Genomic DNA, 72089 nt, shown 5'->3' with positions numbered 1-72089 from the left:
CCTGAACACTTTTTCAGATAGTTTTAAAGAATTAATTTGGCTTAGACTTACTGTGTCAAAAAATGAACAACGGGATCTGAGAAGACAGTAAACAGACCATATATTACCAATAAAATAAAAAAGGCAAGGAAAAATTAAATTTAAATTATAGAGTACTTTCACGAACATTTTTCTTAGTATTCCCGTAAATGTTCCCGTAAAACCAGTAAGCATATTTTTTAACTAATTTAGTTGTACATTTAACTTTGTATAATGGAAACATCTAAATATATTTAATGAATTCAAGAACTATATCCTTTAACCAAAAAATATGAACTTTAAAATATTTGTGTGGCGATATAACAGATAAGTTTAAATATTGCCAGAAGACTCAGATATCACCAAGTTATGTAATGTCCAAAGTTATGATTGTATGGTTATCTGGTTACTAAATGTCGGCAAGATAAGGACATTAAAACCATACTGAGTATAATCTGACTTCTGGATTCAGGAAGTACTCGGTATCTTTCAGTGCTTCACTGTTGTCATTGTGAGCAATCCGCATGTTAACTACATTAGACATACTATCACTGTCTGCGGCATTCTCTAGAAGTGCTTTTCTACGAAATAGAATCCCCATGTCAGGTTGAAAAAAAAAATTAGAAGACAGACAAGATGACAACTGTAAGCCCATCAGGTACCAGAGAGGTTTTACTTATTACTTTACTGAGGTTTGGCTAGTTGCAAATTCATGAAGAAAGAGACTGATTTTTCAAACAAGAGAGAACTATCTGGGTAGATAGACCTCCTGGGGCTGGCTGATCCTCCACATCATAAAAGCACTTTCAGAAAGCCACTGAACACTTCCTTTAAAACACAAGGCCACCCAGCTGGTGTGGCTCAGTGGTTGAGTAGCGACCCATGCACCCAGAGATTGCAGGTGCAATTCCCAGTCAGGGCACATGCCCAGGTTGTACGCTAAGTCTCCAGTGGAGGGAACGCAGGAGGCGGCCAATTGATGTTCGCTCACATTGGTGTTTCCACCTCTCGCTCTCTCTAAAAACAATCAATAAAGAAAATAAAAAATAAAAAAACACAAGGCCACATACATGGCCTTTTCCTACCACTTATTTCTCTTCCCCCCAAAACGCTTTAGAAAAATTATGATTTTCCCTGAGAATAAAGAATCGTCACAAAAGTTAAATAAACCTCTTTAAAATAGCATCAGCCTTGGAAATTGCCTCCAAGACATCACTGGGCACTGCCTACCCCACTCAGGGCACATCCTCTACTCCACCTGCCCTGGAGCACCCTCCCCCACCAGGGGAAGAGCCCACAGGCCCCACTTCATCTTGCCAAGCAGGTCCTCAACCTCTGATCCGCCCGGAAAAGCCTGAATGGAGAGGCCGCCAGAAGCCCTAGCAGAGCAGTCACAGGGATGCTCGCCCACGCAGCCCGCAGACCCAGACGTTCTCGCTGCCTCACCTCTGGGAACAGGTTCCACAAGGTCCAAGGCACCAGGAAACCCCAGGCGCAGCCTCCCAGGAGCTCCTGCCACAAGCGCCCCCCCCCCCCCAAGCCTCCCACAAGGCCTCCATCCGGGTACTGAGCTTCCTCCCACTGGCCCACTTCAGTGGCTCTTGAACCAAAAGTTGTTCGTCCTGAGCCACGCGCCATTTTGGGGGTAGAGAATATGAAAAACAAGGCTTCTTCCCTGGAGGAATGTCCATGCCAGGGGGGGAGGCAGACCATAAAGGAGCACACAATTACATCTGAACAGTGGGGGTCAGCGCCAAAAAGAAAAATAAAGCAGGGGGAGGAGAACAAGAGCACCCATCCTTCATGGTGCGCGCCAACGGCCTGACCCACAAGGTGGCACCTGACCTTCTGAAGGGGCTGAGGGCAGAAACTCTGTGCCTACCTGAAGGGAGAACAGTCCAGGCAGGGGCACCAGCGAGCACAGGTCCTCAGGGGGCGAGCGTGCCAAGCAGAAGGTGCTGTCCGCCGCCCCGCAGTAGGAGCCCCGCGGGGCGAGCACTGGGCTCTCCCACCCCTGGAGAGGACGGCAGAGCGCGGGCGCTCCCAGTGCGTAGGTGCACACGCTGCGTGACTGCACGTGGACGGCCGCCTCACCACCGCCTGACCCGCGGCCGAGGGCCAGCCGGCCTGGGTGGAACAGGAAGACTGGGCCGAGAAGCGGGCAGCTTTCTCTACTACAGTATAGTCGTGTGTAGGGCTGCCAGACAGTGTACGGGCTGCCCAGTAAAGTTTGCAGTGGGATAAGCAATGAAAGAAATTTTAATGTTATCGCACGCAAAACTATTCGCTGTTTATGTGAAATTGATGTTTAACTGGGTGTCTTATGTTTTTATTTGCTAAATCTGGCAACTCTAGTGTTAGAATTTAGCTGCCAAGTTTGGAAATTTAAGAACAATGCTGTGCCAAGCCACATCACTGCCTGAGGCCAAACAAAATGTGCCTTTTATACATATTTTTGTGTATTTTTTAATAATGTTCCCAAAGTAGTAAATTAGTTGAAAACATTTTAAAACTGAAAAGTTGGTATATTAAAATTCACAATTTTCCTGGCTTTAATGGAAGCAAAATAACCCATCAAATTTTTCAAAATTTACTTCTCTTGATCAAGTGAATTTTTGTTTTGGTTTGTTTTGTTTTGAAAGAGAGAGGAAGGAGCGAGAAACATCCATAGGCTGTCTCCTGTACACCCCCTACTGGGTGGGGATTGAGCAACCCTGCCGTGTGTCCTGACAGGAATCAAACCGGGACCTGTCAGACCATGGGAGGACACTCAATCCACTGAGCCATACCAGCCCAGTGATCAAATGAGGTCTTAAGCAAAGTTTAATTAACTTCAGTTTACTGAAACTTATTTTGTAGGATGCCACTGTGCCTGGCATTGTTTTTAAAAAGTTCCCTATACCACTTATGTTACCAGACTCAGGGAGGTTGCTGCTTGGTGTGTCCTATTCAAGAACAAGTTGTGATTGTCATTAGGTAGTTTCCTTTACTTGGAGCAAGGAAAGCAGACTGGGTTCACATCCAAAGCTCTCTCTCCTTGAAGGAAGGGTTTGCCATTGCCTACACACCTCATTTGGTTAATTACATGTTTTCATATTTGCAGTTGGCTAAACTTATCAGTTGTGGTAAGGAACAAGTTAATCTGCAAAATACTGTGCTATATTTTAGCATCTAGCAAGAATAGGACTTAGTAAGAATCACCCAGACCTTGGTCCAAACTTGGGTAAGATTGAACTAAAGAACACTTGTGAATCAGTTTTAGATGACCAAACACAATGCTGATATTATATTATAAATATTATAAATTATTGATACTGTATGCTGCTTAAAACTACTTCAAATGAAATAACCACAGGATTTAAATAATCAGACTATTGAAAAGGCTGCTTTTTGTAATCATATGTATTCATAGAAAATAACTTCTTCAGGTAAAAATTCAGAACAACTGAGAATACATTTGATTTTTCATATCTCCATTTCTAAGACATCTGCTCTCTAATTTATATTTGATAAATTATTTTCCTATAATAATTGATATACTCATCCAGTGATTTGTACATTTCCAATTTCTTTTCACTTTCAAATTCAGGAAATATATTCATATCCCTCACTTAAGTGTTACTTTAATCAAATATACTTTCAGAGTTACTTGCTCTCATTTGTTATAAGAGATAGGCCTTCTATTAAGCATTGCTTTGTATATAGTCTTGGTTTTTTATTATAAACCTTTAATTGTTTCTACTTAGTTCAAAAGAACATCCCAACAGATAAGCTGCAAAAACATTTGTAATACATTTTTTGCTTTCTATTTCAGCATATAGCATTTTGTCATTTGATGTTTTCTCTTTTAATGTTTAACAAATTCTGTATGAAGTGTCTTGATTGCATTTCATCTTAATGCCCCTCAGGATTTGTATATATGGGTTTTTTTGTTTTTGTTTTTAATCCTCCCCCGAGGATATTTTTTCATTTATGTTTTAGATAGAGTGGGATAAGGTAGGGGGAGAGAGAGAGAAAGAGAGAGAGAGAGACATCCATGTGAGAGAGACACATCAATTGTTTGCCTCCCAAACAACCCCAACCAGGGCCAGGGATCGAACCGGCAACCAAGGTACAGTGCCTTTGGGAATCAAACCCGAGACTCTTTGGTCCGAGGGATGACCCTCTAACCATTGAGCCAAACAGACAAAGGCCGTATTTATGTTTTAATGTAGTTTTTAAAAGATATAATACTCCACCTTCTCATTGAATTCACACAAAAAATATATATCCTTTGAACAATACTATAAAAGTTATCTTTAAATTCATTGAAAGCATCATTTTTGCATATTAAGAGTATGAACTGAACAAGGCACACGTTTGGCATAATCATTTTTGGGGAGAAATAATGGCTTGTACACCCTTGTATACATACCTGCTATATTTGTTCCATTATCATAACACTGGCTTCAGAGATGTTTTATGTCAATATCATCTTTTTCCAACTTATTAAGAATTTCATAAGGTTACCCATATCCCTTTGTCTCATCAATAAAATCAACAAAATGTTCTTCCTTTGTCGTGACTCTTAATGCAAACACTTTTTAATGATGGGCTATGTCTGGCGTACAAAGAACAAGGAAAGGTTCTATGCTTCTTTTATTCGCAGTAGTGTTTCAGATCTAACATGAATTCCTAGTAGCCCTATGTGTTCCCCCCAAATTCTCACATTGAAGTCCTAACTTCTAGTACCTTGGATGTGCAGTTAGGGCCTTAAAGAGGTAATTAAGGTAAAATGAGGTCATATGGATGGGCCCTAGTCCAGTATGACTTATGTCCTCATAAGAAGAGATTAGGACACAGATAGCACAGAGATCAAGAGGTCATCATCTGAGGACACAGTAAAAAAGTCATCATCTGAAAGCCAAAGAGGGAGGCATCAAAAGAAACTTCTTACACATTGATCTTGAACTTCTAGCCTCCAGAACTATGAGAAAATAAATTTCTGTTGTTTAAACCATCCACTCTGTGCTATTTTGTTAGGACAGTCTAAGCGATCACAATGTAAATTTGTTTTGAATGTTAGGAGATAAATAAGGCACAGATTCCTTTTTATGATAGCTAAATCAACCCTATCATAACTGTAAGTTCAATTAAATTAAGGAACATAGTATTTGGTTTTCCGACTTTTAGAATCAACTTATCCTGTCCAAAGTATAACTGATAGAGGTTGGGAGGTAAAAGGTCATATGATAGTTAATTTTATATCAGCTTGGCTAGATTATGGTGACCAGTTGGTCAAACACTAGTCTAGATCTTCATCTCACATACTAGATGCCAAAGATACTACTTTAGGCTTACAGAACAACCAGGCAATCAAGAGAGGACTGTAAATAATGTAACTATCAAAAAGTGGCAAAGGGAGGGGGGGTGTATTGAAGGACAGTGAATATAGATAATCATTTCTCAAATTCCTAAAGTGGAAAAATCAAGAGACAGCATTTTGTAAATATACAATTTATAGTCAGAAAAATTAAAAACAAAGAATTGAAAAAGGTTCCTCTAGGAAGGGGACTAGGGAAAGAGACCAGTAGGTAAGGAAGAATTATTTAGGGTAAGCTCCTCTGTTCCTAATTTTTAAAGCCATGTGCATGTATTTTATTTTATTTTAATTTTTATTTATTGACTGATTTTAGAGAGAAAGGAGAGAGAGAAACACTGATTTGTTCTTCCAACTATGCATGCACTTATTGTTTTTATTCCTTGTATGTGCACTTACCGGGGATTGAACCCAAAACACCTTGCATATTGGGACAACACTATAACCAACTGAGCTACCAGGTCAGATGTGCCTGTATTTTAAACTGGTATAACAGAAAAAAAAAATTCTACTTATGCTTCAAGACCCAGATCTAATGTTGCCTACTGTACTGCAAAATTCCAAATCCTCTCTCCTACTTGAAAACTAGGTCCTCTATTATCAAATTTCTCATATTTCTAGGCATACCAAAAGAGTGGACCAAATAACAAGAAACAAAAATAAAAAAGAGACAATAGAAAGAGATCCAGAAAATGGCGGCAGAGTGAATGGAAGCTACAAAAACAGTCTCCCAGGACCAAATTGGAATTACAACTAAAACACAGACAAATCGACGGGAAAAAGCAACAGAAAAGCAGCTTTTGAGGACCATATAACCAGAGACACTGACTCAATCCTGGTAGGATTGTGAAGATGCGAGACGGGGGCTGGGAGCCCACAGTCGGCAGCTCTGCAGCGGTCTTAGCTGTGAGCAGTGCCCTCGAGTTAAACTCCCAAGCGGTTCCACGGCACAGAGCCGGGGCAGCCAGAGTCACTCACCTTGGGCTCTAGCAGAAGGAGGGCAGACTGGACTGGAACTGTGTGGTGACAATCAGGATTTGGAGGGCGCTCAGAGCCTTTGCTGAGTTGCAGCCACGCAGGGCGGTAGCTATATTGCTCCTTCCCAGGGCTCGGGGGAGAGGCAAAAGCCCCACCCTCGGAGATTCAACCCCACCCTGTGGGCCACTGAAATGCAAATTGAGGTTTACTAACAACCAGCATCTGCCCCACCCTTGGGAAATCCCCTTACGCTGAGCACCTGAGAGAGTTTTTCAATCAACTAACAATCCAAAACCCTTCAAGAAACCTGGACTGGTAGCCTCCAGGCAAAATGCTAGCGGATAACAGTACCATTCCTGGGCTAGCAACTCTAACCAGGAAATTAAGACTTGACAATGGTGTTTAACTTGGGTGCTCCCTCACTCATCTAAACCCAGAAGAGGGAGACACAAACAGCAGAACACCAATACACACAGGGAAAACTTGGCAGGTTCCAAAGCCCACTGTGATAGTCAAAATGGTGAAACACAGAAACAAAAGCCAAATAAAAGAACAAGAGACCTCCACCGAAGATGATATCAGTTAGGCAAGTTAACAGGGCTAGAATTCAGAGCCATGATCTTGAGGAAGCTCAACAGTATGAGTAAGGACATAGAGATGCTGAAAATAAACCAATTGGAAATTAAAAACCACCAAGAAGAGATCAGGAGTGACATATCAGAAATAAAGAACAGCCCTGGCCGGTTTTGCTCAGCGATTAGAGCATCAGCCTGTGGACCAGAGAGTCCCCGTTCAGTTCCCACTAAGGGCACATACTTCGGTTGCAGTTTGTCTCCGGCCCTGGCTGGGGTTGTGTGGGTGGCAACCAGTCGATGTGTCTCTCTCACATCAATGTTTCTCGCTCTCTCTTTCCCCTCCTTTCGCTCCAGCTCGATCTGAAAATAAATGCAAAAATATCCTCAAATGAGGAAAAAATAATAAGAAGAAAGAAAGTACACATTGGAAGGTCTAAAGAGCAGAGTAGAGGAAGCTGAAGACTAGATCAGTGAATTAGAAGACAGGGTAGAAAACATCAACCAATCAAAAAACCAAAAAGAAAAAACAATTGAAAAACAGGAAGACAGCTTAAGAGAACTGTGGGACAACTGGAAACATAATAATATTCGCATCATAGGAGTCCCTGAAGAAGAAAATGAGCAAGGATTAGAGAATATATTCAAAGAAATAGTGACAGAAAACTTCCCTAATCTGGTGAAGGAAGAAAGCATTCAAGTTCAAGAAGCACAGAGAGCCACAAGTAAGAAGAATCCAAACAGGCCCCCACCAAGACACACAGTAATTAAAATGCCAAAAATTAAGAGAGAGAATCCTACAGGCATCCAGAGATAAGCAACAGGTTACCTACAAAGGAAACCCTATAAGGCTCTCAGCTGACTTCTCACAAGAAACACTACAGACCAGAAGGGAATGGCATGAGGTAATCAAGGTCATGAAAAACAAGGATCTGAATCCAAGACTACTCTACCCAGCAAGGCTGTCATACAAAGTAGAAGGTCAAATAAAGAGCTTCCCAGACAAAAAAAAAAAAAAAGGCTAAGGGAATACATCAGCACCAATCCAGCACTGCAAGAAATGTTAAAAAAACTGCTATAATTAGCAGGAGAAATAGGAAGAAAAATAAAACCACACTAAACGAAAATGGCAATAAATAAGTACATATCAATAAACTTAAATGTAAATGGATTGAATGCTCTGATAAAAAGACACAAAGTAGCTGTTTGGATAAGAAAGCATGACTCATCTACATGTTGTTTACAACAGACCCACCTCACAACAAAAGACTCACATAGGTTGAAAGCAAAGGGATGAAAAAAATCTTCCAAGCAAACGGAAAGAAAAAACTGGAGTTCAATACTCATATCTGATAAAATAGATTTCAAAATGAAGGCCATAACTAGAGACAAAAAAGGCCACTACATAATATTGAAAGGATCTATCCAACAGGAAGATATAACCTTCATAAACATATGCAGCCAATATAGGAGCACCAAAATATATTAAAAATCTTCTGAAGGACTTCAAAGGAGAAATCGATAGCAATACAATCATAGCAGGGGACTTCAACACCCCGCGGACATCACTGGATAGATCCTCTAGACCAAAAATTAGCAAGGAAACAGACACTCTAAATGAAGCACTAGACCAAATGGATTTAATAGACATCTACAGATAATTACACCCTAAAACTACAGAATTCACATTCTTCTAGAGAATACATGGGACATTCTCAAAGACAGACCACATGTAGGGACAAAAACTAAGTCTCTACAAGTTCAGGAAGATTGAAATCATATCAAGCACCTTCTCAGATCACAATGGCATGAAACTAGAAATCAATTGCAACAAGAACATACAAAGACATTTGAACACATGAAAGCTAAATAGCATGTTATTAAACAATGAATGGGTTACCGAGGAGATCAAGGAAAAAATTAACAACTTCCTAGAAACCAATGAAAATGAACACAAAATACCACAAAATCTATGGGATGCAGTGAAAGCATTTCGGAGAGGGAAGTTCATAGCACTACAGGAATACCTCAAGAAGCAAGAAAAATCTCTAATAGATATCTAACCCCACAACTTAAAGAACTAGAGAGCAAACAAAAAGAAAACCCCAGAACAAACGTGCTGTAAGAGGCCTTTGTTCCTTTGGTGAGCCCTTCCCGGGGGCAGCAGACAGTCTCCATATCGAGGACTCCAGCAACCTGACTCACACTGGTAGTCCCGCCCTGCTGACTCCCTGAGGCCCCACCCCACCCCACCCAACTTTCAAGCCCACCCAACTTTCAAGCCCACCCAAGCTGTTGCCACTTCCTTAACCATAGGATTGGCCGGTCTTGGATCCTGCTTCAGGTTTTTCCTAAATTCTTTCAAAAGAGCAGCATCGGGTCTCAGCGAGCCCCATACCTCTCATTAAGTAATACACTGAAACAAACACAGGGAGGCAGCCAAAATGAGGAGACAAAGAAACAGGTCCCAAATGAAAGAACAGAACAAAACCCCAATAAAAGAACTAAGCGAAATGGAGATAAGCAACCTAACAGATACTGAGTTCAAAATACTGCTTATAAGGATGCTCAATGAACTTAGTGAGAACCTCAGTGAACTTAGGGAGGGTCTCAAGAGCATAAAAAAGGACCAGTTAGAAATCATGGATGCACAGTTAGAATTGAAGGAGGCATTAACTGAAATAAAGAATAATTTACACAGCTTCAATAATAGAGTATGTAAATCCAAGGAGCAAACCATCGATTTGGAATATAAGGAAGCAAAAAATGCCCAATCAGAACAGCAAAAAGAAAAAAGAATCCACAAAAATGAGGATACTGTAAGGAGCCTCTGGGATAACTTCAAGCGTGCCAACATTCGCATCTTGGGGGTGCCAGAAGGAGAAGAGCGAGAACAAGAAATCGAAAACCTGTTTGAAACAATAATGGCAGAAAACTTTCCTAACTTGGTGAAGGAAACAGACATACAAGTCCAGGAAGCACAGAGAGTCCCAAACAAGATGAACCCCAAGAGGCCCACACCAAGACACATCATCATCAAAATGCAAAAGGTTCAAGACAGAGAGAATCTTAAAAGCAGCAAGAGAAAGGCAGCTAGTGCCCTGGCCAGTTTGGCTCAGCGGTTGGAGCGTCGGCCTGCGGTCCGGAGAGGCCTGGGTTCGGTTCCCGCTATGGGTGGGTGCTTCGGTTGCAAGTTTGTCCCGGGCCCTGGTTGGTCGTGCGGGTGGCAGCCGCTCGATGTGTCTCTTCACGTCGATGTTTCTCTCTCTCTCCCTTTCTCTCTCTCCCTCCCACTCTATCTGTACAAGGGATGGAGAAATGTCCTCGGGTGAGGATAAAAAATAAAAAAAATAAAATAAAAATAAAAAATAGAAAGGCAGCTAGTTACCTACAAGGGAGTTCCCATTAGGCTGTCAGCTGATTTCTCAAAAGAAACTTTGCAGGCCAGAAGGGAGTGGCAAGAAATATTCAGAGTGATGAAAACCAAGAACCTACAACCAAAATTACTCTATTCTGCAAAGCTGTCATTTAGAATCGATGGACATATAAAAACATTCCCAGACAAGAAAAAGTTAAAGGAGTTCATCACCACCAAACCGTTATTATATGAAATGATAAAGGGTCTTTTTGAAGAAAAAGATAAAATATATGAACAAACAAAATGGCAAGGAATACCTATCTATCAACAATGGAATCTATAAACAAAATGAACAGGTAGAACAGAAACATTCTCATAGATACAGAGAACATTTTGTTGGTTCCCAGTTGGGAGGCGGGTTGGGGGAAATGGGTGAAAAAGGTGAAGGGATTAAGATGCACAAATTCATTGCTAGACTGACAAACCTCAAAGGGAAAGGGGTTGAGGGGGTGGGAAGAAATAAACCAAAGAACTTATATGCATAACCAATGGACACAGACAATAATGTGGGAAAAGGTGGGAGGGGGGCAGGAGTGGGGAGGAGGGTGTCAATGGGGGAAAAATGTGGAACATCTGCAATACATTTTACATCCAACAATAAAGATTTGAAAAAACAAACAAACAAAAAAGAAGTACAAATTGGTTGTTAGACTGACAAACCTCCAAGGGAAGAGGGGTGGGGGAAGGGAAGAAATAAACCCAAAATTTATATGCATATATGCATAACCAATGGACACAGACAACAGTGTGGGGAAAGGCAGGAGGGGCGTGGGAGTGGGGAGGAGGGGGTCGATGGGGGAAAAATGAGGAACATCTGTAATACATTCAACAATAAAGATAAGTTAAAAAAAAAAAAGAAAGAAAGAAAACCCCAGAGCAAATAAAAAGAAGGAAAATAGTAAAGATCAGAGCAGAGATAAATGACATAGAAACCAAAAAAAAAAAAAAAAAAAAATTCAAAGGATCAATGAAACAAAGAGCTGGTTTTTCAAAAAGATAAACAAGATTGATGGACACTTAACTAGACTCACCAAGAAACAAAGAGAGGAACCCAAATGCACAAAATCAGAAATGAAAGAGGAGAAGTAACAACTGACACCACAAAAATACAAAGGATTGTTAACAAATATTATGAACAATTATATGGCAACAAATTCGACAATCTAAGCAAAATGGACAAATTTCTACAAACACACAGTCTCCCAAAACTGGACCGGGAAGAGATAGAAAACTTGAACAGACCAATAACAACTAAAGAAATTGAAGATATAATCAAGACTCTCCCAGCAAACAAAAGCCCAGGCCAGGATGGCTTCACTGGGAGTTTTACCAAACATTCAAAAAAGAACTAACACCCATTCTCCTCAAACTATTTCAAAAAACTCAAGAAGAAAGAAGACTTCCAAACTCGTTTTATGAGGCCAGCATAATTCTAATTCTGAAACCAGGAAAAGACACTACAAAAAAAGAAAACTACAGACCAATATCCCTGATGAACATAGACGCCAAAATCCTGAACAAAATACTAGCAAATCAGATCCAGCAATACATCAAAAAATTTATTCACCATGACCAAGTGGGATTCATCCCAGGGATGCAAGGCTGGTACAATATTCACACATCAATAAACGTGATACACCACATAAACAAAATGAAAAATAAAAACCACATGATCATATCAATAGACGCCGAAAAAGCATTCGACAAAATCCAGCATCCATTTCTGACAAAAATGCTCAGCAATGTGAGAATAGAGGGATCATATCTAGACATAATAAAGGCCATATATGAAAGACCTACAGCCAACATCATACTCAATGGGCAGAAACTAAAAACATTTCCCTTAAGAACAGGAACAAGACAGGGATGTCCACTTTCGCCACTCTTATTTAACATTGTACTGGAAGTCTTAGCCACAGCAATCAGACAGGAAGAAAAAATAAAAAAGGATCCAAATTGGAAAGGAGGAAGTGAAACTGTCATTATTTGCAGATGACATGATATTATACATAAAGACACCATCAAAAATCTCCTAGACTTAATAACTGAATTTGGCAAAGTAGCAGGATACAAAATTAATATCAAGAAATCGACAGCATTCTTATACACCAATGATGAACTCACAGAAAGAGAAACTGAAAAAACAATCCTATTTACCATTGTGGCAAAAAAATAAAGATACCTAGGAATAAACTTAACCAAAGAAGTAAAGGACCTCTTCACAGAAAACTACAGAACATTGCAAAAAGAAAAAGAGGAAGATATAAAAAAGTGGAAGCATATACCTTGTTCATGGATCAGAAGAATTAACATCATTAAAATGTCCATATTACCCAAAGCAATCTATAGATTCAATGCAATCCCTATCAAAATACCAATGACATATTTCACAGTAGTAGAACAAATACTTCAAAAGTTCATATGACACCAAAAAAGACCCTGAATAGCCACAACAATTTTGAAAAAGAAGGACAAAGTAGGTGGGATCACAATACCAGATATCAGGTTATACTACAAAGCTACTGTAATCAAAACAGCCTGGTACTGGTACAAGAACAGGCATATAGACCAGTGGAACAGAATAGAGAACTCAGAAATGAACCTAAGGCAATATGCTCGATTAATATTTGACAAAGATGACAAGAGCCTACAGTGGAGTAAAAACAGCCTCTTCAATAAATAGTGTTGGGAAAATTAGACAGCTATATGCAAAAAAAATGAAACTAGACCATCAACTTAACCATACACAAGAATAAACTCAAAATGGATAAAAGACTTAAATGTGACCCTTGAATCCATAAAAAGTCTAGAAGAAAATGTAGGCAACAAAATTTCGGACATCATACGCAGCAGAATTTTCCCTGATACAGAAACAGAGGAGAAAATGAACACATGGGACTACATCAAACTAAAAAGATTCTGCACAGCAAAACAACCATCAAAATGGAAAGACAACCCACTGTATGGGAGAACACCATTGCCAACGATACATCAGATAAGGGGATAATTTCCAAAATATATAGCGTATTCATACAACTCAACAAAAGGAAGACAAAGAACCCAATTAAAAAATGGGCAGAGGAGCTGAATAGATACCTCTCCAAACATACAAACGGCCAAGAGACATATGAAGAAATGCTCAACATTACTAATCATCAGAGAGATGCAAATTAAAACAACAATGAGGTATCACCTCACACCTGTCAGAATGGCTGCCATCAACAAATCATCAAACAAGTATTGGTGAGGGTGTGAAGAAAAGGGGACTCTAGTACACTGCTGGTGGGAATGCAGATGGTGAAGCCACTATGGAAAACAATATGGTGTTACCTCAAAAAATTAAAAATTGAACTTCCATTTGACCCAGTGATCCCACTTCTAGGAATATACCCTAAGAAGCCTGAAACACCAATCAGAAAGAATATATATACACCCATGTTCATAGCAGCACTATTTACAGTAGCTAAGATCTGGAAACAGCCCAAGTGTCCATCAGTAGACGAATAGATAAAAAAGCTGTGGTACATATACACAATGGAGTACTATGCAGCTGTAAGAAAGAAAGATGTCTTATCCTTTGCGACGACATGGAGGGACCTGGAAAGTATTATCCTAAGTGAAACAAGCCAATCAGAGAAAGACAAGTATCATATGATCTCACTTATATATGGAATATAATGAACATAACAGTCTGAGCAATGGGGTAGACCCAGAGACGTGGAAGTGGGGTACAGACTGACAACCCTCAGAAGAGGGGTGAAGGAGGTGGGAAGAGATAAACCACAGAACGTATATGCATGTATGCATAACCAATGGACATGTACAACAAAGCCGGGGATGGGGCGGGGCGGGTGGGGAGGAGGGTGTCAATGGGGTAAAAAAGGAGAAACATCTGTAACAAAAATAAAATTAAAAAAAATAAAATTAAAATTAAAAAAAAAAAAAAGAGAACCACAGATAATCTAAATCATGGAGTTAACAGACAAGATGTTTCAAATAACTGATTCATTAGTTCAAGAAGGACATGGAGAAAGCAAGAGATCAATTCCCCAGAGAATTAGAGCCTATTAAAAATAACGAATGGGTCTAGGCATGTGGCTCAGTGGTTGAGCATCGACCCATGTAACGAGAGGTTGCTGGTTTGATTCCCGGTCAGGACACATGCCCAGGTTGTGAGCCCAATCCCCAGTGGGGGGGCATGCAGGAGGTGGCCAGTCGATGTTCTCTCTACAATGTTTCTATCTCTCCCTCTCCCTTCTCTCTCTCCAAAATCAATAAAGAAAAAATAAAATAAATAAATATAAATAAAAATAACAAATGGATATTCTAGAACTGAATAATACAAGTGAAATTAAGAACTCAATAAATGGGTTTAGCCACAGAAGAGATAAATTAGAAGGCAGAGCAATAGAAAAGATCAATTCCGAAGCAAAAGGGAGAAAAAAAAGGGTGGGAGACAGAAAAAAAGCAGGGGGACATATGAGGTACAATGAAAATTTCTAACATCCAGATTATTAGAGTCCTAGAAAAAAAGGAGAGACAGAAAGTGAGACAAAAGAATATTTGAATAACGTCTGAGAAATTTCCAAAACCTGATCAAAGATATTAACTTTCAAATTCAGGACATTCTATAAACCTCAAGCAGAAAAATAAAAGAAAGAAACCCACCCTAGGTAGTATAATAGTAAAACCATTAAAAACAAAAACAAAGAAAAATCTTAAAAAGCAGACAGCAGGACCTTGGCCAGTGCAGCTCAGGTGATTGGAGCATAGTCCTGTACACCAAAAGGTGGCGGGGTCAATTCCCAGTCAGAGCACATATCCAGGTTTTGGGTTCAATCCCAGTCAGGAGGCAACCTATCGAAGTTTTTCTCTCTCCCTTTCTCTCTCTCTCTCTCTCAAATCAATTAAAATAAAATAAAGCAGACAGCAGGGAATGGGTGGGGGAAAAATTACTTTCAAAGGAACAGAAACAAAGGAGAAAATGAACACATGGGACTACATCAAACTAAAAAGCTTCTGCACAGCAAAAAATGGTGTAAGCCAGAAAATAATGTAATTACGTCTTTAAAGTGTTTAAATAAAAACTCCTGGGTATAGTTAATACAAGAGAAAATTAGTAAACTAGAAGATAGTTGTAAAAGGTATCCAAAAATATATATAGCATAAAAAAAGCAAGACAGGTTAAGAGATAGGAAGAATAGTAGAATATAGTTTAATTGACATTTAATCAGAGTTTCAGAAGGAACATGGAAAATACTGAAAGAGCAAATGATTTAATACTTTTCTAAAACTGATTAAGATACTATTAAAAAGATTCAAGAAGCCTAAAGAATCTCAAACAAGCCCTGGCCGGTTTGGCTCAGCGGTTAGAGTGTCGGCCTGCGGTCCTGAGAGACCTGGGTTCGGTTCCCGCTAAGGGCGCGAACCTCGGTTGCAGTTTGTCCCCAGCCCTGGTCGGTTGTGCGGGTGGCAGCCACTTGATGTGTTCCTTTCACATCGATATTTCTCTCTCTCTCTCTGTTCCTCTCTCTCCCTCCCACTCTACCTGAACAAAGAATGGAAAAATGTCCTCAGGTGAGGATAAAAATAAATAAATAAATAAATCTCAAACAAGAAAAAAGCCACCTAGCATGCCAGTCATTTTTTATTATTTCTCATTTCTAAGCTCATCTTTCTATACTCTGCTGTTATATTGGAGTTCTGACTCCATAAACTATATTGCCCAGATTTCCATACAAGCTGACTTCCTCGTAGTTTCTGCCAATGGAAGTCACTAGAGGAAAATTAGATGGTAGTGGGTATGCAGCTATTGCCCTAGACCCAGTGAATTTTATTTTTACCCTCACCTGAGGATATTTTTCCATTTTTTGTTCAGATAGAGTGGGAGGGAGAGAGAGGAAGAGAGAGAGAGAGAGAGAAACATCGAAATGAAAAGGACACATCGAGTGGCTGCCACCCGTACAACCCAACCAGGGCCAGGGACAAACTGCAACCGAGGTGCCCATAGTGGGAACCGAACCCGGGTGTCTCTGGACCGCAAGCCGATGCTCTAACCATTGAGCAAAACTGGCCAGGGCCCCAGTGATTTTCTTACACGAGACACAGTTTTATATATTAAGCCACTGAGACTTAGGGGGTATTTTATTCCTTCAGCATAAACCTATCCTATCCTAATAAAACATGCAAAAATAATTTTGTGAATAGACCCTTACACTTCATCCCACATACAAAAATAAAACCCAGGTGAATTAAAGACATAAATGACAAAGACAAGATTATAATGCTTTTAGAACAGAATACAGGAAATATTTTCATGATCTTGGGGTATGGAAGAATTCCTTAAATAAGACATAAAAAGCACAAATCAAAAAAGGGAAAACTTGATAATTTGACGTAAAAATTAGGAATTGTTCATCAAAAGAACTAAGAATAAAAAGACACACTAGAAAAAAGATATAATTTGCAAAACATATAACCAACAAAAACCTTATATCTATATATTAAAATTTCCTATTAATCAGTAAGAAAGACTTGAATAGACAATTAAAGAAACCTAAAGACTAATACACATACAAAAAGGTGTTCTATGCCATTAACAATCATGTTTAATTTAATACTATATATGTAACAAGCTAGTTAAAATTCAAAAGTATGGGAGAGACTTCCGGTCAAGATGGCGTAGGTAAACGTGGCATCGCGTCCTCCCACATCCACATCAAAGTTACAACTAAGCTACAGAACAACCATCATTCAAAACTACCTGAAATCAAGCTGAATGAAAGTCCTACAACTACGAAATTAAAGCAGCAGCCACATCGAGACTGGTAGGAGAGGCGGTGGCGGACTGGCTGGTCCCACACCCACGTGTGGCGGATAAAAATCAGGAGGACACCTCAACTGGGAAGGTCCTCCTTGAGGACTGAGGGGACCCCCGTCCCACACCAGGCGCCCCGCTCAGGGTTCCAGTGCCAGGAAGAGAAGTCCCCATAACTTCTGGCTGGAAAAACCAGCGGGAACTGAGGCTCAGGGAAGCTGAAGCAGCTGGAACCCCAGGAAGCTCCTCTTAAAGGGCCCGTGCACAAACTTACTCAGACTCTCTCCCTCTAAGCTTGGAGGGGAGGCAGCTCGAGGGGTGCCAGAGACATACAGGGAAGAACTGAGATGTTTGGCACTGCAGTGAGGGCTGGAGAGGGGGCTTTCTCCGGGATAGACATGCAGTCAAAGGCCTTTGTTCCTTTGGTGAGCCCTTCCCTGGGATGGCAGACAGACTCCATATCTGGGACTCCAGCAACCTGGCTCACACTGGTTGCCCCACCCAACTTTCAGGCCCACCCAAGCTGTTGCCAGTTGCTTAACCATAGGATCCTGCTTCAGGTTTTCCTAAATTCTTTCAAACAAGCAGCATCTGGTCTCAGATAGTCCCATACCTCTCATTAAGTAATACACAGAAACAAACACAGGGAGGCAGCCAAAATGAGGAGACAAAGAAACAGGTCCCAAATGAAAGAACAGAACAAAACCCTAAGAAAAGAACTAAGCGAAATGGAGATAAGCAACCTAACAGATGCTGAGTTCAAAATACTGCTTATAAGGATACTCAGTGAACTTAGTGAGGGCCTCAAGAGCATTAAAATGAACCAGTCATAAATGATGGATGCATAGTCAGAAACGAAGGAGGCATTAACTGAAATAAAGAATAATTTACACAGATTCAATAGTAGAGTACCTAAATCCAAGAAGCAAACCATTGATTTGGAATATAAGGAAGCAAAAAATGCCCAATCAGACCAGCAAAAAGAAAAAAAAAATCCTAAAAAATGAGGATAGTGTAAGGAGCCTCTGGGATAACTTCAAGCGTGCCAACATTCGCATCTTGGGGGTGCCAGAAGGAGAAGAGAGACAACAAGAAATTGAAAACCTGTTTGAAACAATAATGGCAGAAAACTTTCCTAACTTGGTGAAGGAAACAGACATACAAGTCCAGGAAGCACAGAGAGTCCCAAACAAAATGAACCCCAAGAGGCCCACACGAAGACACATCATCATCAAAATGCAAAAGGTTCAAGACAGAGAGAATCTTAAAAGCAGCAAGAGAAAAGCAGTTAGTTGCCTAGGGAGTTCTCATAAGGCTATCAGCTGATTTCTCAAAAGAAACTTTGCAGGCCAGAAGGGAGTGGCAAGAAATATTCAGAGTGATGAAAACCAAGAACCTGCAACCAAGATTACTCTATCCTGCAAAGCTGTCATTTAGAATCGATGGCCATATAGTTTCCCAGACAAGGAAAAGCTAAAGGAGTTCATCACCACCAAACCATTATTATATGAAATGTTGAAGGATCTTCTTGAAGAACAAGATAAAAAATATAAACAAACAAAATGGCAATGAATATATAATCTATCGACAATGGAATCTACAAACAAAATGAACAAGCAGAACGGAAATATTCTCATAGATACAGAGAACATTTTGTTCGTTGCCAGATGAGAGGGGGGTTAGGGGAATGGGTGAAAAAGGTGAAGGGATTAAGAAGTGCAGATTGGTTGCTAGACTGACAAACCTCAAAGAGAAGATGGTTTGGTGGTTGGAAAGAAATAAACCAAAGAACTTATACACATAACCAATGGACACAGAAAACAGTGTGGGGAAAGGCAGGAGGGGGATGGTAGTGGGGAGGAGGGGGTCAATGGGGGAAAAATGAAGAACATCTGTAATACATTCAACAATAAAAATAAAAATAAAAACCTAAAAAACAAAGTATGACAATACCAGATATTAGAGAAGGTTGGGATAAGAACCCTTGTTTACTCCTGGTAATAATGCACATAACCACTCTGGGATACATTATATGGTACTGAAGACTCATCTACTAAGACTCAGCATTTCTACTTCTAGATATACATACTACAAAAATATGTGCTTATGTACAGCAGGAATCATGTATAAAACTGCAAATGGCAGCATTATTCATAATGTATAAAGACTGAAACTGACTCAAATGTCTATTAAACAGTATACTGGCAATATTATGGCATCATCATAGAATATACATTAACAAAACAGAATGAACTATACAAATTAAAACAGACTACAACTACAGAACAACATGGATGAATCTTAAAGCAACCACTGAATAAAGAAAGCCAAACAACAACAAAACAAAAAAACAATACTCTAATCCCATGTACCAAAAGTTCAAAATCCAGGAAAAGAAAATGACTACTTATTTAGGCATGCAGATACAGATAGTAAAACTACAAAAAAACACAAAGGAAAGTCTACCACAAATCATTAGAAACGGTTACCACCAAGCTACTTGAGGAAGGGGTGCAGGGTAGGAGATGTGATCCAGGAGGGGCTCACAAGGGGCTCCTGAGGTGTGCATCTGAAAATTATCTGGGAAGTGGTGACATGGGTACATGTGCTTACCTTCATATTCTTTAAACTGTACATATGTGTATCCCAAACAATTCCATGTGTGTATCTCAAAATTTTTAAATAAATTTCAAATTATAAGAGCATCATAGTCATGATCATATATGATGACCTCTATGGTCTGAGAGACCAGGAGAGACTACTTCCTTCACTTTCCAGAAAGGACACTGAAGCTTGCAGGAGATGGAAGTGTTGACACCAGATCTAGTGCCCAAGGTCAGGGTTTTGCCACTAAAGTACTATTACCCAGAATCTGCCTCTACAGAGGAGATGCATAGAAAATGGTGAACTTGGTTAAAGCTCCCCCGTCTTAAAAAAAAAATACTCCAAATGAGGTTCTTTAAGGCTTCTGGCAGGGACATTTTATTTTTTGGTTAAAGCCACATTATTAGAAATGCCATAAAAACAAATATGTAAACAAGGTATCAGAACTTTGGTTCACTGAAACACCTCACACCCAAAGCAGCTGAGGTACAAAGGCACCTCACTAGGTGCCAGACAGCCTGACTCTGCTGCAGCTGCTCTGACCAGAGACAGCACAGGCTGACCAGAAAGTCGAGGACCAAGGTACCCAGGACCCTCCCCTGTCCACTTGGTCTGCTCCAGACAAACATTAATTACCCCAAAGACCCGCCTGACAGGGGCTAGAACATACAAAGAAAGGTGTTTGTCACGCTGAACTTGAAGACAAAGGGCTGTGGGGCCAGGAAGAGGAAGGGCAGGAAGGATTTCAGTCAACTTCTGTTGATCCACATGGCCTCAAGAACTCCTGTCCTCGTTCATGGAACCACTTATTGGAGACTGTGAACAGATAAAAAGTATGTTACAATCCTTGGTTCGATCAGCCCCCAAATTAACAATTCCTTCAGAAGGAATCCTGCGGTGGGCCTGTGATTCAGATGTGAGTATGACGTGGTCTCCGGTCTTAAGTTGCTTAGGAGCCAGTGAGGAAAGCCTGTATAGACAGATAATTGTACAAAAACCTACCAGTGACAGAAGACACATGCGCCTATGGTTGCCATAGAAACAGAGCCAAAGGGCATCTAACCATGTGAGGGAAGAGGAGACCCCAGGGCTGGGCATGAAGCTTATAGGAATTACTCAGGGAAGAAGATGGACAGACCATGATGGTTCCTATACCAAAGGGGTCCAGGAACTGGGTACAGGATGAGAAAGACACGAAGGCATGAAGCAGCCTGGTGTGTGTTAAGAAACCCAACCAAATTGATATGACTGGAAGGTGGCAGGGATGGGAACTGAGAGGTAGGAGGTGAGGTGAGGAAGCCTGTCAAGGTGGTGGAGGGCCTAGACATCAACCTCAGGAACTGGGGCCAGCAGATGCAGTCTGTGTGCTGTGGGTAGCCAAGTGCTCACCTAAAGCTGTGTCTCAGATTTACATAAAGCATGATTTCATTCCTCAACACAGACTCCTTCACAGTGAATAAAACACATTTATTCTAATGTACTACAGAAGTCATAGAGTGTTTTAAATATAAATTAACTTAAAGTAATATAGGTACTTAGTGGAAAAAAAATCAAATTGTCTGCAAAGCTTATAATGATAGACAGCAATCTTCTACCTACCCTTTCCCACCACCCCCACTTCCAGAGGACATTCAACTTCTTCACTTGTTTCTTCTAATAGTTATCCTCATTTTTCTAAATACCATGCTTATAATGCTATTTTTTCCCCCATTGATTTTTTTTTTTTTTTAAGAGAGAGATACATCAATTGGTTGCCTCCCACACAGCCCCAACCTGGACCAAAGATCATACCTGCAACCCTGATCTGGAACTGAACCCATGACCCTTTGGTCCATGGGCTGACGCTCTAACTGCTGAGCCAAACCGGCCAGGGCCTTATAGTGCTATTTCTTGACTTTCGATTTTGGATTTCTTTTATACTACCCCTAAAACACATACTTATTACCTCTTTTCTGCCTAATAAAGTTAAATCAAGGTTTTAGTTACATTAATATTTAGTGTTTACACTGTTATGTCATGTAAATATTGCTCACACATGAGCCACCTAATAGATTAGACTTATAGTTCCTTTCTTGTATAGCTTTTCCCTTTCCCTGGTCAGCAACTGCCTCAATTTCTGTTTTCATTTGCTCAATTTTCTGTGAACCTATTACTCTTTATCCCCAAAACTCCCCAGGAGGGCTGTAAACTCCTCTCTTCGAGATCACTTCCTAGCACATGCTAGTTCAAGCCTCTCCATGGCTCATCCCAGCTGCTTCCAGATAAGGCTCAGGCTTCAGCCTCTGTGATTTGGTCCCAGCCTCCAGCCTCATCTCTTGTTCCCTGTGCCACAGGCCTCCTTGTATCCAAGTGACAAAGGCAGCCAGTCCCCACACCTGTGGTGCTGGTTTTAGCCTGTGCCTTGTTCCACATGGGCCTTGCTTTCTTGGGACAACTCTTCCCCTCTCAGACTCGAGTTCTCCCCCAGGGTCCCCTCAGAACCCTTGCCAGAGTCCATTACTCTAAGGAGCCATCCTGGACCTCTGATGCTTGTCCAGTTATCTTCCTCGAGGCTTCCTTAGCTCTCTTGGCATCTCTGAGAGTGACTTCAAATGGTTGTCTTGGCACATATGCAGCTGAGTGGACAGCTATGTAACTGGGTGGGACTACAAGTTAACAGAATTTTAAAAAACACCTCAAAAAGGTAGACAGGCCCCGGCCGGTTTGGCTCAGTGGTTGGAGCAACAGCCTGTGGACCAGAGAGTCCCGGGTTCGGTTCCCACTAGGGGCACATACCAAAAAAAAAGGTAAACAGTCTTGGCTTTGTCTCCCAGCACAGTCTAAGGATGGCCACTAGAGCCCACCCAGGCTGAGACCACCAAGGCCAGCACCACTCCTTAAGCCACTCACCCCACTTGCAGCCCACAAGCACTGGGCAAGCAGCATGTCTCGTTCGGTAGTCACCTTCCCCACTCCGCAGGAGGTTGTACCAGAATACTGCTGTGCCCTGGGAAAAAGAGACACCCCGTCAGACAACATTCTTAGAGACTGGGCTCAAGAACCTGACTGAGCACCACTGAGCCCCTCCCTGAGCAGAAACACCTCACTCTCCCAGGTACAGGGGGACATGGCTCTGGGATACCAGCTACAGAAAAGTTCCCCAGAAAGCACCTACCCTTCACGGGGTGGTAGATGTCTCCAAACCTACCTGCCCCTAAGGGACCTCCCTCCTCATCCCTTCTCCCCAGATGGAAGCTGGGGCCACAAGGTCAGAGTTTAGGCAAGAAGCAGCTAAGGCCCCTCCCAGTGAGAGTCAAGTGGTCCAGGGAATAGGACTAGGGAACATAAAGCCTTGCTTCAACATCTGAGTCATAAGAACCCAAACTTACCTTCTTAGGCCAAATTGCAGCCCCCAGATCAGGGAAGACGGTGGCACCACCAGCTTCTACATCACTCATCTGAGAATACAAGGCATAGAGCTTGGCCCTTCTGCCCAAGGCTTTCAGAGCAAGAGCCACAAAGGACATGACAAGGTACGCAGATCCACCTCCTCTGAGCATGAGCAGCACAGCCTGGAGGCTCTGCTCCACAGCCAGTCCTTCAGCCAAGAAAGGCTGTTCCCATGCCCTGCCCCTTCCTAAACCCTGCCTAATCTGTATGGTTCCTCAGGACAGTGACAATGCCATGGGCACTCATGAGCTATAGGCCTGCAGGAGACCCACATCTCAGCTGTCATCAGGTGGGAACAATCTAAGTTTTACTTGGAAAATGCCTGCCTGACTTCCACCCTTTGTATCCCCATTCAGTCAGGGCCTTGCCTAAGCCACTACACCCCATGAGCTGCCCTGAGCAGGGGCTCTCTGATGCTTCCAATACCATCTGGGCCCCCACTGTGGGCTCTGTTTCTCTGGCTCTAAAATCTTGTTGCTTTAGTTAGACCCTCACCCTCCTAGATCAGTGCCTGCCCCAGGGACATCTGGGTGGGCAAGTGGGGCATTGTCTCTCCAGAGGCCCTGCTTTCTCCTGTGAGAAGGCCTCAAACTACACGGAACACAAATTCCATTCCACTCCTGCCCACACACTACTTCTTTCTCGTCTGGCTCTCTCACTTCAATGTTTTTCCCTATAATGTAATAACATTTGCAACTAATAAATATTTCCACAGGACACATACCAGACAGACTGAAGGGCATTCGACAAACACAGAAAACAAATAAGATGAAAACTCCTGAGGGCCACAGCCCTGGGGATCAAATCCAGACTCTTTTCTAGAACCCAAAGGCCCTGTCAGTCTCACAAGCCTCGCCCTCTAGCCACTACCAATTTATGCCTCTGAGCCACCAGCCTATTTCTACTTTCCCAACATCACACACTCCTTTCCTCTTCCAGGTCTTCGCACACTCTCTCTCCTTCCAGAAACCAAGTTCCACCAACTAATTTCCACTCAACCTTCAAGTCTCAATATTGACATGTTACTTCCCAAGGGAGGCCTTCTTTGAACACCAACCCTAAGCTACTGTCTTCAAAAGCACTTGTCACCATGGTAACAAAACGACCGCTCCTGTGTTTAAAGTAAGCCTCTCATATTAGACGGCCAGCCTTACAAGGGAGTCCACACACATCCTGCTCACCAGTGTGTTCATGGCAGTCCCCAGCACATAAAAGCCACACAATAAAAACTTATTTCAGAAACCAGAGGAAAAATGGACACAGGCATCTGTCTCTAAGTTTCTTGACAGCTTCTGTGCCTCTTTAGGGCTGGCTCTCTCAGCAGAGGGGAGAGCAAACTGCTGCTCATGTGAGGAAAACCCAAGGGCCTGTGGCTGGACTGCAAGTAGCCTATGGGAGACAGGACACCAAGTGTGGGGAAACTAAGGCAGCTCTCCTCTAAGAGCACCTTGGGGTGACTTCCTCACTCTGCTGCCAAGGAGGGAACTTTCCAGGGCACCCACCCCAAAATTCCAGACTAGCCCTGAGCCCAGGGTTGTAAAGGTCCTGGGGGCCAGGGTAGCCCATGGATGGAAACAAAGACCAACAGTCTAATCCAGACAAGAAGGATGCTGAGGGCAAGAAGGACCCAGCCACTGAGCAACGCCAGTGGCATCAGCCCCGACAGGAGTGCATATAAGAGAGCTTTCTGGACCCAGACTCCTCTTAAGGCCCACACACCGCACTTATCATACTCACATAGTTTAAGAATGTGGCCACACGGTTCCCCGTCCCTAAATGCTTGAAAACATCTTGCTCATCGTTCTATAAAATTAAGTGAGAGTGAACAGGCGGGCCTGGACCCGATACTTACATAGTTAAGAAACGTCGCTAACCTATTCCCCTCTGTTTTGAGGCCGCTGTCAAAAGGTCGCTGCAACAAACAACAACTTTCACCCAAGTTTGCAAGTTGGCCCCAGGACATTCACCCACCACCCACCACCCACCGACTGAGGCCAAAAGGGTCAGGGAAGGTAGTGAGTGTATGTTCCACCCATCAGCCTGGACCATGGGCCAAGGCTGCCATGCAAACCCTGGCAGGGCGTGGGGGAGGGGGCAGAAAAAGCTTTCACAGACACCTATGAGGTCCTCTGCTCTACATTCAGGGCAAAGAATGACAGGGTTGGACAGGGAGAGTACTCCCCACACACAGGGGCAACAGCCAGGCTACACTGGGCTCTGCAGGGCCCGTGTTTCCAGAGTTGGGCTTCTCCAGTAACAAAGACTTGGCCCTGATGAGGTGGGGAGAGCCTGATGTGGAGGATGAAGTGCTTCCAGAAGCTCCAACTGGAAGCAAACCAACTGGAACAGGGCCCTCTGAAAGCACCGGTGCTTTGAGCCTTACCCTAGAGAAGTCAAAATGTGGCTCGTACTGTCCTCCCATTCCGTAATTAGCAACCTGGTGAAAAATAACAACATTGGACCTTGTCAGCAGCATGAACAGCCCAGAACAGCCCATCTCCCCAGGGTACTATCTTCCCAGGTAGCAACTAAACAACCTGAACCCCAAACAGCCAGAACCCCCAAGACCAGCCTCTCTAAGATGGAAGGTGACTGCCTGGCCAGCACAGGCAGAACAAACACTGCAAACATGTCTACAGCTAGACCCACATTTGCAGCACAAATATGGGTCCCCAAACAGAACAGAATGGGCCACCTGCTTGCGGCCACCTGCTTGAGAGAAAGCTCCAGTCCTTCAGGGATGGCCGCAGAGGGAGCCCTTGAGACAGGCCCTGGCCTGAGCCCTGATTGTTTGGGAGAGGAAGAGAAGGTAATCCAGAGGAAAGTCAACAACAAACTCAAGATTGGAATTTTTTTTTTATCCTCACCCGAGGACATTTTTGCATTTATCTTCAGATAGAGCAGGAGGGAGAGAAGGAGAGAGAGGGAGAGGGAGAGGGAGAGGGAGAGGAAGAGGGAGAGGGAGAGGGAGAGAGAGAGAGAGAGAGAGAGAGAGAGAGAGAGAGAGAAACATCGACGTGAGAGAGACACATCGAGCGGTCACCACCCACACGATCCCAACCAGGACCGGGGACAAACTGTAACTAAGGTACATGCCCTTAGCGGGAACCGAACTCGGGACTCTCCGGTCTGCAGGCCGACGCTCTAAACGCTGAGCTAAACCAGCCAGGGAGAGGTTGGAATTTTTTAAAATACTAGTTTGGAAGCTTCTCAGTGCCTGTTACTGCTCCTGCCACCATGCCCCAGGAGCTGATCCTGGTCAGGCTGAGCAGGGCGAACATATTCCTCCATCCTGCAGTGGTCTGCTGCATGGAGTGCTTCTGCCTCCAAGTGAAACAGCAGCACATGGGCAACCAGTTACAGGGTGGCCAGAGCTGCTGCCCTACCCCAGTGCTCCCAGCAGGAGCCTGGACCTGGACTAGGACCTGAGCCACCTCAGCTGCAGAAACTACCAGGTGTCATTAATTGGATTATGTGTGTGAATGCCTTTGTGACCAGCTTATCAGCACAATGTTGATCCTAAATCACAATGGTTATTTTAGCTTCAGGAGACAGTGGGACAAAGTTCAAGATGAAGTTCAGAATCTGATATGAAAGCTGGTCAATCAAGTGGTACCACCAAAGTCCATCTGGGAACACTTGGTTATTGTGGCTTACTGAAACCCTAAAAACATTTGGGGCTCAGCTATTAGTCCTCAGGAAAATGGTACTTTTTGTGTATTCTTCCAGGTGATTCCAACTGTCAGGTGAGAAATACTACAAAATTGGCAACAATGGGGGCCATTAGCCTTGGGGTGGGCAGGGAGGGTGCACTTTACAATAGAGAATCCTTCTGTTGGAGCATAAACAATATTCGTCTAACGGAATGAAGTACAGAATTTTAGCGGCATGATTTTCAGTCTCCAAAAAATAAAAATTTTGATATGAAGAATCAGGGAATGAAAAAATGCTATCATCCACTGCTTCAGCCTTCAAGATTCCCATACCAAAAACACCCGGACATCCTGTCAATGGTGCAGGAGGCCGGGTTCAGTGGGTGGCCCAAAGGCTTGAGGTACCTCTAAATAGGGAAATGCTGATTGGTTGAGGAAGTGACAGTACAAGGCTTTTTCCATGGGTCCACTCTAGTCGAGAACTTAAAATGTTAAACAAGACTGTCATCACCATGCCACTGCACTTGAGAAACCTCCATCACTGCTGTTGCTGGAGGTGTGGAGTATGACTGTATTTTCCAACACTCCTACTTGTTGGATGGAGTGCTTACATGCTCAGATCCCAGGAAGTGAAAGACACTGCACTTCTCTAGGTGGCTTGTCCTTTAACAGTTGGGGAACTACATTTGATCATGGTGCTGAAGTCATTGTACCTACACTATCTAATACTGTTCCCCAAATAGTGCACTAGCAGGCAGCATGGTGAGTGTCATGGGAACTTCTGGGTTTGCGGCAATCAGATTCACTTTCTGGGCAAACTCCGGTCCGCAGGCTCACACCTTTAATAACAAGCAAGCGCACATCAAAACAGATTCCTGTGAGGAGGCATTCATCTGAACCTTTAGATTTGTTGTGACAAAAGCAGAAGAGTCAGTCATTTGAAAGATATGGGTTTTTATGATGCTGACATCAGAGTGAAGGCAAAAAACAAGTTAGAAATCACTATTTTTGGTGAGGCTGATCCATCCAGTCAAGTGTCTTCAATTCCACAATTCTAGCAGTGTGGCCTCTCTTCCTCTGTTTGGCCCTCATCCAATTCACAAGAAAACCTCAATTGTCCCTTTTCCTTAAATGATCTATAGCAAACATCAACTACAGATGAAAAAGTGTCAACAAGTAGCAGAAGAACCAGTTCCTTTCTTGAAGCCTGGAGCGTTCCCACAGGGACTCTGGGTGCATTTACCGCACTGCAAGCAGTCCGTGTGCAATGCGGACTTAAAGACAGATGCTGAAGCCCATGTTCCTGTCCCCTAGACCATGTAGGATCAAAGCTTTCAACATTGCTGGCTGGCAAAAGAAATGCCAAGACAGCTCCTAGAAGAATAAAGCAAACAAAAATGGTGTCTCGCCCTGGTGTGGCTCAGTTGGAGTGTTGTTCTGTGCATCAAAGTGTTGTGGGTTCAATTCTCAGTCAGGGCACATACCCAAGTTGTGGGTTCAATCTCCAGTCAGGGTGCATACAGGAGGCAACCAATCGATACTTCTCTCTCACACTGTTGTTTCTCTCTCCCTCTCTCGCTCTCTCTCTGTTCCTCTCCCTCTAGAATCAGTGAAAAATATATCCTCAGGTAAGGCTTAAAAAAAAAAGTGTCTCCAGCCCCCTGGCAGTGGTCTGGATCTTCCAGAAGATCCTTGACTATAAAAGCCCCTCCACTGGGAGTTCTGGCATTCAGATTCCCATCATCCATTGAGCCACAACATGATGATAGGCCAGGCAAGATGAAGCATGCTTCTCAGCCCCTTGGTCCAGAGTATGGAATCAGCCAATCAAGCAAAATGGTGTATTGATCAGGACCATGAGAATCCTAATACCAGCTCTGATATACAAGAAGCAGTGGCAGATATCTTAAACAGCAACAACAACAACAAAAACACTCTGCTCCAGAAAGATATGAATCACAACAAAGCCAACTGGGATGTATCTAGTACAGTGAGAGCCCTTGTTTCTATTGAAATGGTGCTGTTCTCACATAAGAATAAAGCAGGAAATGTGGCTAAGTCCTCTGTCTATGAGCTTGTCTGCAGAACTTACTTAAAAATTAGGCTTAAAAACTCAACATTGTTCAATTGAACTGAAAAGATTACATCAAGTTTTCACACAACTGTTAGTAAGCTAATTAGCATGTTTTAAAAAAAAAAACTGTGGTACTCTTCACACATATCCATAAAGATGACCTACAAATGGTTTCCTGATTGCTGACACAGCTATAGACCAAGAGAGGGAGGGAGAGAGGAAGTGAGCAATACAGGAAGGAAGAGAGAGAGAAATTTCCTTGTGTGTATCCAAGCACAAGTTCAGAGAATCATTTCCAAATGCAGTCCAATAAGACCTGTAGCTGATCAAAAAGACCCAAATGCCAAGTCTAGAGGTTAAGAGTGAGATCCTTTAAACACCTAGAAACTCTGGCCAAACAGATCCAGGAGAATCTAAAAAATGCCGGTGAAACTTCTCCGACAGTGTCTTAGGCCATCACCTTACAACAGAACCTGAAAGTCCAGATGTTCAGAAGATGGCCAGTGCTGACTTGAACTCAACAGACTGAGGATTCATTATAAGGAGCTTCATCCCAAACTTTTCAGCACAGTGCTGCCATGTGTCTTCACAATCACCTCTGAAATGGGCAGAATGTCAGGGTTCCACAGTGGGGCTTTGAGAAGAGCATTCCACCTTCACCAGCCAACTGGTCCAGGCCACTCACTTCCACCAGTTTACTCAGAACATCTTCCCTCCAAGAACATTTGCCTAGGACTCACCTTCATGCCCTCTGAAGATAGTTATAGTTCTCTTTGAGGTGTCCCTGGGACTACTTAGGATTTCAGCTTCCTTAGTCAAGAAGATATGAATGGCCTGCCATGCCCAACACTAATCCCTAGCTCCTAGTCACATAGAAGATAATCGGTATTTGCTGAATTGTAACTGATGAATGCCAGCAAGCAAGCTGAATTCTGGTTTCCCAGTGTTACCTCATTCCATATGCACAGCATTATGCAGTCATATAGTCTATTGGACAAGGCTCCCTAAGCCAGGTCTTGGGCACCTTCAGAGACCATCCATTCAGAAATACCCCCTCCCAATCCAAGGTCCCAGGGACCAGCCATACCTGCAACAACTCTGCAGTCTTCACAGTTAACCCTGTGATGTGCTGCATCCGACGATTCACTCGAGCCACAACAGGATCATCATTCTCCTCCAGCCAGGAGCTAAGCCAAAAGAAGAGGAAGAGAGAGAGGGAGGAAAAACAGGCTTAGATGAGGTCCTGCACTCTCCCCCCAGATCAGGGCCAGCACTAGCAGGCAGCATGGTGAGTGCTCTAAGTAAGGGAGGTGCCAGCAGGTAGGACAGGCCAAGCCACCCTCCCTTGGGAGTCCTTGGGTAGGACCTGGGAGGCCCTGGAGCTGGGGCTTGAGCAGTTACCCTGCCACCATCACCTTTGCTGACCTTTTGGAAACCCTGTAGCTGGCAACCGTGAGGACGCCTGTCTTGGGATCACGAACAGTGGCTCGTGCAAGCTGGAAGGCAGGAAGACAGAGCAGACTTACCCTTCTTTGCCTTGAGTGTTTTCCTGGAGAAACTGGGACCACATTTGCCAGTCAGGCCAGTGGGGGAAGAAGCACTGCAGGCAATGGCTGAGCCAAAGCCCCAGGATCCCACAAGCCAGGCCAGTGCGGTAGTCTCAGGCTTCCACATTCCCGCTCTGCTGTCAGACCCTGGCCACTGACCTGCTCAGTCTCTGCCCACCCCTGCTTGCACCCAGGTCTGTGCTGTCTGCAGAGTTATGCCTATGGAGTTGGCTTCACCAGACAGTCCCCTTTCCCACCAGGCCCACGGACCACCCCTGCCTGAGCCCAGCCTGCATGTGGCTGGCCCTGCCACTCTGCCTGTGTCACCATCTCTGAGTCTCAACCTTGCATGCTCCCATCAGCCTGGTCAAGGTCACAGTCCTTCTGAACCTCAGTGGCCTCCTCTGCCAAGAAACCTACGCAAACATTCTCCTCTGCCCCAGCTTACACTGGGCTCCCACTGCTGCAGGAGCAAATACAGGAGCCAGTTTCCACTCCCTTACGCAAGGTCAGATGAAAGAATCAGGAAAGGATTCTGCAAGTGGAAATCAGCGAAATGCTGCCTGGAAGCCAGCCTCCTCACATATATACCTCACACACACACACCCTACCCCTCACCTACTTCAGCTCTCCTATTCTCCACAGACGGGTGCAGTGGTAGACTCCCGGGAAGGACCTCAGCCCAGAGCCGGCCCCCAGTGCCTGAGCTGTGGACAGTCCTAAAGAACGCACACGGGTGGGATCACAGACCCAGATACCCCCACCCCAGCAGCACTTCCCCTGAATTTCACTAAACACCTACTGAGTGCCTACTACATGCTTGACACTATGCTGGGCGACTAGGATGTGGCCCCTGCCCTCAGACAACTCAGTCAAGTGACAGAAAACTAGCTGGGTGATTGCAGCACAGCATGGGAACAGCTGGGAGAGGGATTTGCTTAATGTCTGTCAGTGGGAGACCAGTCTGCAGGGTCAAAATGGTTTCCTGCAGGAGGGGGCCACCTAGCTGGGAATTGAAGGGAAAGCAGGAGTTAGCCAAGTGGGGGACCATTGAAGGAAGAGCAATGTAAAGGGTCAGGGATGAAAACAGGTTGGCACTATGACTGTGGATGAGAAGTTAGAAGAGAACAGGCTAAAGGGGCAAGCGGGGGCCGAGTCTGGATGTGACGCGGTGGCCAATGAGAAATGGAAGGCTTTTACACAGGGGAGAGGCACTCACAGTCTGAATGTAAGAAGGATCCCTGTGGAGACTTCCAGTCAAGAGGACAGTGTAGGTAAACACGGCACTCACCTCCTCCCACAACCACATCAAAATTACAACTAAAGAACAGAACAACCATCATTCAGAACCACCTGACATCGAGCAGAATGGAAGTCCTACAACTATGAAATTAAAGAAGCAGCCAATCAAGACCGGTAGGAGGGGCGGCAGCACGGACAGGCTCGTCCACACCCACATGTGGAGGATAAAATCAGGAGGGACACCTCGGCTGTGAAGGTTATCCCGGAAGAGTGAGGGGTCCCTGTCCCACACCAGGCTCCCGAGCTCAGGGTTCTAGTGCCAGGAAGAGAAGCCCCCATAACTTCTGGCTATAAAAACCAGTAGGAATGGAGGCTGAGGAGGCTAAGGCTGCAGAAGCCCCAGGCAGCTCCTCTTAAAGAGCCCATCATGAACTTATTCAGACCCACTCCCTCCAGGCTCCAGCATGGGGTAGGCAGCTTGAAAGGCACCAAGACATATGGGGAAGAACTTACTTGTTTGGCACTGGTGCAAGAGCTGGAGCGGCAGCTTTTTCCTGGACGAGTGCTAGCAGAGGCCTTTGTTCCTTTTATGAGCCCTTCCCCCACGGGGCAGGCAGACAGCCCCCATATCTGGGACTCCAGCAACCTGGCTCATACTGTTTGCTCCACCCTGATGATTCCCTGAAGCCCTGCCCCACCCAACTTTTAGGCCCACCCAAGCGGTTTCTAGTGGCTTTACCATAGGATTGGCCTTTCTTGGCTCCTGTTTCAGATTTTCCTAAATTCTCTCAAATAAGCAGCATCTGACCTCAGTGAGCCCCATACCTCTCACTAAGAGAAGCAGCCAGTCTAGGTTCACAACTTGGCTTTGCTTTGCCTGGCTTTGCCTGGGCACCTCCAAGCCCACCACAAGAAGCAGCCATCTGCAGATCACTTTGTAGCTTATGCCTGGTGGCCCCGAGTAAAACACAGGCAGTGGCTGACCTGGCCCTGGAGCCAGCACACCCAGTGGCCAGCTTCAGACCACGGAGAAGCACCACCACCCAATCAACTCCACAAGCGACACAAGGGGTGGACTCAGTGGATACCAGAGTTCTACTAACGTAAGTCTTGCTCTGTGTGGTAGGCCCTTGCACAGCTGGTCCTCCAAGGTAGTCAGAAGTCAATGGTCAGTGGGCCCAGCCAGTCCTTACAGCTGATCAGCCTGAGTAAATCTCTCTCATTGATATGCTAATAGCAAATCAAGATTCAATTACAACAGAAGGGTGTACAGTTCACACAAGGCATGCACCTCAAGGGCCCAGCTGGGTGATCAGGGAGGCTGTGCCACTAGATCCAATAGGACACCTACTACAATAGGCCACCCACCAAGCCTAGGAGACACAGCAACTCTTTCTAATACATAGAAACAAACACAGGGAGGCAGCCAAAATGAGGAGACAAAGAAACACGTCCCAAATAAAAGAACAGAACAAAACTCCAGGAAAAGAACTAAATGAAATGGAGATAAGCAAGCTAACAAATGCAGAGTTCAAAACACTGGATAGAAAGATGCTCAATGAACTCAAGAGTATAAAAAGGACCAGTCAGAAATGAAGGGTGCACAATGAGAAATAAAGAATAATTTCCAGGGAATCAATAGTAGAGTAGGTAAAACCAAGAAGCAAACCATCAATTTGGAATATAAAGAAGGAAAAAAATGTCAATCAGAAAAGAAAAAAATAAAATAAAATAAAATAAATGAGAACAGTGTAAGGAGCCTTTGGGACAACTTCAAGTGTACCAACATTCACATTATGGGCGGAAGAGAGAGAGCGCAAAAAATTGAAAACCTATTTGAAAAAATAATGACAGAAAACTTCCCTAACTTGGTGAAGAAAACAAACATATATATAAGTCCAGGAAGGACAGAGAGTCCCAAACAAGAAGAACCCAAGCGGTCCACACTAAGACACATCATCATGAAAATGCCAAAGGTTAAAGACAAAGAGAAAATCTTAACAGCAGCCAGAGAAAAGCAGTTAAGTTACCTACAAGGGAGCTCCCATAAGACTGTCAGCTGATTTCTCAAAAGAAACTTGAAAGGCCAGAAGGGAGTGGCAAAAAATATTCAAAGTGATGGAAAGCAAGAACCTACAACGAAGATTACTCTATCCTGCAAAGTTATCATTTAGAATTGATAGACATATAGACATATAGTTTCTCAGACAAGAAAAAACTAAAGGAGTTCATCACCACCAAACCAGTATTTTTTTTTTTTTTTTTTAATCCTCACCTGAGGACATTTTTTTCACTTATTTGTCAGATAGAGCAGGAGAGAGACAGGGAGGAAGAGAGAGAGAAACATCGATGTGATTGCCATCCACACAACCCCCACCAGGGCCAGGGATGAACTGCAACCGACGTACGTGCCCTTAGTGGGAACCGAACCCGGGACTCTCCGGTCCACTTGCCGAAGCTCTAACCTCTGAGCCAAACTGGCCAGGGCACCACCAAACCAGTGTTATAAAAAATGTTGAAGGGTCTTCTTGAAGAAAAAGAAGATAAAAAATATGAACAATAAAATGGCAATAAATACATATCTATCCACAATTGAATCTACACACAAAATGAACAAACAGAACAAAAACAGATTCAGATACAGAGAACATTTTGTTGGTTGCCAGATGGGACGGGGTTTGGGGGAACTGGTGAAAAAGGTGAAGAGATTAAGAAGAACAAATTGGTTGTTGAACTGACGAACCTCAGAGGGAATGGAGGGGAAGGTAAGGAAGATATAAACCAAAGAATTTATATGCATATATGCATAACCAATGGACACAGACAATAGTTTGGGGAAAGCAGGATGGGGGCAGGATCGGGGAGGAGGGTGTCAATAGCGGGAAAAGGAGGGACATCTGTAATACTTTCAGAAATAAAAATAAGTTGAGGGAGGGAGGGAGGGATGGAGGGAAAGGAAAGGAAAGGAAAGGTCCCAGTGGACATCCTGTGGAAAGTTGACTAAGGAGGGACCAGAGTATGAATAAGGCAGAAGTCAGGACAAGAGATGATGGTAGCCTGGGTAGGGGTAGCAGAAGGAATAGATGGGCCAGGAGGTGGTCAGGAGGTGAGATCAACCAACCTGGACACTACGCTGCATGTCTGGTAAGATGGCCAGTGCACCCAGGACAGAGGGCTTCCCCGAGAGCACCTGCCTACAGCTCCTCCCTGAGAACAACTATAGCTGCATCTAGACCCCATCTAAGCATCTGAGCCTCACTGCTGGCCTGACAGCCACAGAAGGCTCTGGGCAGCTGTGCTCTGCTACCAAGGACAGGCAGGGCTACTTTGAAACAGACTGGGGACTCACAGGCAGCTGCCAAGAATTCCCCACAGGCCCTACTTCAAAGCCAGCAGAGCATCTGTCCCTCACAGTCTCCGGAAAAGGAGAGGTCACTATATTTGACTCTTCACATGGCTTCTGTTCAAAGACAAGTTTTCCCAACATCCTCCCCCACAACTGCCCCTGCCACACACGTGCTCATGTGCACCCACAACTTCCCAAGACAAACACACAGACAGAAATGTTTCACTGTCTGGATCTAAGGAATGGACGTGAGGAATTTCTCAGCAGATTATGACACAACAGTGCCTCTCTCACCTGGCAACCAGGAAAGGGGTTTTCTTCCTCACAGGGCTTTGGAGCTGATCCAGGGAGTGCAAAGGGGTGGGTCCTGGTCCCCATTCTCTATACACACTGGATACATCCTCTCTCGGCCACATCAATGATACAACTGACTCTAGTACCTCCAAGCAAGGTCCTCATCCAAGATGAGGTCCAGGGGATAGGACAGGAACCTAGTTTAGGTCTCTCCATGAGCATTGGGCCTCCTGGCCACTAGAATTCTATTAGGAGCAGAGCAATAACAGGTCTGGCTAAATCCTCCCTCTTAATTACCAGTGACAGGAGAAGGGTGGGGATATGGCAGTAAGCCGTTCTTTTATAAAGATGTCAAATGCAAGAAAGTCTTTTATGAACTAGAAATAGAAAAATAACTTTACAACATGATGACATGTATACAAAACCAACAGCCACTGCATACTTAGCAGTGAAATAATAGGAATTTCCAGTTAATTCAGCAACCAGACAAGGATGCTTCTTGCATCAATGTTCCACAAGCTCTGGGCATTTCAATAAGACACCAAAAACAAAGGAACTATAACTATTAAGAAGTCAAATTTTTCCTAAATTGCAGGTGATACTACTGTCTGAACAACCCAAAAGAATCAGCTGAAAGCCAAAAGAGGAACAAGTTCAACCACAAGCTGTGACCTGCCCAAGTCTGGTTCCTCATGGGTAAGATGAGTATAATGACACAGCCTGCTGAACAGACCTATCAGCTAACATATGTTAAGCACTTAGAACAGGGACTGTCACACTTAACCACTCTGTAAATATTAGCTATTACTATGAAATATACTTTTACAATCAACAGTTTAGCATTTAATATAATAATGTAACCAGTGCCAATAGAATGATGAAGAAAATAAGTGAAGTTACAGAAACAAACAAACAAAAAAAACTATGCAGGAATAAACAATAAGAAATGAGCAGGGCTTTATGAAGACAATTTGAAGAGATATGAATGAATGAAGACACCCAGAAGGCTCTTGGACGAGAAGACTCAATACTGGAAAGATGTTTATTCTCCTCCTCTGCATCCTGATCAGGAGCTCCACAGGACCCAGCTGGGAGCACCCTGTGGCAAACCTCCTAAAATCTCCCCCATACACACCAGCCTCCAGCCAGGTGAGCTGACGCGTCTCACTGTGGGCCTGCCCTGCCCCAGTGAGCCCTTCTATCCTGCAGTTGTGCTCTGCTCAGCTGACTTGCCGTCCACAGAGGTTCCTCAACTGTCTTCCCCTCTGGATCAACAAGGTCTGCAGCACCTCGGTACCCCCACAGCTGACTCATGCTAGACATCTGCCAAGGCCAGCAGGACAGGCAACAAACAGCCCCGTGGTACCAGAAATGAGAGACCCAAGAAGGACCTGCACAGACACTTACTTTAGGTTTTGCAATCTCCTTGATCCTCTGGATTTCCTCGTCGGACATGACATCGTAGTACCTGACAATGTGTGGACTGTCCCACTCGTCCTCCTCTTTGAAGGGGGCGATGAGCAGCTCTGGCGTCCTGTTACCATGGTGGTACCTACAGAAAAGCCTCTTCTGCCTCTGCGGTGTCTGGGGAGCACAGAGCAACAGGCCCTGAGCTCAGTGAGTCCTAACCCCCATCCCAGGCTGCTGGCTGCAGACACTGGTCTCACACCCTGCGGCCACCAGCTGCTCCCTCTCGCCCCACCACAGAAGAAAACAAAACCCCCAGCTTGATGGACATAAAATGACACCCCACACATCATGCAATGTTTCTTCTTTCCCAAGCATACCTCTCGTCCACAAGTTCTGTGGCAGTGGTGACCCCTGATCTTTTTCACAGAGATGTGAGTAGGTTTAAAGGACTGGGGTATGGGGAGGCCTTTCCAGGAGGAAGGGTCAGTGGGAGCCAAGCAGGCGGCATGCAAAGGGCCGAGAGACGGCCTCATCCTGAGACTCCTCAAGGTAGCACTGGGATGCCAGGGCTCTCCAAGGCCAGTGATACCTGATACCACACTCTAGCACCTGCCACAATCCAGCAACTGGCATGTCTTTACTACAGAGACCAGGACTCCCCCCGGGGTCTGAGGAATGTTCACATCCAGGGTTTTCTGCCCAACAGTGACTCAAGCAGAAACTGGGGGTGTTGGGGATGAGGAGGGGAGCTCAATAATAATTTAGAGAATTGAAAAACTACCTGTGACATGAAGGGAGAAAGTCTTCTGTCCTATACCTCAAAGAACACACACACATCACCCTCAGCAGATGTTACAAAGAACTAGGGAAGATGCTGAAAAATAACCCACAGAGAAAACATCCTCCCCAAATCTGCCTGTCCAGAGCCATAGCCTAGGTCCACAGCCTGGGTCCCTGACCCAGCCACACGTCTCACCAGTTTGACACCCTCCCCACGACAGAGGCTCTCGTAGACATCCCTCTCGGGCAGGTAGTCCACAGGCCTCTCATAGATGCTGTCCAGGGTCACTTGCTCAGCTTCTGTCTGATTTGATGCCAGTTTTTCTCTTTCTTCCTCCAACAACTGTTCAAAGTATCGCAGATTCCCTCCTGCTCGTTCATGGCTCGGGTCTAGAAAAAGCAGAGAACAAGAGAGAAAAGGAAACCACAACCATCTGTTAGGTCATTTAGAGAAATTATTCTATAAGCGGTTTTCTCTCCCAGCAGCTCACTCCCTGCTGCATCCTGCCTTCCACAGCACCTAACCAGGGTCTGCAAGTCAGAGCAGAGCCAACAGACGTTCTCTCCGCTCTGAGCAGTGACGAGAAAAAAGCGACCAAGGAGGGACACTTAGCCAGCCACCGAGGGGGCTGTCTGGAGGTCCGGAGGACACAGGTCCAGAGTTCTGCCTCCTCCTCCTGACTTGGCTGTGTTACATCTGTCCCCTAGAGTACATCCATCCCTGGTGACCACATCACATGCTGGCCACAGATAGAAGGCAGGCTGAATTACTGGCAAACAACAACCCAGCTATGTGACACTGTTTTAACTTGTGCCTCACAACAGAAGGAGCAAGCTTGGCAGGATTCCTGTGCCCCTCCTCAGATGAGAAAACTGAGGCGTAAATGTCTCCTGATTCCCTGTCCAAGGCTCTTAGTAACAGGATGAAATCTACAAAGCTCTCTTCCCCCATCATTCTTTCTGGACACTCCTACCCTAGCTGACATCAAACTCATAAAAAGCATCAGCATAAAAAAACCTTTGCTGGCCTATAAAATTCCAGACTGTGATGTTCCCATATATTACATCTGGGTGTTAAAAACATAGTGCTTTTGATATCCTTCAGTCCCATAGCACGAGACACATAAAACACCAATGCCTGCCCTGGCTGGTTTCGCTCAGCGGTTAGAGCATTGGCCTGCGGTCCAGAGAGACCCGGGTTCGGTTCCCACTAAGGGCACGTATGTCGGTTGCAGTTTGTCCCTGGCCATGGTTGGGTTGTGCAGGCGGTAGCCACTCAATGTGTCCCTTTCACATCAATGTTTCTCTCTCTCCCTCCCACTCTATCTGAACAAAAAATGGAAAAAATGTCCTCGGGTGAGGATAAAAAAAAAAGAAAAAAACAAACACCAATGCCATGGCAAGTCCACCAGTTACACCTCAGGCCTCTAGCCACAGGGTCATGTCATTGTCACTACGGCAACCCTGAAGTACAGCTTGTTTTTAAGCTGCAATAAAGCCTCCATGCTACATAATAGCAGATGCATTGCAGCACCAGATTCCTAAAAAAAGGGGGGGAAGGATTCCCTGAACAGAACTGAGATGCTTAAGGAGCTAGCTGGAAGCTAGACTGTGTCTCAAAGCAGTCAAGAATTAGTCACTGGCCAATGGACAGGTCAGACTGGCTCAGTTTCAGGAGAATGGACAGGTAGTGGCCAGGAGAGGGATTTGTTCTCCTGCCAGCTGCCCACTGCCATCCATCCTTCCCTACAATCGCCTTACCAAGGGAAAGCAGGTGGCGGGTGAGCTCCAGGGTGCAGTGCAGGTCACCCAACTGGAAGATGGCATAGCTCAGGTAGTCCAGCACCTGGGCCTTGGTGCTGATGGCCTCCTCCCCGGCACCAAGCTGCTTCAGCACCTGCTCCATCCACAGCACCATGTGGTAATAGTCCCCTTCATTGTAGGTGAGCGGCCCATCCCAAAGCAGTCATCTGTACTCATCACTGCCTGGGACTTGGTTCCTGCAAGCAAGAGAGGCAAACAGTCAGGCACCAAAGAGCCTCTGCTTTAGAGAGAGAGATTCCCACATCGAGGAAGCCTGGGCCACTGGAAGGGGGCATCGTCCCAGCAGAGCCTTACCACGGTTTTGAACCACATACCTCAAAGGGCCATTGGTACAGTGAGCACAACTGGGCTGGTCCTACCTCAGGTTTAGATTCACAGCCAACCTCCTAGCCTCAAACTCCCCTTCTCCCAAGTGGGAAGGTGTCTTTGTCACAGAGGAGCCCAGGAAACCCACTAAGAAGTACTTTTCAGGAAGAGCATGAACATACTGTGAGCCACACAGAAGATATCTGCTGGGCAGCTGGACATGTGAGTGTGAAGAGTAAAAAAATTAGCTGAGGTCCTCCTTCGGGGGAGGCTGCAGGGAGCTGCAGCGAACCAGCACACTATGCCACAGAGAGACACTTCCTGCCCCACTGCCTCTCCTCTGGCAACAGAGGACCCCACTGCCACTGCAGGATCCACCAGTAACAGAGGGGTCTGCTGCTCCTACAGGGCCCACCAGCAGCAGAGAACTGCCGTCCTATAGGCCCAGCTGCAACAAAGAGCTGCCAGCCCATTGCCACCACTGAGAGCTGCCAGCACCCCCAGACGATCAGACTGGATCCTAGATCCGGCACCACCCGATGACCCTGGATGCACTGACCTGCTCCTGCAACCCAGCCTGCCCCACCTGACCCTGGACCACTGGACTGATAAAACGGTGAGACAAAGAAACAACCCTCAAATGAAAGAAAAAGAGGAATCACCAAAAAAGGAACTAAATGAAATACAGGCAGGCACTTTACCAGATAAAGAATTTAAAGTAATGGTTATAATGGTACTCAAACATCCTAGTGAGAATTACAAGCAACTCAATAAGAATTATAAAGAGCTCAGTGAAAACTAAAGAGACATGAAAAAAGAGGTAGCAGCTATGAATAAAAGTCAAGTGGAAATAAAGAATGACACAGCTGAAATAGAAATACCCTGGAAGGATTCAATAGTAGATTAGAAGAAGATGAAGACTGAATCAGAGAGTTAGAAAAAAAGGTAGGAAAAAACACCCAATTAGAGCAGGATATAGAAAAAAATTTAATAGCAGGAGAAGAGTTTAAGAGAGCTTTGGGACAACACAAACATAACAACATCCATCATAGGTGTACCAGAAGGAGAAGATTTGGAGAAATAATTTCTTCTGTTTGAAGAAATAATGACATAAATCTTCCCTAACCTGGTGAAGAAAAAAGCCACACAAGCCCAGGAAACACTGAGGCCCAAACAAGATAAACCCAAAAAGACCCACACCAATTAGATACATCATAATTAAATTGGCAAATGTTAAAGACCAAAGAAAGAATCTTAAAGGTAGCAAGAGAGAGGCAGAAAGTTACCTACAAGGGAGCTCTCATTAGACTGGCAGCTGATTGCTCAATAGAAACACTACAGGCCAGTAGTGGCATAAAGTATACAAAGTAATGAAAGGCAAGGGACTGAATCCAAGACTACCCTACCCAGCAAAGCTGTCATTTAAAATTGAAGGGGAAATAAAGAGCTTCACAGGTTAAAAAAAAAAAAGCTAAAGGACTTTACTACCACCAAACCTGCACTGCAAGGAATGCTAAAGAGACTGCTGTAAGAAGAAATAGAGAGAAGAACACAGGCAGAAAGAATAAAAATGGCAACAAATGAATGCCTATCAATAATAACTTTAAATGTAAATGGTTTAAATGCTCTAATCAAAAGACATAGGGTAGCTGAATTGGTAAGAAAACATGACTCATATATATGCTGTCTACAAGAGACGTACCTCAGGACAAAAGACTCATATAGGCCTGGCTGGTGTGGCTTAGTGGATTGAACGTTGTCCCATGGAATGAGAGGTCCCAGTTCAATTCCTGGTCAGGGCACAAGCCCAAATTACAGCCTCGATCCCCAGTAGGGGGCATGCAGGAGGCAGTGGATTGATGTTTCTCTTTCACATCAATGTTTCTATCTCTCTCTCCCTTCCTCTCTCTCTCAAAAAAAAAATCAATATAAAATAAAATAAATAAAAACATATGGATTCAGCAAAATAGCAGGATACAAAATTAACATCCAGATATATCAATGGCATTTTTATACATCAATAATAAACAATCAGAAAGAGAAACTGAAAAAAATAATAATAACCCATCTACCATTGTAACAAAAACAAATTAAGATACCTAAGAATAAACTTAATTAATAAGGTAAAAGACCTGTTCTTAGAAAAATACAGGACATTGGGAAAAGGAATAGAAGATATAAAAAGTGGAAGCATACCACGTTCATGAACTGGAAGAATCAACATCATTAAAATGTCCACACTACCCAAAGCAATCTACAGATTCAATACAATCCCTATTAAAGTATCTACAGTATACCTCACAGATATAGAACAAATGTTCCAAAAGTTTATATGGAACCAAAAAGGACCCCAAATAGCCACAGCAAACTTAAAAAAGAAGAACACAGTTGGAGGATTCATAATTTTGGATTTCAGGTTATATTACAAAGCCATTGTAATCAAAACAGGCTGGTACTGACACAAAAACAGGCATATAGAGCAATGGAACAAAACAGAGAACTCAGAAGTTGACCCAAGACATTACACTCAATTAGTATTTGACCAAGGAGGCAAGAGCATACAATAGAGTAAAGACAGTCTCTTCAGGGGGCAGGATTGGGAGGAGGGTGTCAATGGGGAAAAAGGAGAAACATCTGTAACAAAAATTAATTTTTAAAAATGTAAAAAACAAAAAAAGACTCTCGTCAATAAATGGTGTTCGGAAAACTTTATGGGTACATGCAAAAAAAATGAAACTAGACCACCAACTTATTCTATACCTAAGAATAAATTCAAAATGGATAAAAGACTTAAATGTAACTCTTGAAACCATAAAAATCCTAGAAGAAAATGCAGGCAGCAAAATCTCATACATCACAAGTAGCAGAATTTTCACCAATACATCACGTAGGGCAAAAGAAACAAGAAAAAATAAATAATAAATGGGACTACATCAAACTAAAAAGCTTCTGCACAGCAAAAGGAACCAGCCTCAAAATGAAAAAAGAACCCACTGTTTGGGAGAACATCAAATAAGGGATTAATTTCCAAAATATATAAAGGACTCATACAACTCAACAAAAGGAAGACAAACAATCCAATTAAAAAATGGGCAGAGGACCTGAATAGACACTTCTCCAGATAGGACATACAAATGGCTAGGAGACATATGAAAAAATGCTCAACATCTCTAGTCATCAGAGAGATGCAAATTAAAACAACAATGAGATATCACCTCACACCTGTCAGAATGGCCACCATCAACAAATCATCAAACAATAAGTGCTGGCAAGGGTGTGGAGAAAAGGGGACTCTAGTACACTGCTGGTGGGAATGCAGACTGGTGCAGCCACTACAGAAAACAATATGGTGTTTCTTCAAAAAATTTAAAATGGAACTGCCATTTTAGCCAGTGATTCCACTTCTAGGACTATATGCTACAAAGCCCGAAATACCAATCAGAAAAAATGTATGCACCCCCTTAAGTTATAGCAGTGTTATTTACAATAGCTAAGATCTGGAAACAGTCTAAGTACCCACCAGCAGATGAATGGATAAAAAAGCTGTGTGAAATTTACACAATGCAGCTGTGAGAAAGAAAGATCTCTTACCCTTTGAGACAGCAGGGAGGTACCTGGTGAGTATTATGCTAAGTGAAATAAGCCAATCAAAGAAAGTCAAGTACCACATGATCTCGCTTATTTGTGGAATATAATGAACAAAATAGATCCAGAGACATGGAAGTAGGCAACAGACTGACAAACCACAGAACGAAGGGGGGTGGGGTGGGGGGGAGAGATAAACCAAAGAACTTATATGTATGTATGTGTAACCAACAGACACAGGCAACAGTGTGGTGATGGTGGATTGGGGGAGGAGGGAGGAGGGTGTCAATGGGGAAAAAAAAGGATAGACATCTGTAGTACTTTCAACAATAAAGAAAATTTTAAAAAATACTTGAATATAAGAAATAGAACTTAGGTGGCATCTAAACCCATGGATGAGGATAACTGCTTCCAGGAAGAGTCTGAGGAAAGAATAGAGAAGGTAGCTGAGACCAGAGTCCCAGAGAGCACCTATATAGAAAGGACAGAGGAAGAATAACACTGAAAGGGACCTAAGACGTAAAAGAAACAGAAAGAGCAGGAGCCATGGTACAGACACCAAGAGCTAAGGCTGTAGTGACAGCTTTGGCCATTAGGTGGCAGAGACCTTGCTGAGCATCAATTCAGCAGGTCCTGTGACCAAAGGTCATCTCCTGTGGGCTGAGCCATGTAAAGTGACCATGAAAATAATTTCAAGGCAAGAAGAAGTGGTGTATTATCTATGGGGAGATGCAGGCTTTAAGGTGGGGGCAAGGTGGGAGGGGCTGTGAGTGTGTTCCTTAGAGAATAATGAAGCAGCTTCTATGGAGAACAAGAAGGAGCTGTGACCTCCCTCCCTGGAAGACCAGGAAATCTCCCTACAACCCTGCTAACAGTAACTGGGCCTTGGCTGACATGGAAGAGCTGCCTCTTAGTGGGCTCTTTCTGCCTGATGTTCAAGATGGAGCTCTGCATGGAATGAAACCCCTGCTGCAATGGGGACATTGCAATGGACATCTGTAATACTTCCAACAATAAAGATAAAATTTTTAAAATAGTTGAATATAAGAAATAGAACTTAGGTGGCATCTAAACCCATGGATGGCTGCTTCAGAGACCAGAGTCTGCTAGCCCTGGTGGCTCAGGAACAATATGGAATAAGAAGTTGGGGACAGTAAATACAAGATGTAGTTAGTAGGCAGGCCAGAGACTGCGGGTTTCTTGAGCCCCTGTCCATGTTCCATGGATCTCCACAGAGCTCCTCTGGCTCTGCAGGACCAGGAATCTGAATTGATGGAGGCAATATAGCATGGCTGAGAGAGCTGGGACTCTGGGTCCAGGTCAGGGTAGGTTTCACTACGGCACTCCCAGCTCTATGACAATGAAGAAGTTATTTAGCCTCTCTGAGTCTTAGTCCTCTTATCTCTAAATAGAGATAATACCATTAATTTTAGAAGACTTGTGCCAAGAATTCAAAGAGATGATGTATGTAGATATCTCTATGATCCCTAGGATTCTAATAATCCATAGCTTTTATCAACATGCCTCATAGACACGGAGAATATAACAAATGGCTCCCACTCAGCATCCTCCCCAGAAGCTAACTCAAATATCTACCCCCTTAAAAGTACTCCCTGGAGCATGACAGCTGAGCTGAGTGCTGAAAGGCAATCAGACATGGAACCCTGTTGATGTGGGTAAAGGTATTCCTGCAGAGGGCATGGGGTGAACAAAGGAACTGAGCTGTGAGGGAGCTTAGAACAATCCATGGGCAAGGAGGCCAGGGAGACAAGGCCATGCAGGGCCTCAAAGACCATGTGTAGAAGTAATTTAGGTTTAGTTCTGAAAGTTAAGCATCGTGATCAGGATTCACATAAACAAATGAGTGCTTAAGACCACATGATGGATGATTTTTATGTGTGGGTTGAAGGTACACAAGTCACAATGGTACTTCAATAATCCAGGTGAGAAAGACGTAATAATATGGCTGGAGTCAGGGCCTCTAAGAACACATTAGGGAGGTGGAATCTACAAGCCTTAGGATTCTGGCTGGGCAGCCAATAGATAGAGGTGCTTTTTTCTGAGATAAGGTGAGGGAGATGTGTAGACAGCTCAAAAAGGGATGAGGATATTACTTTGGGACATGTGAATTTTGAGGAGCCCAGTGGAACATCCAAGTAGAGATTTGTCTACATGTCTGGAAGCTCAGAGGACAAACCTTGACAGGGAACACAGATCTGGATATCATCCATGTACAGGTGACACCCCAAGTGATGAAAATGGCTGGGCACACCTGGAGAAGGTGTGTAGGGAAAACATGAGGTAGGGTTAGAATCCTAGGGAGTAACTCGCACTCCTCCAGGATGCATATGGGTCTCTTAACTGAATGCAAAATATCAATGCCTGGGTATAGCTCCCTCTTCTCACAGCTACAGAGTGAACAGATCTTGCAGGTGCCCTGAGCTGCCTTCTCTCTCTGACCTTGTGGCATGGATGTCTAAGACCTAACTGAGGCAGGAATAAAAAGTCTACACCCCATTGTGCTGGTTCATAGACTCCTCAGTACCAGAGCTCTAGGACTTGACCAGACAACAATAGAGAGCATCTTTCTCCCACACACCATGATTCCTGTGCTTGTACCTACTCTAGGGTCCCCCTGGATGAGGTGGCATCCGAGGTCTAATGGGGTCTAACTGAATCCCTAGGTTTATTGGCCTCTAATAGCCACCCAAACCCAATATATCATCTTATAAATACACTGGAGCAGTGTTAAAGGGGTCTTGGGGGAAAAAAATGAAAGAAAAAAGAGACTATGACCATAGAAGCCAAAAGAGAAACAGCAGAGATCAGTATCCCAGAATTCAAAGGAGGGGAGGATATCAAGAAAGGGGCAATGACTGTTTCAAATGCTGCAGAAAAGTTAAAGAACATTATTCCTGAAACCTGTCCTCTGGTTTTACCAGCTGACTGGCCACTGGTGACCTTATAGCAGCAGGACTGGTGGACAGGAGGGAGGAGGGGAAGGCCAGACTTTGTTCGTTCAGGAGGGCATGGGAATCAAGAAGTAGAAAAACTAGATGACTGTTCACCAGCCTCACCAGGAGGGAGAAGAGCTCAATCAGCAGTAGACAATCAAAAGGCTCTTTGGTCCTGAGGGCAGGGTTTGTAAGATGAGCAAGAACACAGCCTATGTGTGAGCTCAGAGGTAGAGCCCAAAGAGGTACACACAGAATGAATAGGGCAGAGACTGCAACTAAGGGCACCTAGGACACAGGGTTGGGAGTCAAGAGATCAGTCTTGGGCAAGAAGAAATCAAAGGGAAGGGGACAGCCCTAGCCGGATTTGCTCAGAGGTTAGAGCATCGGCCCACTAACCAGAGAGTCCCAGGTTCGGGTCCCGCTAAGGGCACGTGCCTCAGTTGCAGTTTGTCCCCGGCCCTGGGGTCATGTGGGTGGCAGCCACTCGATGTGTCTCTCTCACATCGATGTTTCTCTCTCTCTCTTCCTCCTTCTCTCCCTCCTGCTCTATCTGAAGATAAATGCAAAAATGTCCTCGGGTGAGGATAAAAAAATAAAAATAAGGAGGGGGACAGAAGTGGGTCTGGGCATATCTGAGAGGTGCTCTGGCACAGAAGTGGAGGGGGTCCTGAGTTGCAGACTAGGCTTTCTTTGAGATGCAGAAGAGGAAAGGAACTCTGTATTACAGGGGAGGAGGCTGTGGGCCAGGGCTCTTGGGAGATAGCTGTCAAGGGAAGAAGGGACTGGCACGAACTGGAAACCCATGAGGGGCTCACCACCAGAGGTGACAGTCCACCTGGGGGTAGAGATCACAAGTGGGCAGTGGCTCCAACCCTGCCCAGACACTGTAGTAGAATCACAGGCTGAACAGGCAAAGCCCAGAGTGCCGAGTTACCTGGAAGTTCTCCTTTGGAAATTGTGTCTGGGTCCAGTTTGTATGTGTCCTGAAGCCTCATCAGGGCCTTGGCGGCTCCTGTTTCATCCTCGTCAGTGGGGAAGAACTGTCGCTGTACTGAGAGGTTGGCAATAAAACCTTCCAAATGAGAGAATAAAAACAAGAAGTTACCCTTGATCCAGGCACAAAATTCCACCTGGGACCAGACAGGTACTCATTAGAGGATCTCTGGCTAGTGCAATTTCCCTGCCCCTCCATCAGAAGCTATTTCCCTGCCCTGGCCAGTTTGGCTCAGTGGTTGGAGCATCGGCCTACAGACCAGAGAGTCCCGGGTTTGGTTCCCACTAGGGGCACATACCAAAAAAATAAAAATAAATTTTTTAAAAAAATCTATTTCTGCCCTGGCCAGTTTGGCTCAGTGGTTAGAGCGTCGGCCTGTGGTCCAGAGAGACCCGGGTTCAGTTCCCACTAAGGGCACGTACCTCGGTTGCAGTTTGTCCCTGGCCCTGGTTGGGTTTGCGGGTGGCAGCCACTCGATGTGTCCCTTCACATTGATGTTTCTCTCTCTCTCTCTCTCTCTCTCTCTCTCTCTCTCTCTCTCCCTCTCCTCCCTCCCTCCCTCCCTCCCCCCCCCCTCTATCTGAACAAAAAATGGAAAAATGTCCTTGGGTGAGGATTAAAAAAAAAGCTATTTCCCTTCTGCCAGGAAGCCCTCCTGATAGCTCCAGTGCATGGAGATCTCTCTTTTCTTACTCCTCACTGTAGTGACTGCCTATGCTGCTCAACTGGAACTGAACAGAAAGATGGCCCCACACGTTAGTTAACATGTGGGAGCTTTAACTCCAAAGCACTCAGTCGGATCAGTGGAGAAAGAAGGGACAAAGGACAAAGAGAGTAATTAAGAGGTGCACAAGAGAGGAATCAGGGAGGACTTGTTGCTCACTCAGTGGAAAATGAATCATATGGAATCCTGGGCTGACCAGGTAAACACAGACTTCCAGTCTTCATCTCAAGTTGAAGAACCCAAGAAACAGAGGTAGTCAACTCAGGGACCACTCATTACTCACTACTGGCTCTTAACATCCAGAAAAGTGATGAAAGTCCTAGAGGCACCTGGTACTGTTTGCACCTCCCAGATTAGGGACTGGGGCACCATGTAGCCATGCCAAGCAGGTGAGGCTACACCAGCCCAGCATGCTCCCCTGAGAGACCACATTGGGCCTTGCTCTGCTCTCTAGAGTACTCCCCCACCACTCAGACCTGCTCTTACTTCAGGGCAGGAGCTCCCCAATTGTAGTGCTCAAGACCACAGCCTGGTGGCTAGGAGAGCCCCTGACCTCAGAAGTACTCCTAAGAAGGTTGTTCTGGGACTGTAAGCCTTCACTGTAAAGCAAGACATGCACCTCTGCAATCTCAGGACTCCAGGAAGGGGAAAACCCTTCCATGCTAATTCAGGGGCTGCAATTCTGTCTGTGAACTGAGAACTGGGAGGGGAACTCCAAAGCCATTTCTCCCCAGCCCCTTCCTCAAAGCAGCAGTACCCATAGTCACCTACTCTCACAACCTCAAGCTCAAAACACCCACTCCTAGCCACACCTGGGGACCTGGGGGACCAAGAAGCTGCAATGCTGTCTTCCTCATGACTGCATGGTCAGGGACTCTAAAGAGTTTATAATCCAGTGTGTGGGGTGGGGGAATTTGCCCCCCCAAAAAAGCCACACTGTCAGCGTGTCCCCTCATTTCAGGGACGAGAATTCTGAAAGGTGGAGGTGAAGAGAACTTACCATGCTATGGGCCTATCTGGTCTCCTCTAGGTAATTATAAGATTTTCTAAAGAAACCAGATGTTGGTGGGGGTGGAGTCGGGTGTGGAAAAAGGAATGGAGAGTGGGAGGTCGTCTGAGCAGACAGGCGGTCACCCAAGCAGGTGGTCATATGAGCCGACTTATTCTCTCACAGTGCAGGCAGACAGTCAGTTCTGAGCTACAGGCCCAGCCTGGGAGGCAAGGGTCTGGGAAAGGCAGCCACAGCTTTTGCAGGCAGTGAGCTCACTGGGCACAGGTCCAGCCCCGCTGAGCTCACCAATCCCTCCCCAGAGGCCACCCTGCTCCCAGCCAAGCCAAGCCCAGTCTGGCAACACCGACTGAAACGCCTCAGCCAGAGAAACAACTAATCTGAAGTTAATCAGCACTCCTAACTAAGGGAGAAGAGGCAGCAAGTCCTGGAGACTGAGTTCAGGTCTGGGAAGCAGGAAGGCCCACATACCATCTCCTGTTGAGAGGAAAATGTTAGAGCACAGAAAGTTCTATCCCAGTGAAAACACCGAGCACAGTTAAAGCTTTAAAGAAGTTCATGCACTGACCTGCAAATACCACTTCTAGGAATGTATCCTAGGAAAATAACCAAAGACGTATGTGCAAGATTGTTGATGATTTGAAAATGCCATGTCCACTGACTTGACCAGTTTACACATCAGTATGACATATTACTGTCCAGCCATTAAAATAATGTTTCAGAAGAATATTTAATGGACATATATAGAAGCAGCAAAATTCAGGAAAATAGTCTATTCTTATGTCACAAATCTGCCAATAGATATGTTTTATATCTAAAAGATATAAATGAAGGAGATAAAAAGTAAAACAATAAAAGATATGAATGGGAATTAATTTAGATGAGGCCCATGCTCCCCAGCTTGCACTGGCCCCACTACCCAGCCCACTTAACTCACTTTTGTTTGATCATTTGGCCCCTCAAAGCAAGTAAGTTTGCATTTCTAATATATAAGTATGGTTCCATTAAAAAAAAAAAAAAGTAAAAGAGAAACATCTGTAACAAAAATAAATAAAAAAAAGTGTATGTATGTGTAAAATAACTGGAATTTGAAGTACTTATCACTAAGCAATTAGATTAAGGATTATAACTTCCTTATGTGACTGTTTTTGCATTTGCCAACTTTTCTATAAAAATGTATTACTATAGTATAATTAGAAAAAAATCACTACCAAGAAAGAAAAGTGAAAACACTAGGAAAGGCAAGAACTGATTATTAGTACATATTAAAAAACAAAGACACCCAGTTGCCAGGTCCCACAGAGTGGAGAGAGCCGTGAGATGACAGGGCCACGTTCACACACTGCACAGGCCCACCCACATCCAGGGGAGGATCAGACACACACCCCCCAGGCGCACGCACATGAACATACCTGCTCACCATCCCTCACCTGCGGCCGAGTCCTGCAGGACAAGGTCCTCCAGCTCGGGCCACTCTGTGTTCAGCCGCTTTACCAGTTTGTAGGCATTCACAGGGTGGGCCAGGTAGCCCTCAGGGTCAGCAGCCGACTTGCTGGTTAGGGCTTCCATTTTGCTGGCCCAGCTATGGAACCAGAGGAAAAGGAAGACTAACACACTCACCCACATGGGTCTTGACCTGTGGTAATTTTCCTGATGAGATTTAGGACCCTTTCATCAAGAGGCAATAAATAATGAATACAGTAACGCCCCACAATCCTTGCAGCCCCTTAATCTAAATAAGAGCTGGGACCCCACTGTATACAAAAAGACTCTTAAATAGAAAGGAAAAAGCAGTGAGTCCTCAGCCCACATAGAGCCACTCTGGAGGACTGGCATGAAGTAACCTCCTAGCCAGCCACACGGTACACTCTCAATGGCTTCCTCTTATGGACACCCTAGATAGGTTCCTGGGGGGCAGGAGGGGCTGACTCAGAATGGATATGGGGACTTGGGACATCGGACACCTCTTAATCTTGGAGAGCTTGGCTTCCTCCATAAGGATGTACTCCTTCAGAGACTGCACCAGGTCTTTCTCTGCATAAATCAGGTCTGTCATGTGTCCTGCAAGGGGAAAGAGAAAGAGCCAGTGAGAAATAGATGAGAGTTACCCAGTCCTCTTCCTTGGGGCACAGAACACAAGCACAGAGGCAAGTCCCCTGGGCCACGAGCATGTCAGCTCTCTTAGAATCATGGGGACTTGGAATTAAAGGTAACTAGGCACTCACAGGGTCCTGGGCCCCCAGCTTCAGGAACACAGAGGCAAGACCCCCAAGGGGACATTGAGGTAAGTGCACTGGGGGCACCTTATGGAAGAAACCCCAAATCTCATTCTTCCATCGTCACCCAGATGGGTCATGTCACTGGAGCGTGGACATCCTGGAAGCTTCACCACATGGAAACAAGCTCTGAATCTTTAGGCCGGAAGCAGGAGAGCAGCTGGACCAACCAGCCACAGAATGATCTCTGCTCAGAACCGCTCTCTGGTCTGGGAGAAAGACAGGAAGACCAGGCATCCCAGGAGGAGCCTAAACTTCCCAGGGAGGGGGACCCGGTAGAGACAGCTGGCCCAGGACATCAGGTCATCAGGGCCTCAGAGGGGGAAATGGCAACTCTGCAAGTCCCACTCTCCCTGTTCAAAACCAGCAGGTGAGGCTATCTCACCCTGGCACTTGAGCCAAGTATTGCTCAGGTAGGTGGTAGTCCTGGGGTACATACCAATAGAAGTAAAGAATTCAGCCTGCACACAGCCCAGGACATCAAACCAGGCCACCAGCAACAATGACACCCAGAGTTTCATGGTCACAAAGGGCAGCATCTGCAAGGTATTCAGTGACAGTCACTGAATTAACAGTTAAAAAAAAAGTAACTTATGTGAGGAGACACATACGCATGTGCACACATATACACACATTCAAATATGCAAAAATACTGACCTAGCACGTAGAAGCTAGGATATCAGGATCACCAGTGAGTAAACCAGTGATGTGTACTCAATTCTGGCCCCTGCTCTAGGAGGCCACATGCCCTTGGGAGAGACTCTGCCCTCTTGGCTCCGGGTAACCACCAGCAACATAGGAATGCTAAATTGCATGGGGACAGTTACTTCTGGTTCTATCAGTCTGTAAGTCTAAGATTCTGGCCCACCCCTTCTTGTTTCACAGACTGCTCGTGTGCTTCTATCTTTCCTTCCAACACATGTACCAGGACAGCGCGAGGTGCTGGAAACCCAAATATAACACACAGCTCCTACCCACAAGAAGACAAACATTAGAAGAGAAAGGAAAAAAAGAAAAAGAAAAAGAAACTGACACAATATGCTCCAGGGACTCATACCCAAAATGAAGTGTACAGCCGATGGTTGGCTGGCCAGAAGAAGAATAAAAACTGCCCTCTGCCAGTCTGTACCTGGCCACACTGAGAGCAGTCTGGGAGCAGGCACTTTGGGCAGACACTGCTCTTCCTATAGTAAGGCTCCTCGGCAGGCGTTGTCCTCACTGGCAAGTCACCATTCACAAATATTTACTCAAGACTCATATATACCAGGCACTGAGCTAGGCACTCTGGATACAAAAACAAATCAGCCACACAGGGCTAAAACCCCAGGCTGGGCTGGGCTGTGCTGCTGACATGGGTATGAAGCCAGCTGCTACGTCCTCATCAGCCTAGAACAGCCAGACCAGCTCTGAAGGCAGCAGGCACAACCCAGGGCAAGCCCCAATGGCAGTGGACCTAAGTACACAACAGAGGCTTCAGACGTGGTTTCAAGCTCAGCCACAGCCAGGGGCATGCTGGAGGACCAGCACCTGTCTGAGCCCAGCTCTGCCAGTCCCTCCTCTTCCTGCTTTACTTCAGCCAAGCCCCACAGGAAATTTACTGAGCGATAGCAAGGAAAGTAAAGGAAATGCAAATGCTTCCCCCTGGAAATGTAAGCCTTATTTAACAACTCTAAGTTTGAGCTGACTAATGTTAGTGCATCTTTTTTTTTTCCCCCTGCCATGGCAGATTAGACACAGTCACACCCACCACTCCTCGCCTCACCTTTTCGGAAGAAATTCCAATCCCCTGCAGTTCCAGGTTAGGCTCAAAGAAGCCCAATCACAACCTGACCCCAAAATGGATTCTTAGTCCACGCCCTGCTGTGTCTACAGAGCCAGCAGTGTGCCCATCAGTGCCCTAGGTGTTGGGGCCCAGAGATACAAAGGAAAAGCTCTTTCAGCCCAGAATCTGCTGCAGCGTAGGGAGTATTGTGCTAAGGGGTACATCATGGAATAAGGGCAGCAGGGGAAAGCAAGTCAGAGAGAGAAGGGGAACAGGGCTGGTTAGCTCTGATGTGGGGTGCCAGTCCTCCCTGTTGCAGCCACAGGTCTGCTCCCAGGCTCCCCATACTGCATCTCCACCTCAGGATTCCAGAAGACCTTTCTTGTTGTTTACACAAACCCCTTACACAGGCATGATGTCTGTTCCTTATCCCTCAAGAGACTTGACTAGCTCAGAAGAGCAGGTTCTGTATGTTTGCAGGGAAAGGACAATAAAAACCCAGGGCCAGAAAAATGTTTCTATGGACAGTGAGTACCAGCCAACTGCCCGTCAGGCTGGTGGAAGAGTGGGGCACAGGCAGGAGACCAGACCAGACATGGTTGGAAGTGGAGAATCCCAGTGCTTCTCCCCTGTGTGTCACCAGTTGCATAAATTCAAGGGAGGGAGAAGATTCTTCATTCCTTTCAAATCAGCCTGGTGATACTGCCCACGGTTCATGCCTTTATAGCACATAGGAAGAAGCATCCAGGTTCTTTCTTGACGTAAATACCAGCTGTCATTTCTCTGGAATGTGTTGCCTGGCTTAGAGTGAACCCATCCACAAATCCCAGCCTGAAGGCAGAGCTTCAAAAAATATCAGATGGGGCTCTGGGAAATGGCTTCCCAAGAGCCTGCAAAGTCCTGCTCTGATGGAGGAAGGAGATAATGACTCTGCTGGCCCAGAGAGCTAGACACGACCAAGGAGCCCCCAGACTGCCACAATCATTACAGCCACTGTAGGCATGGGTGCCCTGGAGCCCCACCCCATTTCTCCTGATCTTAGGCCCCTGAACACCAAAGGTTTTGTACAAAAAGGATCAGGTTGGGAGGAGGTAGCATCCAAGACAGACTGTGCCCCACAGTGTGGGAAAGGCTCACCACTCACATGCCAGCCCATCCCATTTCATACCTGTACTCAGAGCTTATTTGGTAAGTATATGTGGGAATATGTGGGAGTATGTGTGCCTGCCCCCCCCCCCCCCCCCCCCCCCGTGTCCAAGGCTGCTGGAAGCCCTCTCAGGTACTCTCAGAAATCCATGCTGAACAGGCCTGGAAATGGGCATCTTTCTATGAAAATCGAAGTGGCACTGAGCCTGAACAGAAAACCCATACTGAGTTTTATTTGAGCTGCATCCTGAGTTTAGAGCCACGTGTGGCCCATATCAGGCACCCAACAAATACTACTTCACCACAGATTTGTTCAGGTTAGGAATCCACCACAACAGAACGCTGTACATTTCTTCCCTACAATGGATTGCTGTGGATTGTATAAGAATGGGCACCATGTGCATATTAATGTGGAGTGAAAATCAAAGCATACTGTTAAGTGAGAAGAGCAGGCTCCCAAACAACACTCTATGATTTTATTTTTACAAGGGAAAATGTGTGTATATGTAAACTTACATACATATAAACACACACATATATATGTACACACACACTTAAGAGGAAAGTCATAAACCTAGTTGTATGTTGCTGAAATATTTTTATTTTCCTCTTTATCCTTGTTTGTATTTCCTAAACTTTCTACAAGAAGTTCCAAGGGAAATTTGAAACATATCTTCTAATATGCTTGAAATGAAAAAGAGAACAAAGCAGCCCTCTCAAATGGACTCCAAAGCAGCCCTGGAAGCCCAAGTTTGGACCCCCATAGGGAGGTCCCCAAATCCTGCTAACACCTCAGTGACAGCAATTCACCTACCAGGTGACTGGTACCATTTGTAAGCACAGGGCAATTCCAAGACATACAATCAGAGTCCCCAACAAGCCTTCTATTTGGAAAGGACATTTACAACCTGGCCAAATGGCCATGAAAAGATCTTTCCAGCTGCAAACCAGCAGCGTCCTCAGCTTCTCCCCTTACCTCATCAGGCAGGAACCTCTGCCAAGCTCCCAGCTGCAACCCAAATGCAACAGCTTGCGTTTTAACAATGTATTTAACAGCCTAGAGACAGAACATGGGTTTGCTGAAAACATGTCTTGGCTTGGCGCTGAACAAGAGGCTGTCTGCCTCCTGTGAAAGAGCCAAACCTGCCTGAACAGGGCTCCCTCCAGTGGCTCTGCCTCCCAACTCTGGGATGGCAAAGCCAAGAGGACAGGCGTGCACAACCCAGGTGTTGTGCAGAGGTTCCAGCAGGCCCCACCACCTAAGCACATGGATATCCATTCAGGCCCACGAGCTGCTGTCACTGGCACCCTAGGGCAGGATGGGAGGCACCCTACTCTCCTTACCTAATGTCATGCCTCAGTCATCACCAGGTCTGAGCCACCCCCAATTCCCTCCTGCAGCCATGCTGGCTCTGGCCTGTAATGCTCTCTCATTTCATCTGGCTTCCCACTCACCTCTACTCTACAAAGCAGCCAGCATGACTTACTATAGCCCCTCCTTTTCTCTCTGTGTGTGTGTGTGTGTGTGTGTGTGTGTGTGTGTGTCTCTCTCTCTCTCTCTCTCTCTCTGAGAACCCTCCAAAGGCTCTCCACTGCCCTTAGGATAAAGTCTAACCTCCTAAGCTCTAAGAGCCTTTTGAACTCGGCATGACTTGGCCTACTGCCCTCTCCAGCCCCATCTCATGACTGTAGGTTTCATACCTTCAACTACTACCTCACATGAAAAATATTCTCCTTCAATGAGAATCTAACAAAGCCTGGATAGTCATCTGTACCTATCCTTACACTTTCTCTATCTGGCCCATGATCATGTAGATTTGTACTTCCCATTTGGGCACCATCAAAACCAGTCTCCTGCTTCAGTAAACAGACAATGAAGCAGCAGAGAAACTTGTAAAAATTGACCTGCAAAATCCCAGTTGGGTATTCGGTCACCATCTTGGCAGAGACTTGGCAGTCTAAGTGAGACTAACTCAAGGAACTCCACACAAGAACAAAATCTACACGCATTGTATTGGATGCATCTGAAGTACCAGATGTACTCTCTTGGCATCACCTATCTCCTGGGCCACTGGCTTGCCTCAGACCCAGTGCAAGAGACTGTCAGGCTCCAAATCTCTGGCTCCTCCCACTACTTCGGGACTCCAATGACATGCCACACTGCCTCCCAGGGGCTGCTGGAGGGCCCCGGTATTGCACCCCAGAAGCAGGGTGAATTAATTCCTCATGAGGCAGTTCTGACCAGTGAAGGGAAGAAGACAAGAGGAGGTCTGCAGATAAACTCCCTCTCCAGGCCTCCACTGAGACTTTCTGGAGAGACTTTCTGCAACACTGACTTTCTGGAGAGCTCACTCAGAGATGGCCCACATGGCTGAACAACTGGTACAGCTCTATGCAGACCAGCCGGCTTTCAAAAGTACCACCCTGAATTTACTTCCCATACTTCTCTGCCTCAGTTTCCTTTCCTTTACTCTTGCTGCCCTGCAATTTAACCTTCCAATAAAGCATTCAGCGCATAAGCTCTGCCTTAGGCTTGTTTTCTGGGAACTAGGCTAAGATAACCACTATTTTTATTTCCCAAAACCTTTTCATTTCTACCTTCTAATCCTTACCCAAACCTTGTAAATGAAATAGATTATCATCTCCATTTTACCTATAGCTAGATAACTAAGGCAGAGAGTTTCCTGTACACCTGACTTGCTATAGAAAACCACTGACAGAGCTGAGACTTAAACCCAAAGCACACTTTCCACTAGATACTGCTGCCATTCAATCCTCCTCAGTAATTATCTGTTGGCTTACAGCACAAGGGCCTCCAAAAAGGGGGAGCCACACTTTGCCCTGGCACAGCAGGCCTGCCCAAGTCAAGGACTTTTATTGTGCTTCACAAAGCAACTTCATGACATCCTGGCTGGATCCTTCCAAAAGGCAGACAGTAACATGGACCCAAAAGACAGGAACATGGTGCCCTTAGTTCAGATACCCCTGCCCTAGACACCCATCACAAATGACCTTACAAATGACCAACCAGCCCAGCTCAGCACAAGGCAGTCCAGTCCAGTAGGCAGGCACACCCACCTGGGGTCAGGCAGCCCAACTTAAATCTCAGCTCCACCATGACTTCCTGGCTCTGTGACCTTAGATAAGTTACAGGCCTCAGGTTTCTCATCTAGATAATGATGATAATAATTAGGACCTACATTTCATAGGGCTATTGTGAGGACTGAATGAGATGATAGATGTCAGTGGGCAGCCCAGCAGCACTAGGCACAATTTATACCAGTCATCAGCACCAAGAGTACTGAAGGAACAGCAGTAGACCTGAAGCAGCCAGCTGCCCAGCTAATCCCTGGAGAAGAAGGTCCAGTCTAGGGGACAGTGAAGACGGAAACAAGGCAGAAATTGGGCAATCTCCAGGTCCCAGGAATGCTAAAAGAGATGACACATTAATTCAGGAGAGAGTAGAGTTAGGGGTAATGCAGCACACTGGCCATCAGGGAACAACCCTGGAACTGGTCAATTACTGGCTCTAAATCTGACCAAGGAAAGGAAGTTTTCCGGGAAAGGGCAGGGCACTGGGCCAATACTCTAGGAGCTCATGTATTTCTATGCCTCTGACCTACTTGCTCGAGTTCCTACACGTACAAGGCCTCAGGATCTTGTACACATTCTGGCCTTAGGAGTTCCAGGTACAAAATAGGCTATATTCTAGCAAGTACTTTCTGAAAGGTCTAGAGCAGATGCTGGTCTGTGATCAGACTCAGAAGATCCTACCTGAGCTGAAGTACTCACTACCCAAACTCTTAATCCTATGCCGTGCAATGATATCACTTAAATAAGACTCTTCCACAGCTCCAAGTCTAGGCCATACTTTTCATTCCCCTCTGCTCTCTCTAAGAATAAAAACTATATCCCTTATTCCACATCCCCAGGACAAACCCAAGGCCACAGAAGCCACCAACCCTCTCTTCTCTAGGACAGGCTAAAGTCCCACCCCAGGGCACTTCAAAAGTCCAAATTGCTAGATTTGAGCAACTTTTAACTCTCACTCTAGCATTCTAGGCCTGCACGTGCCAGTATCACAGCATTTCCAGCCAACCTCCATCTGCATAAAATTAAACTCTTGACAGCTACTAGGAGCCAGGGACACACCCACCGGCCCAAAGCACACTATCCGCCAGCGTGGACACAAATCAGCCTTAGACCCTCCCAACAATGTAGGAGGGCAGAGTCAAAAAGTGAGGCTCTCTCAGGAAATGAGTAGAATCCACATTCCCTCACCCCACTCATTCTTCAGGGCTGCACCCTCGCAATCTCTCCTTCTGATAAGCACTCACATTCTGGGCTCCTCCCTGGCACATGGCCAGCCGCCACTGTGAAGCAACAATCTCAGAGAGATTATGAGCTACCCAAGGGCAAGAATAGTGCTGCCACCTCCCCCACTTCCTCCCTCTTTCCAGCCCCAGGCATGTTCTAAGCAGAAGACAGGCACACAGGATGTAGTTAAGGAATAAACAGAGATCAGCTGTGGCCAGGCTAAACTGGAAAATTGAGGACTCTCCTGGGCACCCCATTTCAGAGTCTGCAACAGGGCAGACGGGCCTATCACAAGCCACAGACTAATCTCACCATGTCTGCCTGCTGAGCTCTTGGAGAACTATGGTGGCCCAGTATGACAGCATCTCTGGGATGAGGCCCCCAGCCAACACACTCCATCCTTGCTACGTGGCTTCCTTGGCAGAGCCACATAGTGGACACGATTAACCATCTGAGAATAAGAAGGCACTACACAAAAAAGATTCACAGCCCAAAGATCTGGTGCGTAGACGAATTGAAAAAAAGAGGTTGAGCCCTGAGGCCCAGAACCACAGTGATAGAACTGCACCCTGGACACAACGTGTAATTTAAACACAAGCCAAAGGAAAATTGGTTCATTTAATAGAGAAATAAAACATGGAATCTATTGTGCCATATGTGACACGGGCTGAAAAAAAGCAACAGTTTGCAAACACATTCTATCAATTCTTAGGTGGACAGTGGGTCTCTGCAAAATCTGAGACATCTGAGAATGCCCTAACTACAAAGTAACATTCCCACCACTCCTTCTCAGGGCCAGGATCTCCTACAGGAGGGCTGAGGTTGCTAGGCTTCAGATGGTTTCCATCAAGACACACAAACATCAGGTGTCACTCTACAGCGGAAGATACACAGTGAAGCCTTGGAAGGGACTCTACTGTTCTATACCATCTTAAAGGTGTCAGATTAGAATACAGAGGCCAGGGGCCCTCTGCTGTCCTGATCCACTCTCATGTTGCAAGGGTTCTCTAAGCACCCTCCACATGTGAGGCACAGTATGAGGCAATGTCCTCTCACTTGAAGCTCTTGTGGGCAGGGTCCATGGGCAGCTACGCCCAAAGTGTCCCTTCCTCCATCACCTTGCCCAGGTCTGCTTCCTCATACAGGCTGTTCCTCTGTCCAGGTTGTCCTATATTCAGCCCTCATCTGACCACTCCAGTAAATTAGTAACCTCCTCCAAGAAGCCCTCTGGCCTGCAGCCTGGTGCTCCCTCCCAGCACAGCACTCACCACACTGCTCTGGGCCTGGGCTTCTGCCTCTTCCAGTCCGGTTGATCTGCCCCAACGGGCTAGCAACTCCCGACAGTTTCTGACACACAGAAGGGTCCGTTTGTTGAATTAGTTTAGTAGTTATCACAGGTCTCCACAGCTATTGAGGAAAAACATTCGACAGGGATGTCTGAAGCAGGGAGGAAAAAAAAAAAACTTTCTCACACAACAGCCTGTCTTTTAATGAGCACCAAGCTGGACCTCGGCTGATCAGGCACAGACTCCAGCCCTGTGCCCTTCGGAGGGAGGAAGGTGGACCTCACTAACTTGAAGCGGCCCCTGGGAGACCGGCCGATGCCCCCGCCTCCGCCTCCAACTTCAGGCAGCCTCGGGGCCAGGCCGCCCTTCCCGGGAGCCGGACAGGGCAGGGCGGCCAAGTTCCCCGCCTGGCGCGGCCGCGGAAGGGACCGGCAGGAAAGGCGCCGCTGACCTCACCACCCTGAGCCCGGGGAGGGGACGCAGACAGCGGGACAGGAACCCAGAGGGTGTAGAAACAGGGCGGAGGGCGCGCGGCAGCGGCCGTGGCTGCGCTGCGACGGCTGGACCTCCGACCCGCGGGGACGGGACGCGGAGCCCTGCGACCCCGGCCCGCGCCCGAGCCCCGCGGCGGACCCGGCGGCGCAGGCACAGCGCTCACCTGGACACGCGCCGCTCCCGGCGTTTCCAGAACCTCCCGCGGCGGCGCCCGGCCCGCTCGGCGCCTCCTCCCTCGGCGGCTCCGCCTCCCGCCGCAGCTGGGCTCCGCCCGCTTGAGCCGCCGCCACGTCCCCACCTCCCGCCCCCTAGCTTGCCGAGCACCTGGCTCCGCGCCCGGAGGTTCTCGGCCAAGGGTCACCACCGTCAGGACCCCCGGGCGAGCCTGGGCCGCACGACCGCGCGGGAGCCGGGACTGGACCTCGGGCCAGGGGGCAGCCGGCTGCACGCCCTTCATGCCGCCCGCCGCTGGCCGCACGTACGCCGCGCCCGCCACCCCTCGCACGACTCCCACCTGTGGGAGTCCGCCCGTCCTGCTCCCAGCCCTTGGGCGGCTGAGAAGGGCTCACGACCCTCGACCCTGGCCCCGTGCTGTAGGGGAGCGTCCCTGGGTGCTGGCTTACTTCCCTGGCCTCAGCTCATGCGGGTTTCCCTGGAGGTACTGCTGGGAACACAGCTCTCCTACTGCCCTCTCCACAGTCACCACCGGCACGTTGGGTGTGTGTAGCTGGCGGGGTGGGAATGTCATCTGGGGCCCCAGCAGGGGTAACAGAGGGGACAGACCAGTGGATAAGGCCCTGAGGAAGACTGGGGACCTGGTGTGCACCCCCAGGGCCATGCCCCCAAAGGGATTCAGGCTGTCCGAAGCTCCTGAGTTGTTAGACACTCCTGATTTATGTGTAGGTGATGCGTTGATGAGGAAGAGGGAGGGTATTGGCACACTGGGACCAACTCCTGGGGTGCCCAAACCCTTCCATACTACACAGGCCAAAAACAGTGGATGCCTCCTCTACCCAGTACATTTGGGGAGGGAATGTAGGCAGGGATGCAGCAAACCTCAGCCTGACCTGAAGGAGGCCCTGGTGGCCAAGCAGATTCCCACGCCTGCTCTATAAACCTTTCTGGTCATGAATGAGGGAAAACGCATCTGAGAATCTCATCAGGGAGCTCGCCCAGAGTGGGAGGTGCCCAGCCTTTGCCCAGGCGCTGTGGGGATGTTCCCTAGGATACACTGTCCAAGCTGGCAACCCAGATCCAAGGAAGGCATGAGCACACACACAGAAATACACACAACACACATAAAGTACAGAAAAAGCCGCCGTTCTGGCCTGTGTTAGCCACTAGCCAGAGCTCAGCTAAAACCACACAGAAACCTTCCTGCATCTGCTACATCCAGTTATGCCACCCTCTGTTTGCCCAGCCCTCCCATTCTTTCCCCCTTCTCAGGAGCTTGCCCTGGGGATCACCCTTCCTCTCTCCTGAATGGTCAATCTCCACCTCTCAACTGGTTCCTTTCCTTGACCTATAAATATGTTCAAACCTGCACTACAGAAAAAAGAAACCTTATCCAAACCCACCAATTACTGCAGTCTCTCTCCTTCTCAGTCACAGCAAATTTTCCTGAAAGAGCCATTGTCTCCTCATCCTCACCTCCTTTCCATGCCTCAGCTTCCTCAACACACAAAACCAGGTCTCAGTACGTTCTCTGTAACCTACAAGTTCCTAAATTCAGCAGCCAGTCTTCAGTCCTCATTTGTCATAGCCCCCAGTGGTGTCTGACGTGCCTCCCTGGAACACTCATGTACCTTGGTTTCCACCATTCTCTCCGGCCATCTTTGCCCAGGCTTCTTGCCTTCCAAGCACATTGTCCCCTACCCATCCCCCCATTAATCAGTAGACATGGGAGTTCTGCAATCACAAAATGTACAACACTGGGACGTCTGGTCAAAATGGTGACATAGGTAAACACAGTATCGCGTCCTCTACAACCACATCAAAATTACAGAACAACCATCATTCAGAACCCACCTGATATCGAATTCAATGGAAATCCTACAACTACAACTATGAAATTAAAGAAGCAACATTGGAAAAATGGCAACAGAGTGAATGGAAGCTACACAGACCATCTACCAGAACCAAACAAGAAGTAACAACTAAAACACAGACAAATCTATGGGAAAAAGCAACAGAAAACAAGCTTGCGAGGATCATATAACCAGGGACAGAGACTCAATCCTGGTAGGATTGCGGAGGTGCAAAAGGGGGGCTGGGAACCCACAGACAGCAGCAGCCTTAGCTATGAGCAGTGCTTTCGGATTAAACTCATAAGCAGCTCCACAGCACAGAGCCAGGACAGAGGCTAAAATAGCCAGAGCCACTCATTGGGCTCTGGCAGGGGGATGGCAGACTGGACTGAAACTGTGTGGGGACATTCGGATTTGAAGGGGGCTCAGAGCTTTTGCTGAGTTGCAGCCAAGCAGGATGGTGGCCATCTTGCTCCTTCCCAGGGATCTGGGGAGAGGCAGTGGCCCCTCCCTCGAAGATTAAACCCCACCCAGGTGGGCCATTGAAATGCAAATTGAGGCTCACTAACAACCAGCATCTGCCCCACCCTCAGGAAATCCCCTTACACTGAGCACCTGAGGGAGTTTTTCATTCAACTGACAACCCAAAACTAGCTAGAGGATAACTGTACCATTCCTGGGCTAGCAACTCTAACCAGGAAAGTAGAACTTGATAGTGGTGTTTAACATGGGTCCTCCCTTGCTCATCCAAACCCAGAAGAGGAAGCCAAAACAGCAGAACACCAACACCCACAGGGAAAATGTGGCAGGCTCCAAAGCCCACTGTGATAGCCAAAATGGTGAAACACAGAAACAGAAGCCAAATGAAAGAACAAGAGACCTCTACCAAAGATGAGATAAATATGGAGCAGTTAGGCAAGGTAACAGAGCTAGAATTCAGAACCATAATCTTGAGGAAGCTAAACAGCATGAGTAAGGACATAGAGATGTTGAAAATCAACCAATTGGAAATTAAAAACCACCAAGAAGAGATCAAGAATGACATATCAGAAAAAAAGAAAACACCCTGGCCAGTTTTGCTCAGTGGTTGGAGCGTTGGCCTGCGGTACAGAGAGACCCGGGTTCGGTTCCCGCTAAGGGCACATACTTCGGTTGCAGTTTATCCCCGGCCCTGGTTGGTCGTGCAGGTGGCAGCCACTCGATGTGTCCCTTTCACATCGATGTTTCTGTCTCTCTCTCTTCCTCTCTCTCCCTCCAACTCTATCTGAACAAAAAATGGAAAAATGTCTTCGGGTGAGGAAAAAAAAAGAAGAAATAAAGAAAACATTGGAAGGTCTAAAGAGCAGAGTAGAGGAAGCTGAAGACTAGATCAGTGAATTAGAAGACAGGGTAGAAAACATCAACCAATCAGAAAACCAAAAAGAAAAAAACAATTCAAAAACAGGAAGACAGCTTAAGAGAACTGTGGGACAACTGAAAACATAATAATATTCGCATCATAGGAGTCCCCAAAGAAGAAGAAAATGAGCAAGGGTTAGAGAATATATTTGAAGAAATAGTGACAGAAAACTTCCCTAATTTGGTGAAGGAAGAATTCATTCCATCTCTAGAAGCACAGAGAGCTCCAACTAAGAAGGACCCAAACAGGCCTACACCAAGAAACACAGTAATCAAACTGCCAAAAATTAAAGACAAAGAGAGAATCCTAAAAGCAGCAAGAGATAAGCAACAGATTACCTACAAAGGAACCCCCATAAGGCTCTCAGCTGATTTCTCACAAGAAACACTACGGGCCAGAAGGGAATGGCATGAAGTGATCAAGGTCATGAAAAACAAGGATCTGAATACAAGACAACTCTACCCAGCAAGGCTGTCATTCAAAATAGAAGGTCAAATAAAGAGCTTCCCAGACCAAAAAAAAAAAAAGGCTAAGGGAATACATTAGCACCAAACCAGCACTGCAAGAAATGTTAAAAGGACTGCTGTAATTAGTAGAAGAAATAGGAAGAAAAATAGAACCAAACTAAATGGCAATAAATAAGTACATATCAATAATCACCTTAAATTTAAATGGACTGAATGCTCCGATAAAAAGACAGAGTAGCTGATTGGATAGGAAAGCATGACTCATCTATATGTTGTTTACAAAAGTCCCACCTCACAACAAAAGACTCATATAGGTTGAAAGGGAAGGGACGGAAAAAAATTTACCAAGCAAATGGAAAGCAAAAAAAAGGTGGGGTAGCAATACTAATATCTGATAAAATAGATTTCAAAATGAAGACCATAACTAGAGACAAAGAAGGCCACTACATAATATTGAAAGGATCTATCCAACAGGAAGATATAACCTTGTTGAAACCACTGGATAGATCCTCTAGACAAAAAATTAGCAAAGAACCAGACACTCTAAATGAAGCACTAGACCAGATGGATTAAATAGATATCTACAGAGAATTATACCCCAAAACTACAGAATTCACATTCTTCTCAAGTGCACATGGGACATTCTCAAAAATAGACCACATGATAGGACACAAACTAAATATCTACAAGTTCAAGAAGATTGAAATCATATCAAGCATCTTCTCAGATCACAATGGCATGAAACTAGAAATCAATTGCAACAAAAACATGCAAAGACATCTGAACACATGGAGGCTAAATACCATGTTATTGAACAATGATTGGGTTACCATGGAGATCAAGGAAGAAATTAAAAACTTCCTGGAAACCAATGAAACTGAACACACAACAACACAAAATCTATGAGGTTGCAGTAAAAGCAGTTCTGAGAGAGAAGTTCATAGCACTGCAGGCCTACCCCAAGAAACAAGAAAAATTTCTAATTGACTGTCTAACCTCACAACTTAAAGAATTAGAAAGCAAACAAAAACAATACCTCAGAGCAAGTAGAAGGAAGGAAATAGTAAAGATCAGAGCAGAAATAAATGACATAGAGACAAAAATAAATAAAAAATAAAAAAAAAAACAATTCAAAGGATCAAAGAAACAAAGAGCTGGTTTTTCGAAAAGATAAACAAGATTGATGGACCCTTAGCTACACTCACCAAGAAACAAAGACAGAGAACTCAAATACACAAAATTAGAAATGATAGAGGAGAAGTAACAACTGACACCACAGAAATACAAAAGATCATTAACAGCTACTATGAACAATTATCTGGAGCAAATTCGACAATCTAAAAGAAATGGACAAATTTCTAGAAACACACAGACTCCCAAAACTAGACCCGGAAGAGATAGAAACCTTGAACAGACCAATAACAACTAAGGAAATTGCAGAGGTAATCAAGATTCTCTCAGCAAACAAAAGCCCAGGCCCAGATGGCTTCACTGGGGAGTTTTACCAAGCATTCAAAAAACAACTAACACCCATTCTCCTCAAACTATTTCAAAAAATTCAAGAAGAAGGAAAACTTCCAAACTCATTTTATGAGGCCAGCATAATTCTAATTCCAAAACCAGAAAAAGACACTACAAAGAAAGAAAACTACAGGCCAATATCCCTGATGAACATAGACGCCAAAATCCTGAACAAAATACTAGCAAATCAGATTCAGCAATACATCAAAAAAATTATTCACCATGACCAAGTGGGATTCATCCCAGGGACGCAAGGCTTGTACAATATTTGCAAATCAATAAATGTGATACACCACATAAACAAAAAATGAAGAATAAAATCCACATGATCATATCAATAGACGCTGAAAAAACATTCAACAAAACCCAGCATCCATTTCTGATAAAAACACTCAGCAATGTGGGAATAGAGGGATCATATCTCAACACAATAAAGGCCATATATGAAAGACCTACAGCCAACATCATACTCAATAGGCAAAAATTAAAAGCATTTCCCTTAAGAACAGGAACAAGACAGGGATGCCCACTTTCGCCACTCTTATTTAACATAGTCCTGGAAGTCTTAGCCACAGCAATCAGACATGAAGAAAATAAAAAGAATCCAATTTGGAAAGGAGGAAGTAAAACTGTCATCATTTGCAGATGACATGATAGTATACATAGAAAACCCTAAAGACTCCATCCAAAATCTACTAGACTTAATAAATGGATTTGGCAATGTAGCAGGATACAAAATTAACATCAAGAAATCAATGGCATTCTTATACACCAATGATGAACTCACAGAAAGAGAAACTAAAAAAGGGATCCCATTTACCATCACAGCAAAAAAAATTAAGATAACTAGGAATAAACTTAACCAAAGAAGTAAAGGACCTCTTCACAGAAAACTACAGGTGATTGAGAAAAGAAATAGAGGAAGATATAAAAAAGTGGAAGCACACACCTTGTTCATGGATTAAAAGAATTAACATCATTAAAATGTTCATATTACCCAAGGCAATCTATAGATTTAATGCAATCCCCATCAAAATACCAATGACATATTTCACAGAACTAGAACAAATACTTCAAAAGTTCATATGGAACCAAAAAAGACCCAGAATAGCAACAGCAATCTTGAAAAAGAAGGACAAAGTAGGTGGGATCACAATACCAGATATCAGGTTATACTACAAAGCCACTGTAATCAAAACAGCCTGGTACTGGCACAAGAATGGGCATATACACCAGTGGAACAGAACAGAGAACCCAAAAATGGACCCAAGGCAATATGATCCATTAATATTTGACAAAGGTGGCAAGAGCATACAGTGGAGTAAAGACAGACTCTTTAATAAATAGTGTTGGGAAAACTGGACAGCTACATGCAAAAAAACGAAACTAGACCATCAACTTTCACCATACACAAAAATAAACTCAAAAATGGATAAAAGACTTAAATGTGACCCATGAATCCATAAAAATCCTAGAAGAAAATGTAGGCAACAAAATTTCGGACATCATACACAGCAGAATGTTCATTGATACATCACCTAAGGCAACAGAAACAAAGGAAAAAATGAACACATAGGACTACATCAAACTAAAATGCTTCTGCACAGCAAAAGAAACAATCATCAAAATGGAAAGGCAACCCACTGTATGGGAGAACATCATTGCCAATGATACATCAGATAAGGGGTTAATGTCCAAAAGATGTAGAATACTCATACCAACTCAACAAAAGGAAGACAAAGAACCCCATTAAAAATGGGCAGAGGAGCTGAAAAGACATCTCTCCAAACAGGACATATAAATGGCCAAGAGACATATGAAGAAATGCTCAACATCACTAATTACCAGAGAGATGCAAATTAAAACAACAATGAGGTATCACCTCACCCTGTCAGAATGGTTGCCATCAACAAATCATCAAACAACAAGTGTTGGCGGAGGTGTGGAGAAAAGGGGACTCTAGTACATTGCTGGTGGGAATGCAGACTGGTGCAGCCACTATGAAAAACAATATAGCGTTACCTCAAATAATTAAAAATTGAACTTCCATTTGACCCAGTGATCCCACTTCTAGGAATATACCCTAAGAAGCCTGAAACACCAATCAGAAAGAATATGTGTACCCCCATGTTTGTAGCAGCACTATTTACAATAGGTAAGATCTGGAAACAGCTCCAGTGTCCATCAGTAGACGAATGGATAAAAAAGCAGTGGTATATATACACAATGGAGTACTATGCAGCTGTAAGAAAGAAAGATCTCTTATCCTTTGAGAGGACATGGAGAGTCCTGGAAAGTATTATTCTAAGTGAAATAAGCCAAGCAGAAAAAGACAAATACCACATGATTTCACTTATTTATGGAATATAATGAGCAGTCTGAGGAATAGGGTAGACCCAGAAACATGGAAGTAGGGTACAGACTGACAACCCTGAGAAGAGAAGGTAGTAGGGGGAGAGAAGAGATAAACCACAGAACTTATATGCATGTATGCATAACCAATGGACATGGACAACAAACTGGGGATGAGGGGGGGGGGATGGCGAGGAGGGTGTCAATGGGGTAGAAAAGGAGAAACATCTGTAACAAAAATAAAAATAAAATAAAAATTTTAAAAAAAAGAAGCAACATTGCCCGGCCAGTGTGGCTCAGTAGTTGAGCATTGACCCCTGTACTAAGAGGTCACCGGTTGATTCCTGGTCAGGGCACATGCCCAGGTTGTGTGCCCAATCCCCAGTAGGGGTCATGCAGGAGGCAGCCAGTCGATGTCCTCTCACATCAATATTTCTATCTCTCTCCCTCTCCCTTCCTCTCTCATCGAAGCAGCCACATCGATACTGGTAGGAGGCATGGAGGTGCTGACAGTCTGGTCCCACACCCATATATGGCAGATAAAAATCAGGAGGGACACCTCAGCTGTGAAGGTTCTCCCTGTAAAATGAGGGGTCCCCATCCCACATCATGCACCCCAGCCCAGGGTTCCAGTGCCAGGAAGAGAAGTCCCTGTGACTTCTGGCTGTGAAAACCAGCAGAAATTGAGACTGAGGAAGGATGAGGCTTCAGAATACCAGGCAGTTCCTCTTAAAGGGCCTGCTCACGGACTTACTCGTACTTGCTCTTTCTGGGGTCCAGCATGGAGGGGAGGCAGCTTGAAAGGCACCAGAGACATACTGGAAAGAACTGAATTGGTCGGCATTAGGGCGAGAGCTGCAGGAGCAGCTTTCTCCTGAACAGACTTGCTGTGGGAGGCCTTGTTCCTTTGGTGAGCCCTTCCCTGGGGCAGCAGACAGCAGCCATATCTGGCACTCCAGCTACCTGGATTCACACTGTTTGCCCCACCCTGGGGATTCCCTGAGGCCCTGCCTCACCCAACCTTCAGGCCCACCCAAATTGTTTCCAATGGCTTTACCATAGGATTGGCCGGTCTTGTCTTCTGTATCAGATTTTCCTAAAATCTCTTATACAACAGCACCTGGTCTCAGCATGCCCCTGTTAAGTGGCCCCAGGCTTGGCACTAGAAGCCACCAGCCTTGGTTCACAACTTGGCTTTTCCTGGATACCTCCAAGCTTAGTACAAGAAGCAGCCATCTGCAGATTACTTTGTAGCTTATGCCTGGTGTTCCCAGGTAGAACACAGGCAGAGGCTGACCTTGCCCCAAAGCCAGCACACCCAGTGGACAGCTTCAGGCCACATCAAAGCACCACCATCCAACCACCTCAACAAGTGACACACTCAATGAGGGGACTCAGTGGGTACCAGAACCCTACTGAAGTAAGTCTTGCTCTGTGTGGTGGCCCCCTACACAGCTGATCCTCCAAAGGAGTCAGAGGTCAGTGTTTATTGGGCACAGCCAGCCTTGCAGCTGATAGGTCTGAGTAAATCCCTCCCATTGACATGCCAACAGCAACTAAGACTCAATTACAACAGAAGGGTGTACAGTCCACACTAGGGGTACACCTAGAGAACCTCAGCTGGGGTGATCAGGGAGGATGTGCCATTGGACCCTACAGGACACCTACAATAATAGGGCACTCTACGAAGCCTAGGAAACATAGCAACTCTACCTAATACATAGAAACAAACACAGGAAGGCAGCCAAAATGAGGAGACAAAAAAACATGTCCTGAATGAAAGAACAGAACAAAACTCCAGGAAAAGAACTAAACAAAATGGAGATAACCAATCAATCAGATGCAGAGTTCAAAACACTAGTTATAAGGATGCTCAAGGAACTTAGTGAGACCTTCAAGGAACTTAAGGAGAACTCCAAGGAACTTAGTGAGAACACCAACAACATAAAAAAGGACCAGTCAGAAATTAATGATACACTAACTGAAATAAAGAATAATTTATAGAGCCCGGCTGGTGTGGCTCAGTGGTTGAACATTGACCCATGCACAAGAGGTTGCCAGTTCAATTCCTGATCAAGACACATGCCCAGGTTGTGGGCCAAATCCCCAGTGCAGGGCATGCAGGAGACGGCCAATTGATGTTCTCTCTCATTGATGTTTCTATCTCTTTCTCCCTTCTTCTCTCTCCCTAAAATCAATAAAGAAAAAATTTTAAAAAGAGAATAATTTATAGGGAATCAATAGTAGAGTAGGTAAAGCCAAGAAGCAAACCATCAAATTGGGATGTAAGGAAACAAAAAATGACCAATCAGAACAACAAAAAGAATAAAGAATCCAAAAAAATAAGGACAGTGTAAGGAGCTTCTGGGACAACTTCATGCATACCAACATTCGCATCATGGGGGTGCCAGAAAGAGAAGAGAGGGAGCAAGAAATTGAAAACCTATTTGAAAAATAATGACAGAAAACTTCCCTAACTTGGTGAAGGAAACAGACATACAAGTCCAAGAAGCACAGAGTCCCTAACAAGAAGAACCCAAGAGGTCCACACTAAGACGCATCATCATGAAAATGCCAAAGGTTAAAGACAAAGAGAGAATCTTAAAAACAGCAAGAAAAAAGCAGTTAGTTACCTACAAGGGAGCTCCCATAAGACTGTCAGCTGATTTCATAAAAGAAACTTTGCCAGAAAGTAGGTGCAAGAGATATTCAAAGTGATGAAAAGCAAGGACCTACAACCAAGATTACTCTGTCCTGCAAAGCACATCCAGTGGAATCATTAGAATCAATGGACATATCAAGAGTTTCCCAGACAAGAAAAAGCTAAAGGAGTTTATCAACACCAAACCAGTATTATATGAAATGTTGAAGGGTCTTCTTGAAGGAGAAGAAGAACAAAAATATAAACAATAAAATGGCAATAAATACATATCTATTAACAATTGAATATACAAACAAATGAGTAAGCAGAACAGAAACAGATACAGAGAACTTTTTGTTGGTTGCCAAATGAGAGGGGCTGAGGGGATGGGTGAAATAGATGAAGGAATTAAGAAGTACAAATTCGTTGTTAGACTGATGAACCTCAAAGGGAAGGGGGGAGAGAGGGCACAAAGAGATAAACCAAAGAACTTCAATGCATATGTGCATAACCAATGGACACAGACAATAGTGTGGGGAAGCAGGAGGGGGGCGGGACTGGGGAGGAGGGGGTCAATGAGGGGAAAAAAGGGGGGACATTAGTAATACATTCAACAACAAAGATAAGTTTTTTAAAAAATGTCCAACACTGGGTTCATGCTCTCTCCCCTGCTCCCTTCCACACCTCTTGTATTCCCTGTTTCACTGAAGGACACACACACACACACACACACCGTCGGCTACTTAACAAGAAGCCTGGGAGTCGTGCCTTCTGCCTCATCCCCAGGCCCTATCCTTCCATATCCCACATCCATTTAATCCTGTCACCTAAATTATCTCTTTTGAATCCATTCATTGCTGTGCATCCTCTTTCACTTGAATGATTGTAACAATTTCTTAGCTGGCTACCCCGCTCCATTCTTGTTTCCTCCCACCTCCTCTCCATTGTCCTCAAAATGCAGGTCTGAACCCATCACTCTCAGCTTAGTAAATTGCACTTTCCTTTGGAAAAACCCTAAAAGTGATGTATAAGGCCCCTTGTGGTTTGGCCCTTGCTCACTTCTCTAGCTACACCAACCTTCCTCCAGTCCCTGTAACTGGCCATTCTCCTTCTCCACCCCACTCCTAGGCCTCGACTATGCTGTTCTTGTTGTCTAGAAAAATTTTCCTCCTTCCCAGTTAAATCCTTTTGGTCCCCTCAGAGGGATTTTCCTCACTTCCCTTACCAGATCAGAACCTCCTAGAACAGCCTCTTATGCCCTGTGTGCTTTGTAAGACTTGCCCTAGTTGATAAAGCTGAATGATTGTCTGATTATTATCTCACCATCCCCACCCCCCCCCCCACCACCACCACCGGCCTGGGAGCTCCAGGAGTACATAAGTTATATGTGGTTTTGTCCATCATCATATTCTCAGCCCCTACCACAAATAAATAGTTGCTGCCTACATGAAGGAATGGGT

At 45.1% G+C, this 72089-nt stretch overlaps 1 protein-coding gene across 1 annotated transcript; it reads right to left on the bottom strand.

Annotated features, from left to right (window-relative positions):
* Positions 1 to 20166: 20166 nt before the first annotated feature.
* P4HA2 (prolyl 4-hydroxylase subunit alpha 2) lies at positions 20167 to 59857 on the bottom strand. The gene is given in 16 exon segments (XM_036240185.1): positions 20167 to 20582; positions 22656 to 22752; positions 23135 to 23203; positions 24933 to 24998; positions 25579 to 25632; positions 30010 to 30109; positions 30348 to 30418; positions 36759 to 36935; positions 37738 to 37931; positions 39303 to 39488; positions 39491 to 39541; positions 47148 to 47285; positions 50371 to 50522; positions 50905 to 51001; positions 51656 to 51755; positions 59710 to 59857. Coding segments are annotated over 15 exon segments (1623 nt in total). The 5' UTR covers positions 59710 to 59857; the 3' UTR covers positions 20167 to 20511.
* Between the last annotated feature and the right edge of the window lie 12232 nt (positions 59858 to 72089).

The sequence above is a fragment of the Molossus molossus genome, unplaced genomic scaffold (assembly GCF_014108415.1).
Source record: "Molossus molossus isolate mMolMol1 unplaced genomic scaffold, mMolMol1.p scaffold_m16_p_4, whole genome shotgun sequence".
NCBI classification, from domain to species: Eukaryota; Metazoa; Chordata; class Mammalia; order Chiroptera; family Molossidae; genus Molossus; species Molossus molossus.
The sequence above is the reverse complement of the archived record's forward strand: the minus strand, read 5'-3'. Positions and strand labels throughout refer to the sequence as shown.